Consider the following 72,089-nt stretch of genomic DNA (forward strand, 5'->3'; position numbering starts at 1 on the left):
CATAGATCAATTTGAACCATCCGATTTGGTCAATACATGATTCGAGGGCTATGTTTCAAAGGACAAAACGGCATAAAAAATTTGACAAGACAATTATTGGAATCCTCGAAACCCAAACAGGCACCAATTGTAGTGTTCCACGTGTCCAGTACTCGACTAGTGGGTAGACATGGTTTATTGCAATAGAAATCTAAAAGTCCCTACTGTGTAGGTCAGAAGGTGACATCATAAACCACGAGCAGGGACTTGGGGGGCAAAGGTGTATCCTAATTTCAGCACGAGTCTTTCACTCAGATCGTGTAAAGCTGACAAATAAATGCATGGAAGAAAATAGCTAAGGAGTCCCTGCATTCTCCACGTAGACATCACGGTTTTCATGACGGTTGTCCGAGCTAGGGATGCGTAGATTGATAAGGGCAAGCTTATAATATTTATAAGGCACGACCTCCAAAGTACGAGCTTGAAGGTATATACAACTCAGGGTAATTTGGAGATATGGCGTATCCGCGGATCCCCGAAGACCCAGATACTGTATACGATCGTTTATGGCCAACCTGTGATATTTAAGGTCCCAGATATTAGGAGACTATTTATTTCATGATCAGATCATATCCTAGTATAAATGGGATTATTTCATATTGTTATATTATTTTATAATATAATGTAATATTATATTATATTATAATATAATATAATGTTTTAGATTAAATAAATGTGACAAAGAGTGTCACATATTGTAACATATAATAGAGAGTTACAATATTTGGATATATGAGATATATCCAAATAATGTAACATATTTGGTGTTATAAATTTGTAACTTCCAAATATTACCCTTTATTGTGTAAATTTGGTGTTACACAATATTGAGATGAATTTCATAAAGCCATATGTGAAATGGCTGTTAGAGATATGATTTTAACCCCAATAATGTGTTTTGGGAGTTACAAAATCATTTGGGAGGGTTTGGAACCGTTTGGAAAAACAACACATTTTTAAGTGCTGAAAATGGTCAGTGGCCGCAGCCAGTGGGACAGAGAGTAGTGGCCGCGGCCACAGGCCAAAACTGACCATTTTTTTTTCCAGTTTTTTCAATCTTTGTTGAACGGCTCAAAAACCCCAAATAACTCCCAAATCTCATTTTTAATTCCATATTAATCCAATTAAACATTGGTAACAGCCATGGGGGTTGGTGGAATTTGAAATTCAAAGGGTGTCCCTAAACTCTATAAATAGGAGCCTATAGCTCACTTGAAAGACACAACATCTCTATCCACTAGAGCACTTGGCTAGAAACACCTTGAGGCTTGATAATTCCATAAAGCATTTCCAATATCTGAGAGAGATCCCTTAGTGCTTGAGTTAGGGGGAAATAAGCTTTTGGACAAAGGTTTTAAACCTTGTTCAAGTTGGTGATCCCCAACCCTCTTCACTTAGGTTGTGTAAGTGAGAGTTTACTTGTATTTCTATTCTTCATTTTACTCTATTGTTTTTCTTATTATTCTCTAGTTCTATTTACTTGTATATTTTGTTTAAGAGTTGTAATCTTTTCTTTGTTTCAAACACCTTTATTTTACTTGTAATCTTTTGCTTAGAGTTATATTCTCGCTATTCTCTTCTTCTTCTTCATCTTCTTCCTTTTCTTTGTTTATTTGTAATTTTCAGTTATAGAGTTGTATCTTTATTTAATCAATCAATATTTATTTATAATATTATTGCATAGAGTTGTATTATTCTTACCTATTTCCATTGAGACAATCTAATTTTTCCTAACACATATTAAATGTAATAAATGTATAAATCCATGATTGACTCACGCAGTTACCCAAATCTGTCCAAGGATTTTCTCTATAAATACTGAGAATATTGGACAGGAAGGGGGATGATTATTTTGTAATACCGAAACTCTGTCAAAATAGAGAGAGAAAAGCAGTAATAATATAGACTTGTGGACTAGGTGGATTTTAACCACTGAACCACGTAAAAAGACTAGTGTTCTTGAGAGTTATTTTCTTACTTTGGTTTATTATCAAGCACTAATTCAACCTTGTTATTTTCTTAATTCTCCGTTGGCGAAAAACCTTGTCAATAGCACTTTACTAGGCATCGATTGTACATGTGGTGCTGGAGATGCGAAATACTTGGTATAGTTGACATTCATTGCCAATATGATTATTGAATATGGGTGGCTATGACTTATGAGTTATGCGAATTGTTATTTATATGAATTATTATATATTGATGCTGAGATTATTGTGAAAGTATCTATATGGTACAACACGAAGGGTTCATCAAGAACGGGGAAGATCATAATGTGTCTAAGTTGTTGAAATCCATTTATGGATTAAAGAAAGCATCTTGATCTTGGAATACCACCTCTGATGAAACAATTAAAACATATGGCTTCAAACAGAATATTGACGAAGCATGTGCATATAAATATATCAAATGAAAAGTGGTGATTTTCCTTGTTCTTTGTGGATGACATTCTCCTCATTGGCAACAATGTAGAGACACTCTCAAATGAAAAGAAGTGGTTAGCCGAAAAGTTCCAAATAAAAGATTTGGGCGAGGCAAGCTATGTTCTGGGAATCCAATCAAATCCAGGTTTGGAACACTGGATTGCAGTAAAGCACATTCTCAAGTATCATAGGAGAACGAAAGATTATATGCTTGTATATTCAGGGGGTGAGTTAAAACCTACTAGATACACTGATTCTGATTTCCAATTAGACAAAGACAGTCGTAAATCGACGTTTGGGTCAGTATTCACTCTTGGTGGAGGAGTGTAGTCGGGAGAAGTATTAAACAATCTAATATTGCATATTCAACCATGGAAGTCGACTATATAGCAGCTTGTGAAGCAGCTTGTGAAGCAGCTAAGGAAGCGGTTTGGTTAAGGAGATTCTACACTGATCTGGAAGTAGTTCCAGATATGGATAAACCACTAATCATGTACTGTGACAACAATGGACCAGTAGCTAATTCCAATGAACCTAGAATCCACAAGAGAGGAAAGCATATAGAAAGAAAATATCATCTGGTTAGAGAGATTGTGCACAGAGGTGATGTGAGTGTTATGAAGATAGCATCGGAATAGAACTTGGTAGACCCGTTTACAAAGACAGTTCTTGCAAAGTCGTTTATGGGTCATGTGAGAAACATGGGATTAAGGGAAATGCCTCACTTGCTTTGAGGGAAAGTGTGAGATTGTTATAATTAATGCCCTAAAAGCATGTAAAGACATTTTATTGATTTAAATAAAAGTACAATTTTATTATATTTGAATGTTATAACTAATGTTTGAATTAATTATATAATAATATAAAGAAAATTTCTTGTTCATTCATCAGAATATGACCTTGTACAAGTACGAGAGAATTAAGATCATATATAATGAATACAATTGTCAGTAACATCTTAAAGTAAGGAATCTTTAATGAATGGTTACTAGTGCAGTTTACTAAGCATACAGGATGTGAGTGATCTAGATTCAGATTACTGATGTAGATAAACATCTTAGTAAATGTGATGCATATAATAAAGATTATATATGACAAGACCGATGAGAATTAATTATCTTTACAAACTTGCCGTTTGACATAAATATTTAATTTTTATCATAATAGATGATCATTTGTATATCAATCTAAATCCTGAGTATTCATGAACTCCTATTTATGGTTATTAGATCTTTTGATTCACTCATTAAGGTTTCTTAGTAGAATGAGGCTAATGAATTTTGTTTTGGAGATTCAATATCATGAATGGATGAGAACATGATTTACAATAATGAAATCCATACTTTCCTAATGGTTGGTTCCCTTAAGGGTTAATTTTTGAACCAAATAGTTATTGAGCTCAAAAAAATATATTATGATTATAGATTAATTATTCGCTGGTGAATTAATGATACTTAAGGATGAAGAGATAATTAGAAGAGTAAAACGGTAATATTGACCTACTCTAATTAACGAACTAATAAATGGAGGATAAAACTACATTTATTGGTTTTTTCAATGGACTACAAGAGAAAACTCTGTAGATATAATTCTATAATCACTTAGAGTGCAATTCCATATTTATAGTGGAGTAATCATGAAATTAATAAATAAGATTATTAGATTAAAGAGTTAAATTTATAATCTTGATTATTGGAGCTTCGTATTATAGGTCCATGGTCCTAAGTTCACCTTTGTCCTACATTATCAAGGGTAGTGATGTCAAAAGAAATATTTGTAGAGAGAATGACTAAATTGGAAATGAATCAATCTTCCAGGGCAAGGAAATTATTATGTGATAATTATGGGTAATTGATTAATTATGAATTAATTAATTATTTAACTATATAATTTTTATGTTGAAAAACTATAGGTTAATATAAATATTAATCATGTTTTGATTAATATAAAGAGAGATTAATAATTATCTTATTTATAATAAGATATTTATTTATTTATTGAGAACTGATATTTTAAAGTAAAGTTAATTTTGAATTGACTGATATTTATTTTGGGATAAATATGCTTTCTTACATATTAGTTAAATAAAAAAATGAGAAAATTAGAGAAAATCCTAATGTGGCTCACTCTACTCATTGTATTGCACAATGACTGACACCACACACATGGATTTCTTATCCATGAGATTTGAATTTTGAATTTCAAATAATTTATTTATTTAATAATTTTTTAAATATAATTTAAATTAAATAAGGATACAAATGATAAGTTTTATTTTAATAAAATAAAAATTAATTAAATTAGTTAATTATTTTTATAAACTTGAAAAGAAGCAATACTTTTCAATATTTGGTTTTCATAGACTGCCAGACTCTCTCTCTGAAAAAAAATGATAGTTTTTCCTAAACCTGAAAAATTATCCAATACATATTCTCCCTATCAAATCTTTCTAAATCTCATGTGTTGAGTACATCTAGAGAGTCATAAATCAACATTTTGAATCCTACGTGCCCACACATGTCCTTGTGTGTTTGAGGATTGGTCTGGAAGATCAAGGTGTGGGCTTTCAGAATCTGGATTGGAAGATCGTTGATTTATTCAAAAAATTCGTGGAGACTTTATAGACTTCAAGAGATAATCTATAATCTATTTGTATGTGATTTAATATATCTATATATGTATGATCCTGGCTGGTATTAATAAATTTTTAAAAACCCCAATTCTCCGATGCGTATCTCTAATTTACACTTTTAATACCAACAGACAACACATTCCTTTTATAGGCAACTTAATGAGCTTTATTTAAATTGAAATTAATTAAAATAATAAATAAGAAATTAAAGCATTGGGCTCCCACAAATGGACTTTGGCCCAATTTTTTTTTGTTTGAATTTAAATGGGCCTAAATTCAGATTCTTTATATTTATTTATCTTTTAATTAATTAAATAAATAAATAAATCCTTATTCAAATTAACTAATTGTAATTTGAAACTTGATTTAATATTATTTATTTATATTGACCCCAATTTATCAATATTAATAAATTTGCCCAAAGATTCTCTTTTATTCCCAAACTGTTATTACATGTAAATATCACTAAATTGACATAGTCAATTTGATATTTTTATTTGATAATTTTATCAATTGTTTGAGAGTATTAAACTTTATTTTATAAGAGACGACATGAAGACTATAGTGTTGGGAATAATGTTTTTAAAGCAATTGTAGTTGACAAATATTTTAAATGAAATAAATAATCGAATTGAATTATATATATATATATACTATGATTTTTATTATGTTGATGATATTAAGTAAATATCAGAAAATTTCAAAGTTTATCTATGTGGTCTTAATCTTATATTGGTATGAGAGGATCGAGATTAAGATAATAAATTAAAACAGTTCGCAGTAAAATAAGTTATGGAATCTTTAGATTAATTACTGCTAATACAGTTCGCTAGTATTATGAATATAAGTGACCTAGATCCGGGTCACTGGTGTAGTAGGACACTTTAGTGAATGTACTTTATATATAGTGATATATAGAACTAGACCAGATGTGATTTGTTAATACTTGTTTAAAAATCATTTCGTAGTATTAATCAAACACATCAAACGATGATCTTAATCATAAGATTACTATGAACTACTATATATGTCATCTGATCTTTTGATTCATGCGTTAAGGTATTGTCAGAATAATCAGGCTAAGAACAGTTGTTTTGGGGACTCAATGGTATATATGGCTGGGGATATAGTTTAACAGATATGGAATCTATACATTCTTATAGATTGAATAATGGTTCCCTATTGGGTTGACTTTTGGAACTGAAAAGGTTATGAATGCTCACGTCGCAAACTTGTTGTGACACAACATTCACTACTAAAGTCAACGGTACACTAGGAATGAGATATAGTTAAAAGGGTAAAACAGTAATTTTATTTCTTTTCAATTATGAATCGTTAATTGAGGATTAATATTGTATGTAATGATTATATCAATGGGTACTCCATTCTGCAGTAAATTACTATGTAAATATATGTCTATAATTATCAAGAGTTCAATCTCATATTGATAGTGGAGTAATCATGAGATTAATAAATATGATTATTAAATTAAAGAGCTTTGATTAATAATCTAATATTTATTGGAGGATCATATTATAGGTCCATAGGTCCCCAGGGTGGCTCTATCAATACTATATCAAGGTAAGAGTTGATACAATGGTAAAATTGTAATTTGGAAATTTGAGAATAATTTTATTCTTCGGGTCAAATATACAATTATATGATAATAGAGATTGAATAATTAATTATTAAATTTTTGAAAATATATTTATTTATTCAAATATAGAATTTCGAAATATATAAATAAATTAATTATTTTATTTGAGTGAGAGAAAATAAAATTGGTGAATCAAAATAATTTTTGATTTATTGATTTTTAAAAGGATGATGATAATGATGATCATCAATTTGAATTTTGAATGTAAAATTTAAATATTGAAATATGGGTGTGATCTTTTCCTAAAAAGGATGATACCATATTTTTTAGGAATGATTGATTTTAATTAAATAAATAAATAAATAAAAGAAAATAAGAAAAATACAGTATTCCCTGAAAGGGAATACTACTACACGCATGACACAGTCCATGGACTGTGCCATGTGTGTAAGATAGTACTGATAAAGTATCAATATTGTTTTTATTTTATTTTTTTAATTAATTAATAATTTGAAAATAGATTTTTTCAAATTTAGTATGTTAAATATTACCTAAATCAATTTCTATCATCATTATGATTGTACTATTATATTACTATTATTACTATGAATAATAAGGTAATATATATTCTCTAATATATATATATTATGTGATAATAAGAAATCAGAGAGTGGGAATTCAGAAAAAGTTTCCGAATTTGTCAAACAAGAAATTGTCATCTTCTTCTTTTATTCTAACATTTCTCAAGCCATAATCCAAGTTCTCATGTGTTGAGATAAACTTGTGATTTCTAAATTACAAACCATTTTTCTCTATGTGCCCACACACATATTGAGGTGTAGAGAATACTCTCGAAGATCGTGGTTTGAGTACTTAAAGAGTTGGATAGGAAGATCGTTATATATACGAAAAGACTCGAGGACACTTGATAAGCTTCAAGAGGTAAATATTTCAGTTCTTGAATATTTGTATACATGTGCATATGATATATATATATATATATTTAAGTAAGTGTATAATTATATATATGTTGCATGATTAATGATGTTGCATATTAATTGTACCTGTTTGGATGTTTTCTTTAACATATAAACTTTTCATATGAGAGATAGAAATTTTTTATTGTTTATTAACTAGGCCCACCATGCCAATTTGCTGTGCACTCTGATTATTTTTCTAACACATGGATCCATGAATAAAAGCTACAATAAATTCTCATGAGCTTATTTATTAAATAAATTATCTCACAATTTAATAATTCATCATGACTCCACTATAAATTCGGCATTGAACTCTTGAGTTCATAGAACGTATTTTACAAAATCACAAATATGTTATCAATTATTATAACTGTTACAGTCAGTCAATCCTCTATGGATGACTTATTAATAAGCTAGGTGCAAATTACCGTTATATCCTTCATTTGTATTTTATCCTTAACTCCCACCAAATCCCTTGTAAATGATAAATTCGTGAACTTAATCATAGATATGAGTGTTCAATCATTTACCCTTTTAGACTAAGCTATTAAGGGAGCCATCCTTTTGCCTCTCATATAGAAGCTATAGATTTCATATCTATGATTAATACTCCCACTCAATTACACTACTAAATCTCCAAGATGTAAGTATGGTCTAGACCGTATGGTAAGCTGGTAACGAACAAGTCATAAGATTTAAATAATATAATTAGCAAAATATTATCACTCAGAATTAAGATCAAATTGACTTGTGGTCAACGTTGGGACATTGATTAGATTCGATAACAACGATACTTATTTATCTATCAATAATCAATATTGGTCCTAGTCCAATGTACCCACATACTGTTGGATTAAGCTTATACATGATCTTTATTTATTTTCATGTATATCTAATATTAAACAAATTAATACGAGATAGCCTAAAACATGTTTCTAAAATTGAATTTAAAGAGAAACAAAGAATAGAATACTTACAGTATACGCAGCGGAATTAAGAGTCCACCCTTCAGTTTCTCTAACTCTTGTATCCTCTATGTCCCAGAGTATTTTCAAGAAACCGAACCGATCTTCTATTTTCTTCACAATCTTCCAATGTATCCTTAGAACCACCTAGACTAGTGTGGCCAATTCTTAACACATGAGATAGATATAGAGAGAAGAAGAGAAAATAACAAAGAGGCTTAGAAAAAGACTTGTGTTTAGAGAGAATCTAAAACTATCAGAAAATCTGACTTGTGACTTATCAAACTTATGTTTTAACTTCTCTCTAAGCATTCCTTTTATAGACCCAATTATGTCATTTAATTTAATTAAAAAATCAATAAAATAATAGCAATTTTGAAGCCCTAGGTCAAAATTTTCATGGGTTGTAGGCCCGTGAAATTTCCCATTTGATTATAAGCCCATTGGACTTAAAATCAAGGCATGTATTATTTTATATTGATTTAATTAATTAAATAATTATTTAAATCCATTATCAAATTAATTATTTATAATTTGAACCTTGATTTAAACTTATTTATTAAGTTAGATACTAATTTATCTTAATTAATAAATCTGTCATAATTTCTCTTTTCTTCTCAAAATTACACAACTCTGTGAAACTATCCAAAATTGACCTAGTCAACTTTGATAATTATAATTGATGATTACATCAATTAATTGAGACTATCTAGATGATTTTATCCAAGGTACAATGGGGACCATGGGCCTATGAAATCAAGCTCCAATAAGTTACCATAAATCTAACAAATAAATTTACTAACTTATTAATTCCTCGTGACTCCACTATAGACTCAGAATTGCACTCTTGAATTCATAGAACGCTCTATAAAAAATATAGATACACTATTAATTATCCGTTGTTACAACCATAATTGTCACTCAATCCTCTATAGACGGTCTACAATGAGATAGGACTAAAATACCGTTTTACCCCTCATTGTATTTTATCCTTAAAACACTTAGTTCCTTGTAAATGATATTTCAGTAAACTAATTTAATTATTGAAATGAGATCTCTATCATTTAACACCTTGAACCAAACTAAAAGGAAACCATCGTTTCACTTCTTCATCAGAAGCTATAGATGTTCATATCTATGATTAACACTCCCACTCAAATATACTACCGAGTTCCCAAGATGTAAGTATGGGCTAGTCCGTAGGGTAAGCTGGTAACGAACAAGTCAAAGAACTCAAATAATACAATCAGTTAGAATACTAACCACTCAGAATTGAGATTGAATTGACCTATGGTCAACTATATGATATGACTAGAATAGATAATAACAGTATGTTTACTTATCTTATCAACTATCAATATCTGTCCAGTCCGATGTAACAAATACATCCGATCTTATCTACTTTGCTAATGTTCTGGAAAGAACATAACACTGTAATGTGTAAGTAGATCATATCGTAGATTGGCAAGTCAGTGTAAATCCTATGCACTGACTAATCTTAGGACTAACTTATTTTGAACATATAATCATATTTATATTCCACTGTGATTACGTCACTATAAATAAGATTAGCTATATGCTCGGGATTTAATAGAAGTTTATATTAAACAAATAATCATGAAAATAAAACATGTGAGCAAAGTGATTAACCAAGTCAAAAAATGATTTCTATTCTTTTATTGATAATAAAATGAGATTACAAAGAATTTGGGTTTTAATTAGGGCATAAAACCCCAACATATACATCCGATCTCATCTACTTGGTCAATGCCTTGAATAAGACATCACACCTCAAAAGGGTAAGTAGATAATAACGTAGATGACCATATCAGTAAAAATCCAATGCACTGACTTAATCTTAGGATTCGTTCTTTTGAACATATAATTACAATTATAATCCATTGTGACCTAGTCATTATAATTGTAACTATTTATATGTTTGAGATTTTATAAATGTTTGTATTATTCCAATAATCATGTAATAAAACGAGCAAGAAATACGATTGTCAAACTAAATGATTTCTACTTCTTTTATTGACAATATAAAATTGCGTTACATGTCCGACATGGTTTTTTGAGGGCATAAAACCCAACAAACTCCCACTTGCCCTTTTAAACAAAATGAGACATATTTCTCAAAAACATTCATTCTACATGCTTCACAATTATGTTCTCTGCTTATATCTTTGTAAAGGGATTACAAGATTGCCTTCCAATGCTATCTTCAACACCTTCTCCCCACGCCTTCGTCACACATCCCTGATAATGTGGTACTTTCTCTCTATATGCTTTGCTCTTTTGTGGCTTCGAGGTTCTTTAGAATTCTCTATCGCCTCATTATTATCAATAAAATGAGTGGTTTATCAATTTTTGGAATAACACCGAGATCCGTATAGAACTTCCTTTGCCTGACTATTTCCTTAGCTGCCACAGACACAACTATGTACTCAACCTCCAATGTGGAATCTGAAATGGCAGTTAACCTAATGCTTCTCCAAATCACAGCTATTGAGATGACAAACAACCTATCGCTTCTCCAAATCATAGCTCCACCCCCAAGAGTAAACACCTTTTTCAGAAGTAGACTTCCTGTCATCAACATCAGTCTAATATTTTAATCTATGTAGCCTAACAGGTTCAAAGATCCATTCGAATAGACTAACATACAGTCTCTAATCCATCTAAGATAGCGACCGCTATCTAATGTTCATTTCCAAGGTTTCACTGGCACTTGATCACCATTGCCAATCATAACAGATCTTTGGTCATAGCACACAACATAGCATGCATTAGACCTCTAATTGCAAATGCATAGGGAATTCATTTCATCTTTTCTTTCTCTTGAGGAGTTTGTAGAGATTGCTGCTTAGAAAAAAAAATTCCATGTCAAGACGCTAAACATCCTTTATCGAAATTTGTTATAGAGTAACGCCCAAGCACTTTTCCTAAATAGGTCGCTTGAGTTACAGCCATAATTCAGTTCTTTTTATCCCTGTTGATATGGATACCAAGAACACAACTTGCTACAACGAAATCCAAAATTTCATTTCCAGCCAGTTCTTTATGTCCAATAATTTCTTGACATTGTTTCCAATGAGTAAGATATCACCTACATAAACTATTAAGATCATCACAATGTATTTTTCCTTAAGCTGGTTACACACAAGGCTCAAATACATTTTATTCAAAAACACATGTCTTAATGTTTCAGTTAAACCTTAAGTTCCAGAAGTGCGAAGATTTTTTAAGTCCATAGATTTACCTACTTAACTTGCCGACTCTCCTATCCAGCTACTTTAAATCCTTCTGATTGATCCATGTTAATGGTCTCATCATGATAGTCATTATAAATTCTTCTTTGATGTCCAATTTCCTTTTCTCTTAATCAAGAGTTGTGGCTATGGATAAGAGTATAATGAATTTTGACATGGCTATTAGTGAATTTTTTTTTTCTCTAAGTCAACTTTCTCTCTCTGCCACGAGTTGAGCCTTAAAAGTCTCGACCTTTCCTTCAACTTCTCTCTTCTTCTTATAGATCCACTTGCACCCCATTGGCCTAAAGTCCAATGGCGCATCTACAAGATCTCAGACAAATTTAGAGTACTTAGAATCAATTTTATGGTACTTGGATTCAAGCCAAAGATCCCTTTCAGGCATACCCATTACCTGTTTAAAGGCCAATAGATCATTGTTACTTGTGTGCCCAACCAGCCTGTGGGTTTCACTATCGATCTAATAGGTACCGAGTTTCAAGAACCCCCCCCCCCCCCCCGCCCCCAAAAAAAAAAAAACTACGACAAGGCATCATAACTTTCTGACTTGGATTAGTTGTTTCTAAATCTACCTTGTCTTCATCGACTTGCATTGGTGAGGATGGAACAATAGTTTATCGGTATTCATCTAATATTATTTTGCTACAAGTCTTGAAATTTATTATGCAGTCATTATCCAAAAAAGCAGCATTTGTAGAGCCAAACACTTTCTTGTATACTGAACTATAAAACAGACCACCCTGAGTACCTTTAGGATAGACAACAAACAAGCAAACCTTAGTTCGTTATTCTAGCTTTCCTACCTTTTTCCTCAGGACAATAGTAGGACACCCCCAAATTCCATAATGATGTAAACTAGATTTACGAATATTCCATAATTTTAGTGGTGTTTTAGAGACAACTTTGAGATGGCACGAAATTTAAAAATACGATCTAGGTAGTATGTCTCCAGAAAAGACCTGGGTAAGAAGTCAGTGTAGTTGAATAGCTTATCATAGAGCACACATTTTCATAAATGCACGATTCACGTCGCTCAGTAACACCGTTCTGTTGCGAAGTCCCTGGGGCAATTCCTTTAGACAATTCTCCAAGATCAATTAAATGATCTTGGTTTTGATTATTCAAATATCCTCCACCCCAATCAGAACACAAGATCTTTAACATTTTACCTAATTTGGTTTTAAATCCATAGTAATGAATTCTTTGAACTTCTTAACAATTCTCGAAATTCTTATGCTTTTGGTACTTACATGAGTCTCTAGAGCAATTGTCAATGAAGGTGATGAAATACTTATAACCACTACTCGCTTGAACATTCATTTGTCCCTAGACATCTGAATATACTAGCCCTAGTGGTTCTTTGGCCCTTTCTCCTATCATAAAGAATGGACACTTTGTCATTTTGCCCTGGAGACTAGATTCACAAATAGGTAGGTCACCCTAGGTGAGTTCCCTCAAAGGCCTAACCTTTCTTAGTCTTGAATCCTATCATAGCAAATATGACCAAAGCGAAGATGCCAAAGGTACGCCATTTCTAATGTTATTGACCTTTTGTCATTTAACGGTCCTAGGTTTAGCCATCTTAAACATCTCATTATTTAGTACGTAGGGCTCTTTGATTGTAATAGGTATAGTTTGTTTTCCATACATCCACCCCACAATTCACATCCATTTAGAGAAATATGATTTTATTACTTGTGAAAGTAACTATAAATTGTTTTTGATATAATAAGGAATATTAAAATTTAAATTTCCACTGAAAAATCGAAATCAAATAAACATTATCTTAATACAATATATTTGTAATGCCCCAATTTCCTTAATATGGCTTAATGCCTAGATTAGGGGGCCGAGGCAATAATTGAAATAATTAGATGCTTATGTGTTATGAGCATGTTTTTACATGAGTTATATTATGATACGATTATGCTTGCATGTTTAAGTGTATTAAATATGCACGTGGGTTCGTTTCTTATTAGAAGGGCGTTTTCGTAATTTTGACCCATTGAGGGTATAATTACAAATATGTGTAATACATAATTGTTACCATATTATTATGTGAATATATTTAAGTTACTCGACACGAGACGATCCTAGGGAGCCTGTTAGCGGAAAAGTCGTAAAGGGGTAAAATACTTGCCTCGGGGCGAGCATAGGGGTATTTTGGTAATTTTGTAAATTACTAGGAGTTATAGAGTAACGATAATTAATCGATGAAATATTGGTTTGATAGATTATATGAGATAATTTGAGATTAGCGAGAATTATTAAAAATGACCGCTTTGCCCTTAGAGTAACTATTGAGGTAAAAAGGGGTAAGGGGTATGGTAGTCATTTGAACACATTAGATAGCAATGGGCAGCTGCACCTAGGCTTACATGTTCAGGACACCACTCTTTGATTTTGGGAGCATTTAGGAGAAAGCCTACAAAAAACTCCAAAGCTAGGCCAAGGAATTGAATTTTGGTGGAGATTGAAGGGGGGCTCTTGTTGATTAGCAGCTGGGTTTGGGAATAAAGATAACTAAGGTCAACTTCATCCCCAGAGAATTCAAAATTAAGAGGTAAGGTTTCCGCTGTTTTGATATTCAAATAATGTTCTTGAGTTTCTATGGTTTTGATTTCCTAGTTGAGTTGTATGTGATGTTTGTGATGGTTTGATTAGTAGGTTTTGTTGCCTAGGCTTAGTATATAGTATATGTGGCTGGAATTATGCTAGAAACACTTGGATGGGTCGGATTTGAGGTTTGGAATTGGTTGGAAATTGTAGAGTCTCGATTTGGGGAAGAACACTTGTGTTCTGGTCACGCAGCGTGACCACGCTAGGTCGGGTGCGACCGCGCTGCTGTCCCAGAAAGGGGGAAATTAGGTTCCGATTTGGGGGCTCGAGTTGAGGGACATGACCATGCCAATGGCCCATACGCCCCAATATTTATGTGGGTGCGACCACACCAATGGTAGGCGCGACTGCGCCAAGGGTAGGCACGACCGCACCAGGGGCCCCGAAATGATGAAATACTACTTTTTAGGGCTAGGCCCGGGGGCTCGAGGCATCTGACTTGGGAGCCTACTTGAGGGCTTGGGGGACATTTCCAGCGTCCTGTTAACTGGGAACCATGGTTTTAAGAGTTAGATTTTTTTTTGGAACTCGGGTTCTAGGATTAAGTCTTGATGAACATATATTTGTGTTGTGACTAGGGTTTCCACCAGGCTCGGGGTAAAAAAATAGCACTCGATGCATAAGATACGTGATTAGGGCTTGGCCACGTTGTTGAATGTATTATGATTAGGGCTCGACCTAGTTATCAAATGTATTATGATTAGGGCTCGACCTAGCTATCAAATGTATTATGATTAGGGCTTAACCCGATTGTTAAATGTAATATGATTAGGGCTCAACCCAACTGTTAAATGTAATATTATTAGGGCTCGACCCAACTATTAAATGTAATATGATTGGGGCTTGGTCCAACTGTTAAATGTAAACATGATTTGGGCTTGGCCCAACTGTTAAATGTAAACATGATTAGGGATCGGGCCTAGCTAATGAGCATGATTATAATTATGTCTGTGCATATCAACTTTAGTATATTGTAATGCATTGTATCTGTGTGTATGATGAATGTATTATGTGGATGTTTGTTCTGGATAGGAAGCTCAGTTTATAAGCCGAGAATCTGTCTGTTGCATCTGATTAAAGCTTGACCTGCTAGTTGAGGGTATATTTGAGTTAAAAGGGCTCTGCTTATAAGTCGAAGGACTAAAATGGCTCTACTTATGAGTCGAGGGGTTTACAAGGCTCGACTTATGAGTGAAGGGGCTCATGAGGCTCAACTTATAAGTCGAGAAATTACAAGGCCCGGCTTATAAGTCAAGAATTTACAAGGTCAGCTTATAAGTCGAGGAATTACAAGGCCTGACTTATAAGTTGAGGATTTACAAGGTCGGCTTATAAGTCGAGGAATTACAAGGTCTGGCTTATAAGTCGAGGATTTACAAGATCGGCTTATAAGTCGAGAATTTACCAGGTCGGGTTATAAGTCGAGGGATTACAAGACTGGCTTATAAGACAAGGGATTACAAGGCCCGACAAATAAGTCAAGGGTTCACAAGGCTTGACTTATGAGTCGAGGGTTCGCAAGGCTCAGCTTATCAGTTGTGATCGACATTATGCGTGCTGAGCGCAGTCCGTTATGGCTAGGCAACCCTGGGAGTGCATCATGCACTTGATTGGCTCGGATGTCATATGAATGAATGGGAGTGCAACACACAGCTGTGTGACCCTATGGTCATTTACTGGTACAGTGTGTATGCTTGGTTTCAGTTATTACTGTCAAGCATGCTGTTATATTCTGTTGACTATCTGAATCTGTTAGTATGTTCTCTTGTTGAGCCTTTTGGCTCATGGGTGCTTTGTGGTGTAGGTAAGGATAAAGAGAAGCTTGGCTAGCCATGAGTTGGAGAGCGTTAGGGGCGATGTGTACATATGCAGTCTGCTCAACCGCCACGACCAAGGTATCCCAGGGGAACTAGGGTTGGACCCTATTTTGCTTCTTAGGTCGGCTTATTTTGTAATCCCTGAGTTGTAAACAAATTTTTAAACTTGTATTTTGGGATCCCATGTAAAGACTAAAGTTTTCTTTTAATGGAAATGTTTATTTGTTGACCAAGATTTTTAATACATAAACCCTTAGTGGCTTAATCACATGTTTTAGTCCAAATGACTCGTTTAGCGAGTCTCACACTAATTTAAGCACAAGTGGTAATGGACCCTAATTAGCAGGGCGTTACAATATTTATTTCCAAAATTCATTCGAGATTATCCTTTTGCCTTGTCTGATACGAACAACCCTTGTCAGATTCCAAGTTTTATTTCATCCTTCATGGCTTTCCCAATGCAAAAAGTTGTAATAAAGTACATGCATGTTTAGTATCATCTAATTCAATGATCTAAAACTAAAGAATCATCCTCTAAAATCAAATGCATCCAAGAAAAATATTTAATTATCTTGGGTTCCATATACCTTGAGTACTGGGCAATATTTTCCCAATTCCCAGTCTCCTTGTAGTTGGAAACACTCCCATTTAGTGTACTTATAATCGAGCCTTGCTCCAAGATTCTTTGCAGCATTTGGTGCCTTGCCAATGGGCTTTTTGTATTTTTTGTATTAATTTCTTACTCATTTTCTCTTCGAAGAAGAAGCTTAATGCAGATTCCTTGTAACAACGTCTTATTCTATTCTCTTTGTAAAATGTCAACCGGTTTATATTTATTAGAAAAATACCATTTTTGAGAAAAGTTCAGTGGGGCCTTGTCAAAACATACAATTTGGGCCCAATTGTTTAAAATAAAATGTAGTGTCTTTATGCAATATTTTAAAAATAAAGATGAAGTCTCACATTAGCATAATTAAAAAAAAAACATAAACCATAAAATAAAAGTCCATTAACATTCTTGGCATTTGTCTAGATCGTTTATTCACTCATGGATGCCCCGCGACACACAAACTTAGACGTTGGAACTCCCCACATCATAGTGCGTGCCAAGAAGGAACCCTATTGCCTACTTGAAAGGGGGAAAGTAAGGGGGTGAGCTAAAAGCCCAGTAAAGTAGTACAAATAAAATACAACAATTACAAAGAAACACATTACAGTCTAATTAATAACGTAAGCTCATAACATATCTTATTAGATTATAGTCATATCATAACCAAGCACTTTATTTGATTATATATCATCATAACTAACAAAGCAATCAAGTTCTAGCAGGCAACCGGTAAAGCATAAACCACTAATTTCTCTTCTATGAGGTAAACAATAACTTTGGTCCTCGAATAACCTCGACGCATCCACCCTACTGCACATAAAAATTTTAAGAGAAAAAACAATATCTCGGATAGAAACATAAGAAGTAAAATATCACCATATTCAATACAATTAGAAGGCTTAGCAATAAAAAAAAGAAGAAGAAGAAGGCTTAATTAACAATAAAAGGTTAAGAGATAATAAAACCCAATAATCATAAGGAAACAAAGACATGTGCATATATATAAATATATATTTCCTCGAAATTCACATTTATTTCGTTAAAGGTATATTAAAACAAAATAAAAAAGTCAATATATACCAAAACATTATAGGACTTAAGTCTCCAATGCTTAGAAAGACATCCACATCAAAAGCATAAAACAAGTTTGGAATTGAAAAATAAAACAAACAAATTTATCCACTCTTTTTACATCTACACAATAGGCTAATAATTTTTTTTAATTAAAGCATAACATGTACAACTCCATTTTTATTAGTTTGTGGCATGTTTTTCTTAAGTTTATTTCTTTTGACAGTGACTTCCACACAAGGCATAGGCACACAAAAATTGTAGCACCGTACTGCCTTAGAGCCGTTACTAAGTGAGTTTAAAACGTGCAATTAACTCGCTAATCGAGGTTTTAGGTTAAAAGTGTAGCTAAACAGTAATAAAAGGTTAAAAGTGTAGCTAAGCAGTAAAAAAAGTCATACAATTTGAAAATATAATCATCCATTGAAAAATTATAAACTGATATACATTTGGGATCCCAAAGTACTGTTTAGAAATATTTACAACTCAAAAATGTAATTAAAGTCGACTAAACTACAAAATTAGGCTTAATACAGACATCTCCCAAAAATGCCCCTGGCCGTGGCAGCAAGGCAGGCCAAACATGTACGCGTTGCTTCACGCTCTCTGTACTCATGGTTGGTCGACTTTCCCCTTGCCCTTACCTGCACCATAGAGCACCCATGAGCCGAAACCCAGCAAGAAAACCCCACACAAGAAAATAACATATGCATAACCATCATTTAACACATAACAAAACCACCAACAGGCTAAACACAAACGGCCTTGCCGTCCCAAGCGCTTTACCAGGCCCTGGGTTCGCGGTCTACACCGTGAGGATATCCCAAGTATCCTTTAGGGGTCTTACCTTGGTAACTCGCACTCCGCGTGATTAACGCTGCTCCCAGCCCCTTGTCGTAATCGGCCTTCGTCGTTCCCGGCCCTCGCCGTTCTCGGCCTTCGCTGCTCCCGGCTCTTGCCGTTCGTTTACATATATGCACACACAGCATAATTAAACAAATACTTAAAATGTACAAACATAATCAATGGGGCTACGCCCTGCAACACAATCATATATGGTCGTGCCCTGCAACACAAACTATAGGGCCTTGCCCTGCTTTATGGGTACAACAGTTTTCTTACCTGTCTCCCGACCTTTCCAAGCACCAATGTTCTGAGCACAGTGCCATAGTCCGAGCCTTGCTGAAAACCTAGTCACAATGTATCAAAAACATCCATCCATAAAATTCTAATCCATTAAATAGCTTTGGGTCATAATTCTAGTCTCTGAGACCATGAATTCTATCATTTTGGGTGATAAAATCCATCCTGAGCCTTAACTTTTGGATTCCCGAACCTAAAACCTCCTTGGAGTCCATAAACACACTAAGTGTCGTGGCCCCATGAACCCTACCACGACCCACCTCAACCAGAAAACCCCAACCCCAAAACAGGGCATGCGCGCCGAGGCCCAAGCTAGGCTGTGCTGCGACCCGCCCTTCTTCCTGGCCTCTCAAGTGTTCTAGAGGGCCGCGACTCAGAAAGAAAAATGTCGCGGTCCGACCCTTCGAACCCAGAAAATCCTCCATTTTCTCCACCAAAACCAAGCCAATTTACCCCAAAATCAACCCAAAAATTCAAGCTAATCATCACAGAAGTTCTACTACAGTCTCAGCAACAAAACCTAACAAGAATTAACCCCACACCTCATCTAAAACTCAAGAATGATTCTTCATCTAGCTCACATGCATAAATCTGAAATACCAGCAGGAAACTCAACATAACTCAAATAATTAAGTGCTAGAATCCTTACCTCAATCTAATAACTTGGCCCTGAGCTAATCCTCAATCACAGCCAGCTTCAATTCCAAGCCAAAGTCCTCCTATAGATCAAAGTCTCCAAGCTTCCAAAGAGAAAAAAAAATACCGAGAGGGAGATAGAGAGAGAGAGAGAGAGAAAGGGTTGGTTCCTTACATTCTGAAGGCTTCCTTGGTTTTGTTTCTTCTTAACTTAAGTCTCTAAGGTTACCTCAAAGGCTCGGGTACCAAAAACGTCCCCAAGGGGAAATTAGTAAATTTCCCTGATATTCCCTGCTAAACATTCTAACTTCAAATATATCTCCAAATATTTATTTTTCATAACCCAATAACCCAATAAAACGTCTAATACCCAAAATACCCCTCAACTTTCCCCGAGTCGGGTATTCGACCTCGTTGTGACTTTCTAGCTTATCCACTCCTTAGGACTGTCTCGGATCGTGCAACACAGATATATCATAATAATCACATTTATGCCCTCAATAGGCTAAATTACAAACATGCCCCTAATAACCAAACGGGGCACACATGCATATTTAATTCACCTAAACATGCATTTCTAATCACATATTCATCAAATTCACATATTAACATATTAAATCACTTATTGCCCTCCAGGCACACTAATCAAGGCCCTAAGCCTTATTAGCAAATTTGGGACGGTACAACTATCCCCTCCTTACAGAAATTTCATCCTCGAAATTACCTGAACAACTCTGGATACCGCTCCCGCATATCTGATTCAAGTTCCCTCGTCGCCTCCTCAACCTTATCGTTCCTCCACAGCACTTTCACCAAGGCGATGATCTTGCTCCGCAAGACTTTATCCTTCCAATCGAGAATCTGAACCGGCTTCTCCTCATAAGACAAATCCTGGTCTAGCTCCAAGTTCTCATAACTCAATACATGCGTCGAATGTGATGCATACTTCTGGAGCATGGACACATGAAACACATCATGAACCCCTGATAAAGCTGAAGGCATTGCCAATTTTTAAGCTACCTCTCATACCCTTTCCAAAACCTCAAATGGGCCAACAAACCTAGGGCTCAGATTCCCCCAAACACCAAAGGTGAAACCCTAAGGAACCCATAGGTGAAAACCTAAGGAACACATGGTCACCGACTTGAAACTCTACGCTTCTGTGTCCTAAGTCTGAGTAACTCTTCTGGAGACTCTGGGAGGTGAGCATTCGAGCTCTAATCTTTTCAATTGCCTCGTTGGTCCTCTGAACCATCTCAGGACCTAAATATCTCCTCTCATCCACCTCATCCCAATGGATAGGTGATCTGCACTTCCTCCCATATAGCATCTCATACGGAGCCACTCCGATAGTCGCCTGATACCTATTATTGTACAAGAACTCAATCAAAGGGAGATACTTACTCCAAGATCCCCCAAAATCCAGCACACATGCTCGTAGCATATCTTTCAATATCTGAATCGTCCTCTCAGAATGACCATCTGTCTGAGGATGATAAGCGGTACTAAACTACAACTGCGTGCCCATAGCCTTCTGCAGACTCTCCCAAAACTTGGAGGTGAAGGTGTGGTCCCTGTTAGATACTATCGACCTCGAAGCCCCATGAAGTCGAACAATTTCCTTCACATATAACTCGGCATACTGCTCCACAATATAAGTTGTCGTGACAGGTAAAAAGTGGGCAGACTTGGTATACCTACCACAATCATCCACATTGATTCATGCTGTCCCACGGTCTTCGACAAACCAACCACGAAGTCCATGGTGATATCTCCCCATTTCCACTCTGAACATTGGAGGCCAGTAACCCTGCTGGCCTCCGATGTTCAGCCTTAATCTGCTGACACGTTAAGCACTTGGCCACATAATCCACCACATCCCTGTAACGCCCTACTTCCTTTGTGTCGTTACTAAGTTAGTTTAAAACGTGCAATTAACTCGCTAATCGATATTTTAAGGCAAAAGTGTGATTAAACCATAATTAGAGTCTTATATTTTGAAAATAATTCCATTCATTGAAAAACATAAAGCATTTAACATTTGGGATCCCAAAATACTGTTTAGAAATATTTACAACTCAAAAATATAACTAAAGTCGGCTAAACGACAAAATCTAGGTTTAGTACAACCATCTCCCAAAATACCCCTGGTCGTGGCAGCCAGGCAGGCCAAACATGTACGCGCCACTTCACGCTCTCCGTACTCATGGTTGGTCGACTTTCCCCTTGCCCTTACCTGCACCATAGAGCACCCGTGATCCGAATCCCAGCAAGAAAACCCTCACAAGTAGATAACATATACATATCTATCATTCAACATATATTCAAGTCGCCAACAGGCTAAACACATACAGCCATGCCGTCCCAGGTGCTTTACCAGGCCCTGGGTTCCCGGTCTACACCGTAAGGATATCACAGGTATCCTATGGGGTCTTGCCCTGACACCTCACACTCCACGAGCTAAACGCTGCTCCCGACCCTTTTCCATACTCGGCCTTGCCATTCTTGGCCCTCGCCGTTCCCAGCTCATGCCGTTCAATCACATATATGCACTTGTAGCATAACTAAATAAATACTTAAACATACACAAGCACAATCAATGGGGCTACGCCCTGCGACACAATCAAATAGGGCCGTTCCCAGCAATACAATCTATAGGGTCTCGCCCTACTCTACAGGCACAATAGTTTTCTTACCTGCGTCCTGAGCTTTCTGTGCACCACGATCACAAGCACAGTCCTCTAACCCGAGCCTTGAAGAAATCCTTGTCACAATGCATGAACAATAATCAACCATCACGTTATAATTCATTAAATAGTTTCGGGTCATATATCTAACCTCCGGGACCTTGGTTTCTACCAAACTGGGTAGAAGAAACCTTCTCGAGCTTTAACATTCAAGTTCCCGAGCTAAAAACCCTCATTTTGCCAAAAATCCACTTTTGGGCTGCGGCTCAACCTCCCTTAAGCGCCATGGCGCGCCCCAAGACAGAGGCAAAATTGCCTCATATTTGCCAGCCTAGGGCCGCGGCGCCCAAACCTTGCACCGCAGTGCCTGGGAAAGTTCCTGAAGCCCCACTAGCCTATAAACTCAAGCGGGCCGCGACGATGATGAACAGGGCTGTGGCTCAACCCCGAAACCCAGAAATTCCATGCAATTTTCACAAGCTAACTCCCCTGGAAGTCATCCTAAATGCACCCCAACAATAGAATTGAGTCCCATAATCATCCTAATACACTTTAAGCAGCACATAAGCCCAGAACCAAAATCCTACTATAACTCAACTTCGATTGTCTAAGCTTTAACCCCTCAAACTTCAGCAAAAACAGAAGAAAATTAAACAAAATTTGAGCTTAAATCCTTACCCCCAGAATGGTTTCGATCCTCTACTGTTGCTAACTACTTCTAGATCCCACTTCCTTCAATCCTCAAGCTCCTCCCTTGACTTTCAACCAGAAAAATCTTCCCTAGCTTAGTGAGAGAGAGAATCGACTTTAGAGAGAGAGAGAGCTTCCTTCAGACTGCTTTCCTTCAGTTTATTTTCCTTTCCTCCTAACCCCTTCTAGAGCCTTTAATCAGTCAAGTAAACCCAAGAATATCCCTTACCAAAACACATAATTGCCCCTAAAACTTATTCTAACCCCTTCGGTAACCCAAGGGCAATTTAGTCATTTTCCATACGCCACTAAGTCCCCGAGTAGTCTAATAAATCCTTATTAATCCCGAAATATCCCAACCATTACTTAATTTCTACCCGCTATTAAATAATTCTCGAAATACCCCTAAGCTTCTCCCGAGCCGGGTATTTGACCCTGTTGTGACTTTCTAGCTAAATCGCTCCCTAAGACTGTCTCGGATCGTGCATCACAAATATATCACCAATATATCATAAATATTACATATATTGCATTTATGCCCTCAACGGGCTAAAATAATAAACATGCCCTTAATAACCAAACAGGGCCCACATGCATATTTAGTTCACCTAAACATGCATTTCTAATCACATACTCATCAAATTCACATATAATAATAATAAATCACTTATTGCCCTCCAGGCACACTAATCAAGGCCCCAAGCCTTATTAGCAAATTTGGGATGCTATAACTATCCCCTCCTTATAGAATTTTCATCCTCGATATTACCTGAACAACTCCGGATACCGCTCCCGCATCTTTGATTCAAGCTCCCATTTCACCTCCTCAACTTTGCTATTCCTCCACAACACTTTCACCAAGGCAATGGTCTTGCTCTGCAAGACTTTATCCTTCCGGTCAAGAATCTGAACTGGCTTCTCCTCATGGGAAAAATCCTGGTCCAGCTCCAAATTCTCATAACTCTGTACATGCGTCGAATCATATACATACTTCCGGAGCATGGATACATGAAAAACATCATGAACCCCTGATAAGGTTGGAGGCATCGCCGACCTATAAGCTACCTCTCCAACTCATTCTAGAATCTCGAAGGGGCCAACAAACCTAGGGCTCAGCTTGCCCCGAACACCAAACCGTTTCACTCCCCTCAAAGGTGAAACCCTAAGAAACACATGGTCACCGACCTGAAACTCTACGCTTCTGCGTCTCAAGTCTGAGTAACTCTTCTATCGACTTTGGGAGGCGAGCATTCGAGCTCTAATCTTCTCAATCGCCTCATTGGTCCTTTGAACCATCTCCGAACCCAAATAACTCCCCTCACTTGTCTCATCCCAATGGATAGGTGACCTGCACTTCCTCCCATATAGCATCTCATACGGAGCCACTCCGATAGTCACCTAATAATTGTTGTTGTATGAGAACTCAATCAAAGGGAGATACTTACTCCAAGATCCCCCAAAATCTAACACACAGGCTCGTAGCATGTCCTCCAATATCTGAATCGTCCTCTCCGACTGTCCATCTGTTTGAGGATGATAAACGGTACTAAACCGTAACTGTGTGCCCATAGCCCTCTACAGACTCTCCCAAAACTTGGAGGTGAAGGTGGTGTCCCTGTCAGATACTATCGACCTTGGAGCCCCATGAAGTTGAACAATTTCCTTCACATATAAATCGGCATACTGCTCCACAGTATAAGTCGTCCTGACAAGTAAAAAGTGGGCGGACTTGGTATACCTATCCAAAATCACCCACACCGAGTCATGCTGTCCCACGGTCTTCAGCAAACTAACCACGAAGTCCATGGTGATATCTTCCCACTTCCACTCTAGAATCCCTAGAGGCTGCAACAACCCTGCTGGCCTCTAATGTTCAGGCTTGACTTGCTGAAAAGTTAAGCACTTGGCCACATAATCAACCACATCCCTCTTCATACCCGACCACCAATACAAAGCTCTCAGATCTTGATACATCTTCGTCGTACCTGGATGTAAGGAATAGGGAGTGGTATGCAATTCATCCAAGATCTCCTGCCAGATATCAGAATCCATCAGAACACAGATACGACCCTTGTACTTCAGTAACCCCGTCTCCGAGATAGAGAAGTCCTTAGCCGCTCCGACTAAGACATTCTCCCTGTAACCTCTCAACTGGGAATCCTTCCCCTGCGCCTCCTTGATCCTCTCAAGAAGTGTAGATTGGAGAGTGATGTTGGCTAAATGACCAACCACCAACTCTATTCCTGCTCTGGTCATCTCCTCCGCTAACTTATTGGATATCTGCCTCTAACTGAACAATTGTCCTGGGCCCTTCCAACTCAATGCATCAGCCACTACATTAACATTCCCAGGATGTATAGGATATCACAATCATAATCCTTAACCAACTCCAGCCATTGTCTCTGGCGCATATTCAGATCCTTCTGAGTAAAGAAGTACTTCAAACTCTTATGGTCAGTGTATATCTCACACTTCTCACCGTATAGATAATGCCTCCAAATATTAAGTGCAAATACCACCGTTGCCAACTCCAGATCATGTGTAGGATATCTTTGCTCATACTCCTTTAACTGTCTCGATGCGTAGGCTATCGCCTTATCAGCATGCATCAGCACACACCCTAAACCTTGTCTGGAGGAATCATAATAAACCACAAACTTCTCACTATCTGTCGACAAACTCAACACTGGCGTGGTGATCAGTCGCCACTTCAACTCCTTGAAACTGTTCTCACATCTGTCTGTCCAAACATACTTCATCTTCTTCTTTGTCAATTCTGTCAACGACGTAGCTATCCTGGAGAACCCCTCAACAAACCCCCGATAATACCTGCCAATCTCAGAAAACTCCTAACTTCAGAAACACTGCTCGGTCTAGGCCAATCCCTCACTACCTCAATCTTACTTGGGTCAACCAGAATCCCCTCCTTATTGACAATATGGCCCAGAAACGTGACTTACGATAGTGAAAATTCACACTTGCTGAACTTAGCATATAACCAATGCTTCCTCAACCGCTACAATACCCAACATAGATGCTGCTCATGCTCTATCTCTGACTGAGAGTACACCAGAATGTCATCGATATACACAATCACGAACTTGTCCAAGTAGTCCTTGAAAACCCTATTCATCATGTCTATAAAAGCTGCTGGGGCATTGGTTAATCCAAAGGACATAATCAAGAATTCATAGTGTCATACCTCGTGCGGAAAGTGGTCTTTGGTATGTCCTCTTCTTTAATCCTTAACTGATGGTAACCTGAATGGAGATCAATCTTGGAAAACACTGTCTTTCCCTGTAGTTGGTCAAATAAACCATCGATCATAGGCAGTGGGTATTTATTCTTAATGGTCAACTTGTTCAGCTCCCTGTAGTCAATACACATCCTAAGATATCCACCCATCTTCTTGACGAACGACACTGGAGCACCCCATGGCGAGAAACTTGGTCTGATGAACCCCAAATCCAATAACTCGTGCAACTGAATCTTCAACTCCTTCAACTCCGCCGAAGCAATTCTGTAAGGTGTCCTCGATACTGGCTCCGCCCCTGGCGCCAACTTTATAACAAACTCAATCTCTCGCTGTGGCGACAACCCTGGTAGGTATGCCAGAAATAAATCTGGAAACTCACATACCAATTTGGTCTCACCCGGTCCAACCGACACAACCCTAGAGGTATCCACAATATTTGCTAGGAATCCTATGCAACCTTCCTACATCAGGTCTCTAGCCTTCAGTGCCGAAATCATAGGTACCCGCGACTCAATAACTTTCCCCACAAATACAAAGGGTACCTCCCCTTTTGGTTCAAAAGTCACTATCCTGCGCTTCCAGTCAATCGTCGCCCCATACTTTGATAACCAATCCATCCCTAGGATCATATCGAAGTCATCCATCAGTAGCTTAATCAGATCAACAGACAACTCCCTACCATCTTTCTCTATTGGCAATGCTCTAATCCATCTCCTAGAGACTACCACCAGTTGGAAACAAATTATGAAAACCCCTAGCATAAAAAACACTAGGTCTACATAGCTGATCTATCACTCTTGCAGACACATATGAAAGAGTAGCTCCTGAATCAATCAATGCAGTATAAGAAGACCTAGTTTGAGTCACAACCGAGGGGCTAGCCTCCGCCTCAGTTTGAGTCAAGGTGAACACTCTGGCAGGAGCGATACTATCGTCCTGCTTTGGCTCCACTTCCCTGGCTTATGGGCAGTCCATCGTCTGCACCGAGGACACGCTGGAAAATGCCACCAGTTGTCTCCTCCGCCCTGACTGCCAATAAAAGCACTCCGTGCCCTCCTATCCGAGCTAGGAGGAACAAAAGAATCTAGGACCTTTCTCTTCTGCTCACTGGAGCCACTACCCCGGCTGGATCCAATAAAAGGAGGCACCGTCCTCCTAGCATTGCGCCTAACAACACTCTCTCTCTGTATCTGATCCTTGGCCCGCTCAGCTGCAAGGGCCTTGTCCACGACCTGGGCATAAGTAGTAGTCTCTGGATCCAAAGTAATCTTCACATCATGGGCGATCATCACATTCAACCCCCGCACAAATCTATCCTTTCTTGCCGCATCCGTTGGCACTAAATCCGGCGCAAACTTCGCCAACTGGTCAAATCTCAATGCGTACTCAATAACAGTCAACCGGTTCTGAGTTAGGTTGATGAACTCGTTAACCTTTCCAGCTCGGACTGCAACACTGTAGTATTTCTCGTTAAATATGTTTTTGAACTCTTCCCAAGTCATAACTGCCACATTCCTCCTCTGAGTCACTACATCCCACCAGATGTTGGCATCTTCTCTGAACATGTAGCTGGCATAACCTACCTTATCGTTCCCTCCTACCCTCATAAAATCCAAGATGGAGGAAATCATATTCATCCACTGCTCTGCCCGCAGTGGGTCTGGTCCACCCTTGAAGGTGGGAGGATGCTGCTTCATGAACCTCTCATACAAAAGTTCCCACCTGTTCTCCATAACAGGCTGAACCGGCATTGGCGCCGCGCCATATCCTGCTGAACTGACAACCCAGTGGCCTGAGGAGGGGCCTGCTGCCTCAGCTGTCAAAGTTCTTCCTCTGTTTGATGCAGTCTCGCTTCCATTTCGTCAAACATCCGTTGCCAATCATGTGGGGCAGGTGGACGGTCCTGACCCTGGTTGTCATCCTCGGCCCTACTGCCGCGAAGTCTCGATGATTGTCAAGGCATCTCAACAATATACCTGCAATCAACGACGCCTCTCATCAGGCATGATAAAAACATCCAAAACCACCTCCCAATCACATCAGCCAACCATAACCAACAGTCCACATCATATACAAATATCATATAACACTAAACGGGCCATGCCCTAGCATCATGCATATGTTAACTCATTCATCATGCTCTATATAAAATAAGCAGGCAAACAGGTCAACTAAGCACATATTCAAGCATATAAGTCAATCATTACCAACCAACCCTGAGTCAAGCTTGTCACCGACAGCGAGTGCACTTGTTCGGTCAATCTCTAGGAACCATAAACCTTGGCTCGCTCTAATACAATGTTGTAATGCCTTACTGCCTTAGAGCCGTTACTAAGTGAGTTTAAAATGTGCAATTAACTCCCTAATCGAGGTTTTAGGTTAAAAGTGTAGCTAAACTGTAGTAAAAGGCATACAATTGAAAATATAATCACCCATTAAAAAATTATAAAACGATATACATTTGGGATCCCAAAGTACAATTTAGAAATATTTACAACTCAAAAATATAATTGAAGTCGACTAAACGAAAAAATTAGGTTTAATACAGACATCTCCCAAAAATGCCCTTGGCCGTGGCAGCCAAGCAGGCCAAACATGTACGCGTCGCTTCACGCTCTCCGTACTCATGGTTGCTCTCATTTCCCCTTGCCCTTACCTGCACCATAGAGCACCCGTGAGCCGAAGCCCAGCAAGAAAACCCCACACAAGCAAATAACATATCCATAACCATCATTTAACACATTACAAAACCGCCAATAGGCTAAACACAAACGACCATGCCATCCCAGGCGCTTTACCAGGCCCTGGGTTCGCGGTCTACACCGTGAGGATATCCCATGTATCCTTTAGGGGTCTCACCCTGGGAACTCACACTCCGAGTGCTTAATGCTTCTCCCGACCCCTTGTCGTACTCCACCCTCGCTGTTCTCGGCGTTCGCCATTCCCGACTCTTGTCGTTCTTTTCCATATATGCACACATAGCATAATTAAACAAATACTTAGAATGTATAAACATAATCACTGGGGCTACGCCCTGCAACACAATCATATAGGGTCGTGCCCTACAACACAAACTATAGGGCCTCGCCCTACTCTATGGGTACAACAGTTTTCTTACCTGTGTCCCGAGCACAGTCCCCTAGTCCGAGCCTCGGTGAAAACCTAGTCACAACGTATCAAAAACATCCATCCATCAAGTTCTAATCCATTAATTAGCTTTGGGTCATAATTCTAGTCTTCGGGACCTTCAATTCTATCAATCTAGGTGATAGAATCCATCCCGAGCCTTAACTTTTGGATTCCCGAGTCTAAAACCTCCTTGGAGTCCATAAACAGACTAAGTGTCGTGGCCTCATGAACCCATGCCACGCCCTTCCTCAACCAGAAACCCCCAACCGCAAAAAAGGGCATGCGCGCCGTGGCGCAAGCTAGGCTATGTCGTGACCCGCCCTTCTTCCTCGCCTCCCATGTGTTCTATAAGGCCGCAGCTCAGCAAGAACAATGCCGCAGCCCGACCCTTCAAACCCAGAAAATCCTCCATTTTTCTCCACCAAAACTAAGCCAATTTACCCCATAATCTACCCAACAATTCAAGCCAATCATCACAGAAGTTCTACTATAGTCTCAGCAATAAAACCTAACAAGAATTAACCCCACACCTCATCTAAAACTCAAGAATGATTCTTCATCTAGCTCATATGCATAACTCTAAAATACCAGCAGGAAACTCAACATAACTCAAATAATTAAGTGCTAGAATCCTTACCTCAATCTGATAACTTGGCCCTGAGCTAATCCTCAATCACAGCCAGCTTCAATTCCAAGCCAAAATCCTCCTATAGATCAAAGTCTCCAAGCTTCCAAAGAGAAAAAAAACTCCAAGAGAGAGAGAGAGAAAGGGTTGGTTCCTTAGATTCTGAAGGCTTCCTTGGTTTTGTTTCTTCTTACCTTAAGTCTCTAAGGTTACCTCAAAGGCTCGGGTACAAAAAACGTCCCCGAGGGAAAATTAGTAAATTTCCCCGATATTCCCTCCTAAACATTCTAACTTCAAATATATCTCCAAACATTTATTTCATAACCCGATAACCCAATAAAACGTCTAATACCTGAAATACCCCTCGACTCTCCCCGAGTCGGGTATTCGACCCCGTTGTGACTTTCTAGCTTATCCGCTCCTTAGGATTGTCTCAGATCGTGCAACACAAATATATGACAAATATATCATAATAATCACATTTATGCCCTCAATGGGATAAAATTACAAACATGCCTCTAATAACCAAACGGGACCCACATGCATATTTAATTCACCTAAACATGCATTTCTAATCACATATTCATCAAATTCACATATTAACATATTAAATCACTTATTGCCCTCCAGGCACGCTAATCAAGGCCCTAAGCCTTATTAGCAAATTTGGGACGCTACAAAAATAAAAGAACAAAGATGAGGTTATAAGAACAGCCCAAACTAGATAGCAAAGCAGACCAGATAAAATGCAAATTTCTGCATAACAACAAACCACAAAAAATGAAAATGTGCCACTATATATGCAAGACCAATAAACAACCAGAATTGTAAAGACAAACAACATGCATAAATCTTGCTTAGCTTCTACGTTTTAGATATCCCATATGGGTCATATTAAAACAAAAGTGACTAATACAGAAAGACTAGCTATAAAAACATATATCAAGCATCAACAACTTTTAGATACTGTTTAGCATGTTTCAGCAAAACATATGGAAACCGTTTTGTAACCAAACTCTAATTACCATTCTAAAATACATGTGTATCCAATGAAAAAATTATTTCCTCAAAGTAATATTACAATTAGAACAGATAGTTTAAGGAAAAGAGTAAGAATTAAGTATTTATCAACCAAGAATCTATAGTCAAATTTTTGCTGAACAATGCCACCAAAAATACCAAAAATAGCAAGTAAAATGTTTGCCTTATAATTTGGAAGAGAGAAGCATAGGAACAGGGGAACAAAGCTTTAACATCTCTTTCTTTGCCTCTAGACATCATTTAATTTCTCTTGAGCAGCAGTAGAGTTCAATGATTTTTATAGTTTTCATACAAATTATAATTTATCCCCTAAAATAATATTTAGATAAGAAATATGTATGAGTATATATAATCATTTTTAACCACATATACAAACAATAAAGAACTTCGTCTTTGATATTTATTGTTATTCAACCCTTTCACTGACAACAAACCATCAAAATGTGATAAATTAACCTAAGCTTAAACATATATGCATATCATAATCTCTTTCCATCAGTAGCAACAAAATATAACAACAGTAGTAGTAAAAAAAACAATACAAACCAGTAACAAAATACACCAAAGCTAATAGAAAAAATACATATTCTATGCCATTAAACCAGTAGCAAAATGCACCAAAGATGTTATTTACTATTAGTCTAATTAAGCCCACCTACGTTCATTTTCCAATTCTTCAATTCGCTGCTTCAATTCTTGCAATTTTCTCTTCTGAATATTAACAAAGAAACACAATAATTAAAAGTCTAACAAACATGCACATCAAATCCACAGGACAAAAAAATGATCTTCAAAACTAGTGTAACAACATAACCCAAAATATTCAGAAAAGGCTTTGATCAATTAAGAATACACTTAGCTAAGCTTACATGTTCTTATTTCTCTGATTATATACGAGCATAATGGTCCTCTTTGTTGATGCTCAAAATCTCATCAAGGGAAAACACGCGGTTTACAAGGTGTGGGTGCTAAGATGTCATGGCCTCGCACGGCCCCGCTCGGATGCTTAGGCACGAGGCGACATGGCCTCGCTTGGCCTCGCCAGCCCACGCCACCCAAGTGGCCTCGCTTGGCCTCGCCAGCCCACGCCACCCAAGTGGCCTCGCGAGACGCCTAGGCCGCGCCACCCAAAGGGCCTCGTGAGATGCCTAGGCCACACCTCCCAAGTGGCCTCGCGAGATGCCTAGGCCACACCTCCCAAGTGGCCTCGCGAGATGCCTAGGCCAAACCTCCCAAGTGGCCTCGCGAGATTCCTAGGCCACGCCACCCAAGTGGCCTCGCGAGACGCCTAGGCCGCGCCTCCCAAGTGGCCTCGCGAGATGCCTAGGCCACGCCACCCAAAGGGCCTCGCGAGATGCCTAGGCCACACCTCCCCAGTGGCCTCGCGAGATGCCTAGGCCACGCCACCCAAGTGGCCCCGCGAGACGCCTAGGCCGAACCTCCCAAGTGGCCTCGCGAGATGCCTAGGCCACGCCACCCAAGTGGCCTTGCGAGATGCCTAGGGCGCGCCTCCCAAGTGGCCTCGCGAGATGCCTAGGCCACGCCACCCATGTGGCCTCGCGAGACGCCTAGGCCACACCTCCCAAAGGGCCTCGCGAGATGCCTAGGCCACACCTCCCAAGTGGCCTCGCAAGATGCGTCCATGGTTTCGCCCATGGCCTCGCCCATGGCCTCGCCCATGGCCTCGCCCATGGCCTCGCCCATGGCCTCGCCCATGGCCTCGCCCATGGCCTCGCCCATGGCCTCGTCCATGGTTTCGACCATGGCCTCGCCCATGGCATCGTCCATGGCTTCGCCCATGGCCTTGCCCATGGCCTCGCCCATGGCCTCGCCCATGGCCTCCTCCATGGCCCCGCCCATGGCCTCCTCCATGGCCCCGCCCATGGCCTCCTCCATGGCCCCGCCCATGGCCTCCTCCATGGCCCCGCCCATGGCCTCCTCCATGGCCCCGCCCATGGCCTCCTCCATGGCCCCGCCCATGGCCTCGCCCATGGTCTCGCCCACGGTCCCGTGCCCATGGTCTTGGAGGTGAGAATACTCACAAGGGGCAAGGTACATGCATGAATATGGAATGTGCCTACAAACCTAAAGAAGTCAGAGTACGGATATAGTACCCCTACAAACCTCGCGAGATGCCTAGGCCGCGCCTCCCAAGTGGCCTCGCGAGATGCCTAGGCCACGCCACCCATGTGGCCTCGCGAGACGCCTAGGCCACACCTCCCAAAGGGCCTCGCGAGATGCCTAGGCCACACCTCCCAAGTGGCCTCGCAAGATGCATCCATGGTTTCGCCCGTGGCCTCGCCCATGGCCTCGCCCATGGCCTCGCCCGTGGCCTCGCCCATGGCCTCGCCCGTGGCCTCGCCCATGGCCTCGCCCGTGGCCTCGCCCATGGCCTCGCCCGTGGCCTCGCCCATGGCCTCGCCCGTGGCCTCGCCCATGGCCTCGCCCGTGGCCTCGCCCATGGCCTCGCCCGTGGCCTCGCCCATGGCCTCGCCCGTGGCCTCGCCCATGGCCTCGCCCGTGGCCTCGCCCATGGCCTCGCCCGTGGCCTCGCCCATGGCCTCGCCCGTGGCCTCGCCCATGGCCTCGCCCGTGGCCTCGCCCATGGCCTCGCCCGTGGCCTCGCCCATGGCCTCGCCCGTGGCCTCGCCCATGGCCTCGCCCGTGGCCTCGCCCATGGCCTCGCCCGTGGCCTCGCCCATGGCCTCGCCCGTGGCCTCGCCCATGGCCTCGCCCGTGGCCTCGCCCATGGCCTCGCCCGTGGCCTCGCCCATGGCCTCGCCCGTGGCCTCGCCCATGGCCTCGCCCATGGCCTCCTCCATGGCCTCGCCCATGGCCTCGTCCATGGCCTCGTCCATGGCCTCGCCCATGGTCTCGCCCACGGCCTCTCCCACGGTCCCGTGCCCATGGCCTTGGAGGTGAGAATACTCACAAGGGGCAAGGTACATGCATGAATATGGAATGTGCCTACAAACCTAAAGAAGTCAGAGTACGGATATAGTACCCCTACCAGACAAGTAGTGGGAATGCCAGGAGTGGGTATGGAAGGATAGGAGTTATGGTCCGTACGTCTACGGCCATAGGTCAGAGCCGACACCACTACCTCCTGCGCAACTACGCCTGCCACCACGCATCAGACATGGACACAGAAAAGTAGTGGAGACATCCTCCTGACACCTGCTCCTGTACGGGGTGTACGACCACAGCCTCTGGAGCCACTCCCCTGACACAGTACGTATGTACCACTTGGTCCCCTGGACCACTATGTGCCTAAGGCCATTAGAGCCTACTATAAAATGAACTCTAAAACCACCTGAAAGGGGGTTGGAAATTTGACTGTAGTAGAGGTTTGAGTGTGAATGAAAGACTGAATTCTCCATTACTGTTCTATCATTGTTCTTGAGTTATTGTTCAAGTTTTTATAGTTTTCCGATCAGTGATCTTGATTTGATAATTTTTCCAACTTAACTTCGTTGACGAGTTCTCACCGTCAACATTTTGGCGCCGTCTGTGGGAACGTTAATTTCAAGCTACTGTTCCACCATTGTTTCTGGTAAGAAGAAGATGCCAAGACGCTCAAAGCGGCTGAGGGAGCCACGAGAGGTAGAGGTTCACCTGAGCGGAGCCCAACTAAAGGCCTCCATGAAGGACGCTCCTCCACCAAGAGACGTTGAGCCCCCAGAAGACCCTGAGGTTCACGGAGGCGATAGGGTGGCCTCATCACCAGCCGTTCCACCTGGAGGAAGTCCTCCAAGAGCACCACCGGTAAACGCTGACGAGTTCCCTCCTCCAAAATCGCCGCAGGCACGGAACTCTGGCCGGCAAGACCCGGGCCCTTCTGCCCGTAGGCATGATAAGCACCCCCGGGTCCACTCCGTGAGCTCGAGTTCGAAATCCCGGTTCTACGAAGAGGAGATACGTGAGCTCCACCGTAAAAACCAAAGATTAGAAACCACCTTAGAAAACATGCAAGAGGTCCTTAATGGCCTGCTGCAGGGTAAGTCCAGCGTAACCGTGCCTAAGAGGAAGGAGAAGGGCAAGGATGGGGTGGAGACCACTGTACCGGTAGATGATGGGAGAACCCGACAATCAACCAGTAATACCCCCCGAACGAAGCAACGTGATCACCCCGAACCGCCTAAGCAGGCCCAGAAACCAGCGCCGAGGGCCAACGCTGCCCCTCGCAATGAGGACGAGGTCACCTCTAAAAAAGCCCCCTCAGACTTACGAGAGGAGCTCAATAAAAAGAGGGCGGACAAAGGCACCACACCCCCTATAGCGCCTCGAGAGGGCAAGGGAAAGGCAGGTCTTAGCCCGTCCGCTTTGAAGGACTCTCTAAGCAAGAGGAGGCAGGACTTGGACACGGAGATGAAGAGCCTGCGAAGCATGATCGTCACCGCATCAGGCGGCCCGATCTATGAGGAAGAATTCGACCATGAGTCGCCCTTCGTGAGGGAGATTCAGGCCATCCGACTTCCTGCCAACTTTAAGGAGCCCAATATGACCCCCTACGAAGGGAGCACGGATCCAAAGTACCACCTGGACGCGTTTAATGATCTGATGAAACTGAGGGGGATCGGAAGTGGTGCTAGGTGCCATTGTTTCACTGTTACTCTGAGAGGACCCGCCTACAAATGGTTCAAAAGACTAAGGCCGGGGTCCATCAGGTCCTAGCAACAATTCTCTGACGAATTCCTCCAACAGCACCATGCCGTGCGAGACTACACGATGCCAGGTACCAGCCTGGCCAACGTGAAGCAAGGGGAGAATGAGAGCCTGAAGAGCTACATTCACCGGTTCAGTATGGAGGCCGCGAAAGTGGGGAGCCTAACGTACCGAGAGTTAAAAATGGCCATTACCGCCGGAGTGCTCCCAGGAAGCAAGTTGTGGGACAACATGTTGAAGAGGGAAGTCGCCGACTTAGACGACTTCTATGAGAGAGCGCAGAAGTACATCCGCGTGGAGGATGGCCATGCAAACCTGAAGGCAAGAAAGGAGGAGCCCCCCCGCGAAGCCCCCAGCTAACGACGGGTCGAATGTAGCAAAGAAGAAAAGGGCATACGATGGATCAAGAGATGACCACCAGAGGAAAACCCAACATGGGAATGATCCCAGGCAAGCGACTTACACTTACTACACAGACCTCACAGACACCAGGGAGCACATTTACCTCACCAATGAAGATCGAGTTCCTTTCAAAAGACCCCCACCAATGAGAAAGGATCGGTCCAAGAGAGACCCTGGTAAATACTGTCAGTACCACAAGGATACCGGTCACACCACGGCAGAGTGTATCCATTTGAAGGAAGAAATTGAGGAACTCATCCGCAGGGGACATTTGGACAAGTATGTGCGCAAGGATAACCAGAGGCCAAAAGGGGGAGTGCCCCCCCCGCGGGCACGTGAGATGGCCCCGGAAGTGCAGGGGGAGGTTAGGACCATCTTTGGAGGACCAGGATTCGGAGGCGATTCTAGGAAAGGACGAGACAGGTATGCCAGGGTGGCCCGGCAAAGTCCACCACCTTGCGTTTTGAGTTTGGAGCAACGCCCCCCGAAGAGCTTCAAGGGCGAGAATGACTCAATAACTTTCACTGAAGAAGATGCGCAGGGGGTGCACTTTCCTCATAACTACCCCCTGGTGCTAACCGCCCAACTAGCCAATATGAGGGTACATCGGGTCATGGTGGATAACGGGAGCTCTGTGGACATCTTGTATCGACAGGCGCTGGAAAGGATGGGGTTGAGCCTCCGTCACCTAAAGCCTTGCACCACGACCTTGTATGGGTTTACGGGAGATTCGATGCGACCCCTAGGGACGATCGAATTAACCCTCACCATGGGGGAGCAACCCAGGCAAGCCACCGTAATGGCCAACTTCGTCGTGGTAGATTGCACCTCAGCCTTCAACGTGGTGTTAGGGAGACCCTCTCTGAGAGAATTAAAGGCAATAACTTCCGTATATCACCTGGCCATGAAATTCCCCACCCCTGGGGGAGTAGCATGTGTGAGAGGGGAGCAGAAGGAAGCGAGGGAATGCTATAACTTGTCCCTCCGCGCAGCCACCAAACCGTCCGTGCCAATGGCGATGGCTGTACATGAAGGAGCGACCTGCATAAGTTAGACCCATGCAAGATTGGACCCGCAGGTTACGGAGCCTCTCGAGAAGTGCAACCAGGAAGACTTCGGCTCTTAGTGCAAAAAAAAAACCTATGTTTAGCTCGTTCTTTGTTATTTTAGCTTAAGTAAGAATCAAAGAGACTACCCTAGGTAGCCTCCTAGTTATATGTAACCTTTTTCTTTTTTATTTACAAAGTTCTATGTAAACCGCGTGCTATAAATGAAACCGTTTGCTACTTCCCGTGTTTACTTCCTTCGCCGCACAAGCATCAGCCAAAGTGCCTACCGAAATAAATTTCACCAAGCGCTTGGGGGGGCAGGATAGGAGGCAATAACATGCAGCTAGCAAGGGGAACCTAAAAAGGGCCCTATAACGAAGGATCTTAGAAAGGACCCCTCGCCCTCCTAAAAAGGAGACTTCTAAAAAAGAGGCTCCTAAAAAAAGACCCTTTAACAAGGGATCTTAAAAAGGGCCCTCAATTAGGAGTAACCTAAAAATGACCCCCTATCAGGAGGATCCTAAAAAGGGCCCTCCATCAAGAGGAAGTGGCCCGTGGAGACGAAGCAAGCAACAAGAAGGAGAATCCAAAGAAGGACCCCTTGCACCAGGATCCTAAAAAGGATCCTATGCATCAGGAGGACCCGAGAGGGACCATGGCCCTAGAAAGGACCGTTTAATGGGAGGTCCTAGAAGGACCCCTTATATTGGGGCCCTAGGCGAAGTCCCTAAACACAGGAAACAATAAAAAGACCTTGCAAGGCGTCCCCTGGGTTTACAAGGATTAGCTACCCTTGCGAACATCAAGGAGGCCAAAAGGCCTTACCAAAAAAATATACATATATATAGTGACAACACTAATAAGTCTAGAGCGGCCACCAAGCCGTCTAGCCAAAAAGGGTCCTAAAAGAGACCCTTGCAGAAATAGTACTATGCATAATGACGAGAGGGACGCTTCTCGCAAAGAAATAATAAGCGCGCGCAAGAAAAACATAAAAGGATAACTAAGACCCAAGGGGTCAAAATATCCTTATAAAAGCAACCAAGAGGCACCAAAAGAGGTCCCAGTGAACCCTTTCACATGGGCTCCAAAGGACCTCCAGCCTGATAGACAAAAGAGGGGAACCAACTAAACCCCTTCACACAGGCTTAAAAAGGGCCTCAAAAGCAATAGAACAAGAAATAAACAAGCAACATATGTATTTATGCCTTAAAAGAAAAAGGGAGTTCTTGAGACAATACAAGAGTTACCAAAAAAGAAGTAATACTAATAATGAAGTAAGGTGCAAATATTAAGCCATGCATGAAGGCCTGTTTATAAGAACCAAGATGAATAGTCTACAAGAGCACCTAAAGGTCCTCTCCTAGACTAGGGGGCAAGTGTGGATGCTCAAAATCTCATCAAGGGAAAACACGCGGTTTACAAGGTGTGGGCGCTAAGATGTCATGGCCTCGCACGGCCCTGCTCGGATGCTTAGGCACGAGGCGACATGGCCTCGCTTGGACTCGCCAGCCCACGCCACCCAAGTGGCCTCGCGAGACGCCTAGGCCGCGCCCCCCAAAGGGCCTCGCGAGATGCCTAGGCCACACCTCCCAAGTGGCCTTGCGAGATGCCTAGGCCACACCTCCCAAGTGGCCTCGCGAGATGCCTAGGCCACACCTCCCAAGTGGCCTCGCGAGATGCCTAGGCCACACCTCCCAAGTGGCCTCGCGAGATGCCTAGGCCACGCCACCCAAGTGGCCTCGCGAGACGCCTAGGCCGCGCCTCCCAAGTGGCCTCGCGAGATGCCTAGGCCACGCCACCCAAAGGGCCTCGCGAGATGCCTAGGCCACACCTCCCCAGTGGCCTCGCGAGATGCCTAGGCCACGCCACCCAAGTGGCCTCGCGAGACGCCTAGGCCGCACCTCCCAAGTGGCCTCGCGAGATGCCTAGGCCACGCCACCCAAGTGGCCTCGCGAGATGCCTAGGCCGCGCCACCCAAGTGGCCTCGCGAGATGCCTAGGCCACGCCACCCATGTGGCCTCGCGAGACGCCTAGGCCACACCTCCCAAAGGGCCTCGCGAGATGCCTAGGCCACACCTCCCAAGTGGCCTCGCAAGATGCGTCCATGGTTTCGCCCATGGCCTCGTCCATGGCTTCGCCCATGGCCTCCTCCATGGTTTCGCCCATGGCCTCGCCCATGGCCTCCTCCATGGTTTCGCCCATGGCCTCGCCCATGGCCTCGTCCATGGCTTCGCCCATGGCCTCGCCCATGGCCTCGCCCATGGCCTCGCCCATGGCCTCGTCCATGGCCTCGTCCATGGCCTCGCCCATGGCCTCCTCCATGGCCTCGCCCATGGCCTCCTCCATGGCCTCGCCCATGGCCTCCTCCATGGCCTCGCCCATGGCCTCGCCCATGGCCTCGCCCACGGTCCCGTGCCCATGGCCTTGGAGGTGAGAATACTCACAAGGGGCAAGGTACATGCATGAATATGGAATGTGCCTACAAACCTAAAGAAGTCAGAGTACGGATATAGTACCCCTACCAGACAAGTAGTGGGAATTCCAGGAGTGGGTATGCAAGGATAGGAGTTATGGTCCGTACGTCTACGGCCATAGGTCAGAGCCGACACCACTACCTCCTGCGCAACTACGCCTGCCACCACGCATCAGACATGGACACAGACAAGTAGTGGAGACATCCTCCTGACACCTGCTCCTGTACGGGGTGTACGACCACAGCCTCTGGAGCCACTCCCCTGACACAGTACGTATGTACCACTTGGTCCCCTGGACCACTATGTACCTAAGGCCATTAGAGCCTACTATAAAATGAACTCTAAAACCACCTGAAAGGGGGTTGGAAATTTGACTGTAGCAGAGGTTTGAGTGTGAATGAAAGACTGAATTCTCCATTACTGTTCTATCATTGTTCTTGAGTTATTGTTCAAGTTTTTATAGTTTTCCGATCAGTGATCTTGATTTGATAATTTTTCCAACTTAACTTCGTTGACGAGTTCTCACCGTCAACACTCTTATATATATATATATATAAAGCTAAAAAAAAACTCCACCTGAGAATGAGAACAACATCTGGGCCCTTGTTCTTGCTTGTTGCTTGAGATCAGAGGCAGAGAGAAAGAAAAAGGGAGGGTTTCGTGGTATGCTTCAAGGGATAATCCTTCAGCCATCAATGGCCTGATGATGTCGACGGTGGTGAGAGAAGGAAGGCCTGGAGAGACTAGAGAGTAGAGGCGCGAGAGAATGAAGTGATAACAACAACACAATGTACAAAACTACAAATAAATATATGTATACATTGATTATATCATATTAAATTGAAATCTAAATAATAAAAAACAAAAAGAAATACCTCACAAAAAAATAGAGGTCCGAGTGTTCTTTCCTAGGTTCTTGCTTCCAGCGGGAGAGATATCAAAGAGAAAGAATGACGGGGAAGGTGGCACGGTCATGGTGTGTTTCAACGGCTCAACAAAATTGATTAGAGAGTACCAACATGATTTGCATTACTGGGGTGACTCGCATGAGAGAGAGAGGGCCGAGAAACTAAGTGAGAGAGAGAGAGAGGTAGAGGAGGCGGCACTAATTTAGGGAGCAGGTTTGGGTAGTTTAGGGTTTAGGGATTCAATGAGAGCAGATGAAGGATTAGAGAAATTTTTGTGGTTGTTCGCCTTTTTTCTTTTCTTCTCAGATTAGACAAAATTTTCATATGGCGCCTTGTTTCTATTTCATTTGGCGCCTGAACATATCCGTGTCTAGCACTTGTTAAAAAAATAATTGATTCTCTGTGCTTTTTTTTTTTCATTTGCCCATTAATAACGCTTCTTCATTTATGTAATTTTTTTACTGTAACATATAGTAAAAAATTTTGTAGTGTGAGTTGTGCTGCGTGTAGGGATAAGTCGTTGTCGTCGCTTGAAGCCGCCACCGCCTGAGTGGAGAGCAACTATGAGATCTTGGAGTGGAGAAGAAATGTATAAGTTTCTTTAGCTCTAGGCCAAATGGTGTTTTAATGTTAAAATGCCGGACAACGGCTCATTTAGAAATGTCGTTGCCCTTATTACTATTATTATTATTATTATTATTATTATTATTATTATTATTAGTAGTAGTAGTAGTAGTAGTAGTAGTAGTAGTAGTAGTAGTAATAGTAGTAGTAGTAATTGTTTTAGAAAAATGGTTTTTTTTTTAAATGGAAAAAAATAGTTTTTATAACTTTAAAAAGTAATATTATGGTATTATCTGATTATTATTTTTTAATAAAAAAACCTTACTTTTTATTTATACTTTATTTGAAGAATATAATTAATTAATATTTTTACAATATTTTTCCAATCAATAAAACAACTCATTTTTAACTAATACCAATTTTATAAATATGCTAAACAATAATATAGTTAAATTAAATAAAAGTATTGTTACTCTTAATATCATAATTAATTTAAAGTTTGATATAAAAATTATTATAAATACAAAAGATAATAATATGAAAAATTTAGAAACAAAAAACATCTAGTTTTAAAAGTTTTTAATAAATACATAATTTTAATAAATACTTATTTACATAATTTAGTTTATTTATAAAATTTTATTATTCATTAATTATATTTTAAAATTTTATTATTTGAATTTTGGCGATATTTTATAACTGTCGGCATTGAGCTTTTATTAACTGTCGGGGTTGAGGTCAATAACGATAATTTTTAACTGTCGCCATTGGTATTGAACTAACTGTCGGCGTTGGGATCATTAGTGACAATTTTTAACTATCGGCATTGGTCTTGAATTAACATTCAGCGTTGGGGTCAATAGCGACAGTCAAAAGAACCGATGGCAGTTATTAACTGTCGGCGTAGAGTCCTGCTAAGCAATTACGACAGTCAACAGAGTTGACTGTCTTCGTTGGGTGTCCAGAAAGCCCAGTTTTGTAGTAGTGTTGTCAGATATTATTTGTAAAGGGTCAAAAAACAGTATTTTGGTAAATGATAGAAAATAGTAAACTTTCGTAATAGGACGACAAATTGGTATTTTTATAAAGTTATAAGTTGAGTATAACTCCTTTTTCCTAAAACCATAATACGAGTTATCCAATAAGAGGGTTCTTCAGTTAAAGAGTATTAAGATGCAGGGCACGGAGAGCGTGTTGCGGTCTGGCCAATTTTCTCATGATACCGCAAAGACTGAAATGAAATTCGGCGTTATACATTGTAAGGTGTATAAGAGGCTATAATACAGAGTCTATAAGAGAACTTTATTGCATGTAGCTATCGTAGAGTATTAGCTATAAGAGTATGCCATAGTTTAATTTGAGTACATTGTTTTAATTAAAGTAACCGGAAAAGGGAGAACGAATAGCGGTGTTAAAGATCCAGCTGGGAACTAAGGACTCCAAGTAACTTAGCCTTTCTCTTTCTTGGCTACAACATGAATATACTAGTGTGTGCTTGTAATAGTAGATTACACTAGTTTTGTTTGGGTCATTAAGATCAGGGTATGCTTAATACGTACTCTTGAAATGCTTTTACATTCTGCGGCTAAATGGTAAGTAGGTTCGGGGTGAAGCCAGAACCTTAGAATAATATAGTCTGAGTTTGAGCCAGGACAACGTAAGAATATATAGTCCGAGTTGCAGCTAGGACATGGTGAATATATAGTCCGGGTTGGAGCCAGAACATGGTAAGTATATATGGTCTGGGTAGAAGCCAGAACATGGTGAATATGTAGTCCAGGTCGGAGCCAGGACATGGTGAATATATAGTTCGGGTTGGAGCCAAGACAATGGCAATAAAATCCGGGTTGGAGCCAGGACATTAACGATGGAACCGGGTTGAGGCCCGGATCCATTGTTGATGATTTAATTGCTTAGTCATGGTGTGTTTTAAATATTTCTTGAATATTCTCAAAATCTTCTGAGTGCAGGATATTACGATATGAGTGATATATTGTATGTTCTGGGAATTTTCTGAGAGTAGGTTATTGTGTTATGTGTAAACTTGGTTGTTAAAAACAACCAAAGTTATTGTTCAGATATGGTTATCTATATTGAATGTTCTGGGAATTTTATGAGTGCAGGTTATTATGTTATGTGTATGAACAACTGTTGTTGGGTGCAACCAATGTGCTTAATTTTTCTGTTATGGCTATTGTTGAGAATTGTATTATAGGGTTGGAATTTACCCAATACCCGAATGACCGATAGCGATATCTTGCTTAGGTCAACCCATTACTGGGTTTAGTATAATTGTGTGTAAGGCTATTCTTACTAAGCGTTTTCGCTTACCTAGTTGTTTTATGTTGTAGGTAAGTGCAAAAGCAAAGGGGAGTAGTGAGCACTAGAGTTTGCTTGTGGATATGTACATGTGGCCTTACCTGGGGAGGTTTTTGATGGATCACCATTTTGAAAAGAAAAAGCTGGATGTTTGTTATTTCTTTTGGGATAATTGTTTTGTTATAACTTTGTGGAAGACTAGTTGTATTTCTATTTGTTAAACTAAAATTGTGTGCACGCAATCTTTTTAGAAGTTTTTTTTATATGGATTTTCGGTACAATGAGTTAAAAGTAAAAAAATTAAATTTCTGCATGATTATTGTCTTATATGTTTTGAGGGTCATTATAAGTGGTATCAGAGCCCGAGTTGAGCCGATTATGTAGACAAACCCACATGTACATTCTGCAAGACAGACCGACACTGATTGTAAGTATTTTTTTTCAAATCTGTTTCCTTTGTTTTCTTTTATTTACCTTAACTCTATAAATTGTTGATTATGGCTGATATACATGAGATAGGTTACCCTGTGATAGAGAAGCTACCCATGATCCCTACTCCTAGGATCAATTATTATAGACTCTTAAACGATGAGAATCCCATATGCTTTGAGTACGATCATTAACATCGGCGTGTCATTTGGAAATGGATGCATTACATGGTAGAAGTCTTTGATAGGGCCAACACACTTGAGCAATGGAGAGTGTGATATACCAACACTTTTCTGAGAGGCTTGACACATTTTGTCATAGAAGTTGGCAGTTGGTTCGTAACACAAGGGATGACTTCTGTCTGCAGATCGAGCTAGTGTTTGGATCGTAGATTGGCCTATCTTCGTGGTTGGTAGCATACCTCAAGGCAAGGCGGTAGATCCCGAGGAGGATCCCAAGCAGCTGGACGAGTATACCGACCTAGAGTTGGATATGTTAATCGATAGCCTAGATAAGGTTATGTCGTGAGGGTATTGTTGATACTTTTGTAAAGACTTGGAAAACCTACTAGATCATAGGACTTTTGTATAGTTGTAGCTGGCGTATGTAGAAACCCGACGTGTAGCTAGGGTTCTTTTTCGTATTTATCATGCTGCTAACTAAAACTTTATGGCATGACTGTCATGATCATTTTGCATTGCTAGGTTATAGTCCTAAATGTAATGACTACCCAGTTTGAGTTGAATCGTTATGATTTTCTTTTCTTTTTCTTGTGTGTGGGAAACTTGTATACGCAAATGTTTTAAATGTTGTTGTATAGAGACTCGTAGTGGCACCTAACACTAAAGCTAGGGGATGTCAAGGTGTTAATCCACCAGACCCACTAAGAGAGCAGCCGTTGACCAAGAGGTAGGTCTTGTCTGAGGTAGAGGAAGGGGTCGAGGCCGAGGGAGAGGTCAAGGACAAAGAGCATAGCCGGAACCAAATCTGAAAACTCATATAGCGGATCTGAGAAGGACTCTGCATGAGCAGAATGCAACAAATGCTATGATGCTTGAGACATTGATGCAAAGATTCCTGGAAGTGCCACACAACCCCGCACCCGCAGAATACCAGGAAGATGTTCTCGAACAATGGGAATTCCCGACCCAAGAAGACCCACTGGTGGGAGGAAATCCGCCAGTGGATGCACCTAGAGAAGGACAACCAAAAACGATCTTGGAATGGTTTAGTAGGCAAAACCAACCTATGTTCGAAGGGACTTCGAACCCCCTTATGGAAGAAGAGTGGGTTAGCGTGCTGGAGAAAATATTTAACTTTGTGGCAGCTACCGAAAGGGAAAAGGTAATCTGTGTAGTGTATATGTTCAGGAAGGACACCTGCATCTGGTGGAATATTACTAGGATGGGGCATGCTGTTGCACAGATGGAATGGGTAGAATTCCTAACCCTATTCAATGCCAAGTACTACAACCAGATAGTGATAGATAGGAAGGTTGTTGAGTTCGCCAACCTTGTCCAAGGGTCATCTAGCATACATGAGTACGTGCGCAAATTTGACCAACTCTCAAGATTTGCTCCGGACCTGGATACTGGGAAGACCAACCCAAATACTTATGATGAAGCTATGGAGTGAGAAATTCTTCAAGAGTCATTGCTGGAACGAGAGAAGAAAAAGCCATACAAGGAAGAAGAACGAGCACAAGTCTCCAATGACCAGGGAAGGTACTCTAGTAACTAGAGCAGCCCTTCTGGAAGGTTTGCATCCAGGGGCAATCGAAGTATGGGGAAGACCAATACTCAAGGGAGCTCCAGGTTTCCCAATGGTGAAAATAATAAACGAAGAATGGAGTCACCAAGCCGAAGCTCAAACTTCAACAAGCAGCCAAGGAGAGAAAACAACTATTAGCCCCAATGCAACAAATGCAATCAACGTCACCCAAGCAAGTGCAACCACAACAACTGCTTCACCTGTGGAAAGCTGGGTCATTTCTCCATCAACTTCCTGAATCTTGGTCAGAAGGAAGGGAAAGACCAACCAAAGAAAATTGAAGTTGCACTGTGAGTTTATGCACTCACCCAGGGTGATTAAGGAGCTGGGATTTCTGACATGGTGTCAGGCCAGCTTCTTGTGGCTAATAACTCAGCATATGCATTGATGGACACTGGTGCATCCCATTCTTTTATTGCTGCATCTTATGTTGATAAGATAGATAGGAAGCTTGATCCTATGGAAAATGTATGTGGTGTATCCTTACCTTCGGGGGAGGATATGATGGTACGATCTTGGGTTAGAGTTGTACCAGTCTGGGTAGAAGGTCAGGAGTTGACTGTGGATTTGCTAGTTTTAGATTTACAAAAGTACAATGTTACTTTTGGTATGAATTGGCTAACCAAATATGGGGCGGTGGTGAATTGCAAACGAAGAAAGGTGACTTTTAACCCATATGGGGAAGAACCGTTCGTGCTCCAAGGCACAACCTGTGAGAAGAATTTTGCTATAATCTCCACCTAGAAGGCTAGGGAATTACTGGACGATGGATGTATCAGTTACCTAGAGAATGTAATAGACTAGGATAGGGAGTCTAAGCTACAACCAACTGAGGTAGCAGTGGTGTGCAAATATTTGGAAGTGTTTCCTAAGGATCTTCCAGGGATACCCCCAGATCGGGAAGTTGAGTTTGAAATTGAGTAAATTATAGGAATTGCGATGATTTCAAAGGCACCATACTGGATGGCACCAGTGGAGCTCAAAGAACTGCAAGCACAATTACAAGACTACCTAGATAAAGGATTTATACAACCAAGTCATTCTTCTTGGGAAGCTACGATACTATTCGTGAAAAAGAAAGACGACTCCATGAGAATGTACATAGACTACCGTAAACTCAACAAAGTGACGATCAAGAACCAATACCCATTTCCCAGAATTGATGATCTATTTGATCAACTACAGGGAGCATCGATATTCTCGAAGATCGATTTGAGATCTTGATACAACCAGTTAAAGGTCAAGGAAACAGATATTCTCAAGACCACATTCTGAACTTGGTATGGCCACTACAAGTTTGTGGTGATATCTTTTGGACTCACCAATGCACACGCAACATTCATGGCTCTTATGCAAGGGAACTTGGTGAGTATCTAGACAAATTCATGATTGTGTTTATATACGATATACTCCTATACTCGTGAAACCATGAAGAACATGACAAGTACCTAAAATTGATCTTACAACAATTACGCGAGAAAAAGTTGTACGCCAAATTCTTTAAGTGCGAATTTTGGCTGGCTCAAGTAAGTTTCTAAGGGCACGTGGTGTCAGGATAAGGAATTGCAGTCGATCTAGCCTAGATCGAAGCGGTGAAACAATGGAAGGCCCCGGAGAACACACAAGAAGTTCGCAGTTTCTTGGGCCTGGCTGGGTATTATCGACGCTTTGTGGAGGGTTTCTCCAAAATAGCGACACCTATGACCACGATGACCTAGAAGAACATCAAGTTTGAGTGGATAGACAAGTGCAAACAGAGTTTTCAAGAGTTAAAAAATAGATTAACAACTGCTCTAATGCTCACACAGAGGGTTATGCCAATTATAGTGATGCATCAAGTTAGGGACTCGGAGCCGTATTAATGCATTACGGGAAGGTGATTGCATATGCCTCCTGACAATTGAAAAATTACGAGAAAGACTATCCAACACATGACTTGGAGTTAGCAGTGGTAATGTTTGCATTGAAGATCTAGAGAAACTATCTCTATGGGATCCACTGCGACATATACACGGATCACAAGAGTCTGAAATATGTCTTCACCCAGAAAGAGTTAAAACATGTTACAACAGGGGTTGTTAGAATTGTTCAATTATTACGATTGCGATATACTATACCACCCAGACAAGGCTAATAAAGTAGCTGGCTCATTAAGTGGGCAACCAATGGATTATGTAATTTCGGTGAAGGAAATACCCCATAAACTACAAACCGATATCTCCAAATTGGATTTGGAGATAGTAGTGGGAAGATTGGCAAAGTTATCCAAGCAACCCACAATCATGGAAGCCATCCAAGGGAGACAACTCACAAATTCAGGGATCCAATGACTGGTGCATGGGACTACAAAAGACATGCGACCGGGGTTTCGCATCTCGGAGGATGGAGTGTTGGGTTTCAAGGGTAGATTATGCGTGCCTGATGATAAGGAGATCAAGAAACAAATCTTTTATGAGGCTCATAATACTCCTTACGCTATCTACCTAGGAACCACTAAGATGTATCAAGATCTCAAATGATAATTTTTAGTGGGTAGGAATGAAGAGAGATGTAGTGGAGTACGTTGCACATTGTTTGATGTGTCAACAAACCAAGGCAGAGCATCAACGACTTGCAAGGTTATTGCACCCACTAGAGATCCCTGAGTGGAAATGGGAAACGGTCACCATGGACTTTGTTACTAGGTTACCACACTCCGAAGGGGCATGATGCAATATTGGTTATCATGGATAGATTGACAAAATCCACTTATTTCTTACCCATTAAGACAATAGACAGTGCGGATAAGTTGACAGACTTATACATTGCTGAGAAAGTGCGATTACATGGGGTTCCCATCTCTATAGTGTCCGATCGTGACAGACAATTTCAATCAACATTCTGGAAGAGAATGTAAATGGGATTGGGAACTAAAATCAAGTTTAATACTGCTTTCTACCCACATATGGATGGCCAGAGAAAATGAACAATTTAGACCTTGGAAGATATGTTGAGAGCTTGCGTGCTAGATTTTCAAGGTTTATGGAGTGTAAAACATCCATTAATTGAGTTCGCCTACGATAATAGCTATCATGAGGTGATCAAAATGACTCTGTATAAGGAACTATGTGGAAGAAAGTGTCGATCTCCAATCCACTGGCATGAGACCGGTGAGAGGAAATTCTTGGGATCAGAAGAGGTAGACCAAGCTACGAAGGACATTAGGTCAATTTGTCAGAGGTTACATACCTATATAGATCGCAAATGTAACTATGATGATCGTCGATAGAGACCTTTAGAATTTGAAGTTAGGGTCAAGGTACTATTAAAAATACCTCCACTAAGAGGAGCTCTGAGGTTCGGGAAAAAGGGCATGTTGAGCCCTAGGCACATAGGACCATTTGAGGTTCTGGAATGCATTGGGAAGGCGACTTATCGACTAGCCCTTCTGCCCACGTTCTCTAGAGTTCACGATGTGTTAAGTACGTGACGACCCCACTCATGTGCTAAGTTACGATGAACTTAGCATAGATCCTCAGCTGAGTTATGAGGAAAAACCGGTCGCAATTTTGGATCGGAAAGACAAGGTGTTAAGAAACAAAATAATACCTTTGGTAAAGGTGCAGTGGTGTAACCACGACATTAAAAAGGTGACCTAGGAAACGAAAGCTGAGATATGGGAGCGGTATCCCCATCTATTTTGAGTTTCAGAGATGAAACTTTTATAAATTGTAGGTATTGTAACATCCCGTGTTTTGAACACCCATTAGTAGTGATGCCTATTTTTCTCATCGGGAGGAGGCCCCGCAGGGTCCTGCCCCAAATGGGGCGGGGAGTGTCTTCTCTGCTCCCACCCCATTTAACATTCGGGGTGGATACACATAACATAACATTGATTGAATGACCAAAATATTTCTAGGAGGAGTGATAATCTTTTCCTGAACTAAACCAATATGAAAGCATTGCACCAAAAAATTAGCAATAAAAATAATAATCAGCAATTCTCTTGAGTTTAAAACTTTCTTCTGGAACAAAAACAAAAAAAACAACATTATGTCCATCAAGTAAAAGAAAAAAATATCAAGAACCATAAAGAACACAAAATTAAATGGTACAAACCCGTAAGGATTTCCTTAGAGAGTTAAATCGGACCTAATCAAGAGCTTTAGTAAAAATATATGTTATTTGTTTGCTTGTTTGAACATATTCTAAGACAAGAATTTTCTTTTCTACAAGCTCACTAATAAAGTGATGATGAATGTCTATGTGCTTAGTGTGAGAGTGTTGAACAATATTTTTTGAAATATTTATAGCACTAGTGTTATCACAGAAAATGGTTAAAGTTTTCAAATCAAACCCATAATCTTCCATCATTTGTTTCATCCATAACAATTGGGTACAACAGCTACCCGCAGCAATGTATTCAGCCTCTGTAGTTGACAAAGAGATACAATTTTGCTTCTTACTGTGCCATGAAACGATATTGTTTCCAAGATAGAAATATCAACCACTAGTGCTTTTTCTATTACCTGCATTTCCTACCCAATCAACATCACTATAGCACACCAAATTAGAGTTAGTGTCTTTTGAAAACAAAATCCCAAAATCAACAGTGCTATTGACATAGCGAATGATTCTTTTCACTGCATAAATATGAGATTCCATGGGATTTCCCTAATAACGAGCACAAACACCAACACTATAACAGATATCAGGATGACTAGCAGTAAGATAAAGCAAACTACCGATCATGCTTCGGTACAAAGTAGGATCTACCTTCACTCCTTGTTCATCTTTGGATAATTTCAAAGTTGTGCTCATAGGAGTATTAGTATGTTTGGCGTTTTCAAGCCCAAACTTCTTCACCAAGGTTTTGCATACTTACTTTATGAAACAAATGTGCCATCATCAGATTGTTTCACCTGAAGATCCAAAAAATAGGTGAGTTCACCTACCATCCTCATTTCAAATTCCTGTTGATTTGTGGGAAAAATACCTGCACTTCAGAGTTAGAAGTAGATCCAAACACAATATCATCAACATATATTTGAGCAACAATAACATCAGATTTAAAGTTTTTGATAAACAATGTTTTATCTACATTTCTTCTTCTATAACCATGAGAGATTAAAAATTCAGTTAGACGTTCATACCAAGCACGAGGGGCTTCTTTCAAACCATATAACGCCTTGTCTAACCTATAAACATGATCAGGAAAATATGGATCCTCAAATACTTTGGGTTTCTCAACAAAAGCTTCTTCTTTCAAAAAACCGTTCAAAAAAGCAGATTTAACATCCATTTGGTACAATTTAAAACCAATAATACAAGCAATCGAAAGAAGTAACCTGATGGACTTATGTCTTGCTACTAGAGCAAAAATTTCATCAAAATCAATACCCTCAACTTGAGTATAACCTTGAGCAACCAATCTTGCCTTATTTCGAATGATGGTACCAAATTCATCACTTTTGTTTTTGAAAATCCCTTTGTTCCTATGACATTAGAACAAGTCGGTCTAGAAACAAGTGTCCATACTTTATTGCGAATGAATTGATCCAGCTCTTCTTGCATTGCCCAAATCCATGATTCATCCATCAAGGCTTCCTTCACATTTTTAGGCTCTAAAGAAGAGAAAAAACACACAAATTGAATCAAATTAGCATACCTTCTTCTAGTAACCATGATCTCATCTATGTTCCCAAGTATGCGATTGGTAGGATGATTCTTCTTGACTTTGGAGGATGGTTCTCTTTGAATTGGATCAATGATTATGTTTGGTGGTTGCTTAGTTTCTTTCTCTATTGAAGTGTTTGGAAAATAATCAGTTGTAGCTACAGAATCTTGAAGTGTAGCCTCAGATGAAGATTTTGTGATCACAGCCGAATCGTTTGCCAGTTCAGGATAATTTTCCAGAAAACCTTCAATTTGTTCTTCTGTGGAAAACTTAGGGAAATCTCTCAGATCATCAATAACAACATTAGCAGATTCCATCACAGTTTGGGTTCTCATATTGTAATGACCCAAAATCGCTAATAAGGCTTAAGGGCCTTGATTAGTGTGCCAGGAGGGCATTAATGGAATAATTGTGATTTAAATGAGTAATTATAAGTTTAGTAATGTTTATATGATAATTGATGACATTATGTGGTAATGTGATATGTATATATATGTGATAAATGTGAGAACCACATTATTATGTGGTAGGTTTGTAGTGCACGACTCAAGATGATCTTAGGGTCAGATAGCGGGGGAAAAGTCACAACGGGGCTTAAGATGTGACTTTGGACAAGTCAGGGGTATTTTAGGTATCGGGTAGTGAATTGGACTATCGGGTTATGAAAATAAATATATGGAGATATATTTGAGGTTAGGGTGTCTAGGCGGGAATATTGGGGGATTTTACCATTTTGGCCTCGGGGACGGTTCCGGCACCCCGAGCCTTGGGATTGATTTAGCAATAAGATAGACTTAAGGAAACTTTTAGAAGAAAATCGACTAAAAAATTTACCTAAGTTCTCTCTCACTCTCAAGGAAAACAAAGGGAAGGAAAACACAGAAAATTTAAGGGAATCAAGCTGGAATTTTTGAGGATTGAGGTGGGGATTTGGAGGCTTAGCTCAAGGATTAATCAAGAACTAAAACAGGGTTAAGGTAAGCTTTTAATTTTCTTCTCTGTGGTTAGAATTATGGGTTTTGGTTAAGTGTTGAAGCAAACATGGTTTTAATGTTTTAAGGCAGAATTAAGGAGGAAACTTGGAGACTTAGCTTGGCTTTGGCTTGGTGAAGTGATTCAACAGAAGAGGTAAGTTTCAACTCATGGTTTAGAGGTTTTAAATTGGATTTGAATGGCTGGTTTGAGTGTTTATAGCTCTTGAGTTTCAGAAGTTGAAAAGAGAAGATTAGTGTGTGTTAGGCAGTGTTTTCTGTGGAATTATGTTGTTTAAGTCATGCTGAAGGAGTTGGGATGAATTGGTTATGAATTGGGGAGCTTTGGGATGGTTTAAGATGAGGTTTCAAGCTTAGGAATGATGGGTTTTCTGGGCACGAAGGGGAGGGCCGCGGCTCAGTTCTAGAGCGCTGCGGCCCTAAGATGAAAAAGGGCCAAGGAGGCTCGGCCATGGGAGGGCGCCGCGGCGCCCAAGGCAAGGGCTGCGGCGAGTGTTTTGTTCAGGATAGGCTTGGTTCTGTTTTGAGGCTAGGGCCACAACTAAGCTTCAAGGGCCGCAGCCCTTGGTTGCACATATGAGTTTTTTTAGGGTTTTAGGCACGGGAAAGTGGTCTAGTATGCTCGGGATTGGTTTCATCACCGTGCTTGGTGGAATTCAGATTCCCGAGAGTTAATTTTGTAACCAGAAACCTATATTCGAGTATTAATGAAACCCTATACTTTGGTTGTGACTAGGTGATAAAGGCTTAGGCTCGGGAACGGATCGTGCTTGAGGGGCGTTCCTCGTAATTCAGTAACTGTACAGACTAAAGGTAAGAAAATTGCACCTGGTTGAATATATGTGTCGGGACTAAGGGCTCCCTATTGTAAACACTAGAAATGATGGTATTATGCCATGCAAGCCATTTAGTGAACCAAGGGCCTAAGGGTGCCAAGGGTTTCACTAGCGCACAGGGCACGGCTCAGCCACTGGTAGCCGAGGACAGCTTATTATGCACTGAGCTCAGTTTAAGCGGGCCGGAGTCAGTGGGTTAAACAGAGGGTGCGGCCTAAGTCGTCGGCCCTGAATGTTATGTGATATGAGTGTTATATGTGATAGATTATATCTTGAATCTGATTGTATGTGCTGAATATCTGTTGTGGATTCTCTGATGGGAATACATGCATAATGAGTTAATTGTCTTTTATCATTGATTGAGTTGTATAAGATGTTTTCTTGCTGGGCTTTGGCTCACGGGTGCTATGTGGTGCAGGTAAAGGCAAGGGCAAATTAGACCAGCCTTGACTGGAGAGCTTAGCGAGCAGAATGTACATAGCCAGGTGCTCGACCGCCACGGTTGAGGTCTAGGCAAGGACGTGAAACCTGAAGACTGTTTGTTTTGCCTTAGTATGGCTAGTGAATACTCATGTACCTTTGGGAGTCTGTAAACTTATTCTAACTTTGTTTTCTTATGGGATCCCATGTTTACTACAGTTTAAATATATGAAATGAGTCTTTTGAGACCAAAACCTTTTTTACCCTAGCTCTTACACATTTAGTGACATGTTTTTGAGATAATGACTTGATTAGTGAGTCTTGCACCTTTATAAGTACACAGTGTAATGGTCTTGGCTATCCAGGGCGTTACACATATTATAAACACGATAAGCCCCACTATTAATAGAATATCCTATAAATACACCAACATCACTTTTTGCATCAAATTTACCATTATGATCACGATCCCTTAAAATATAACAAGAACTGCCAAAAACATGAAAATGACTCATATTTGGTTTCTTACCTTTCCAGATCTCATAAGGAGTCTTATGAGTACCTGGTCGTAAAAACACCCTGTTGATGGTGTTGCAAGCAGTGTTAATTGCTTCAGTCCATAGACGCTTCGTAAGTTTCTTGTTGTTTAACATTACCCTAGCCATCTCTGTCAGAGTTCAGTTCTTTCTTTCAACGACTCCATTTTGTTGAGGAGTTTTAGGAGCAGAAAATTCATGAGAAATACCTTTAGATTTACAAAACTCATCATAAACAATATTTTCAAATTATTCTCCATGATCACTCCTAATCTGAACAATCTTTCCAATATTACAATCTTTTTTCACACACAATTTCAAACAAAGAGATTTAAAAGCATCAAATGTATCAGATTTTTCTCTCAAAAAATCTACCCATGAAAACCGAGAGAAATCATCAACACACACAAAAATGTATCTCTTACCATTCAAACTTTCAACCGGAATTGGACCCATTAGATCCATATGAATAATTTCAAGAACTTTGGAAGTATTCACATCAGGAATACTTTTGTGAGAAATTTTCAATTGCTTACCAAGTTGACATGATTCACATTTTCCCACAAATTCTTTACCCAGTTTGGGTAATCCTAGAACAATTCCTGCTTTTGAAAGTTTTTTCAACTTTTTGAAATGAATGTGTCCAAGCTTTTCATGCCATAAATTAGTAGAGTTCTCTATGGCAGAGTGACAAGTAGCATAGGTATTGAGAGTGTAACAGTTATCATTAGATCTAAACCCTTGCAAAATAATTTCATCTTGGTTATTAACAACATAGCAATGATTACTATCAAAATTTACAGTGTAACCCTGATCACAAATTTGACTAACGCTAAGAAGATTAGCTCTTAGTCCTTCAGCCAACATTACATTCTTAAGCCTGGGTAGACCTTCAAAATTAAGAGTTCCCATCCCTATGACATTTCCAGCCATACCATTACCAAAAGTAACTTCTCCACATTGCATTTGTCTAATGTTGACAAGAAAGTCTTTATCACCTGTCATGTGCCTGGAACAACTACTGTCAAAATACCACATTTGAGAAGCAGCAGTTTTAAAACAAGAGATACCAGCAAGACATTTATTTTTGACAACCCATTTTTGTTTTTGAAAAACATGTTTATCTTGAAACACTTTAAAATTTCCAAAAATATTTAGATGTAAACATGTTCTACAAAGTAAGACATCTAGCTCGAATGTGACCTTTTACTCCACAAAAATGACAAAAGGGAATGAAACATTTCTTTTTCCCATGAGAATTTTCAGGTTTACCTGATTGCTTTATTTCTGTAGAAACAGAACGTTCAACTGTAAAAACAGAACCCTGCAAAGTTGAATCAGAATATCTAGAAGACATATTTTCAGATTTAACAAATTTAGTATTCATGTTCGATTGAGTTTCAACAAAACCCAATCCAACATGACTCAGTTGACATGAATTCTGAACCTCCTAAAAAATGTTAGAACCTAGATTTAGCATTTTAACATTTCTTTTCAATTTGTCAAGTTCTTTTGTCAAAAATACAATTTTAGAATTTTTTAAACATAACTCAATTTCACAACATTTATTTTTTTCTTCAAGATCTTTGGTGTTGTGAGACAATTCTTTATTCATTTTAACCAAGGAAAAGTTTTCAGTATAAACCGGTAACCACTATACATTACCTTGTATGATTTAGCCAATGATTCCTCATTGAGTTCTGACTCGTCTGAATCTGAGTCAATTTCCTTGTTATTGACATCAGTCAAGGTATTGTTTAAACACAAAAATTTTCCTCTTTTCTGAAAAGCACTTGACAAAACTCTGGTTAAAACAACTTTCTCATTATCCTCTTCACTACGTTCAGAATCATCATCACTCCAAGTAACATTAAAACATTTTTTTATTCTTTTTCAATGTGTTGGCACATTTAGATTGAATATGACCATAACCTTCATATTCCTGACATTGAATACCCTTTTTATTGTTCAAAACAAAAGGTTTAGAAGAGGTGTTACCTTTTGGAGTTTTTGAAAAATTCTTTTTATTTCCAACCTTTTTCATGAATTTTTGAAAATTTCTCATTAACAAGGCCATTTCATCATCAGAAAGATCTTTTTCAGAAACTGTAAATGCAATACCTTTGCTTTTTTCAATTGAAGGATTCGGCTGACCCTTTTTCTTTATTTGTTGATTTAGTTCCAAACAGCTTATGTTCTTAACAAATCCATAAGCTCCTCAACCTTCATTTTTCCAAAATCCTTAGCTTCCTCCATTACTAGCAATTTTGTGTCAAACCTGTCTGGAAGCACACGAACAATTTTTTGAACCAACACAGATTCATCTAGTTTATCTCCCAAGGAGAAAAACCCATTAGCAATATCAGACAGCTTTTCATAAAGCTCAGATAAAGTTTCAGTTTCCAACATTCTTAATTAATTAAATCTAGTTTGTAACATGGTAAAACATGATCTCTTTACATCAGCGGTACCTTCAAACTGAGTTTGAAGGATTTTCCACGCCTCATTTGCAGATTCACAAGATGATATCAATTTTATAAATCATTCACCAACACCATGAAAAATTGCATGCAAAGCTTTATTATTATAACCAGATAATTTTTCATCTTCAATGGACCACTCTAGTTCAGATTTTACCTTTGAATTACCTTCATCATCTTTTTCAATTGGTGGAGTCCAACCCGAGTGTATAGATCTCCAAGCCTTCTAATCTTGTGACTTGATGAATGCCCTCATCCTGACCTTCCAGTATGGATAATTAGTGTCATTTAATAGAGGTGGCCGAGTGATGGAGGTTCCTTCTGCAAAGAAGCTTAAGATCTCACTAAGAGTTTAGTGACTCACTTGATACCAATTGAAATTCCGTATTTTATAATTACCAACTAGTTATTCAATTAATCAATTAATTAAATTTGGAATAATTAAGTTGGTACTGAAACAGATATTCTGTAGCTACAGACCAGGGTGCTGTAACTACATACTAGAAAACCAGAAAAGAACTAAAGTGCAGAAAATAAAAAGACACAAGGTTTTTTTTACGTGGTATTAACAATCCTTGCAGATTGCTACTAGTCCACAGGGCCACGCCGAGAGATAAGATTCAATATAAAGATCTCAAAATTACAAAGTTTTTGACTTATTCATAAATAGACCCCCCTCTTATTATATGTCGCAAGCTTGATGTATTCCACCTTGACAAATGAACCTTGCTGACCCTTCAAGAATTTGAACTCCCTTCGATCTGCTTGAAGTGTGCTTACTTCCTCCCGAAGCAAGACATGAACCACTTTCTCCCGAAGGCTTGAAGAACCTTCTCCTGAAGGTTTGCACTTTGTTCACCTCCTTTGTAGAACTATTTGAAGACTCAAAACAATTACAAGGACACTGATAAACAGAGGTGGAGTCCAACTCACTCACCTCTACATAACAAAGACTATCTTTTACAAATAAGAATGAAATATAAAAAGATGTAACTAAAACCTAGCAGCCAATATGAGTATTTATAGTTATTATACTCATATTGGACAACTAATACACGGTCAAAACTGACCTAAGCCCACAAGGAAACTTTCCTAAAAGAATTCTCCAATTTGACAAGATTTTCTGATTCTGTTGCTACAGAATCGTGAGCTATATTTGGTAACAATCCATCCTTTGATGTAGGAATCAAGACTTCCCTTTTATAACCTGATCATGCAATAAAAATCAATTATATGGTCAGATATAATGAGGTAATCGGCTGGAAAAAGATAGCTAAAAAAGATTTGTTTTTATAATAATAAAGCCACACTATTTTTGGCAAACTTTCCTAATATAGAAAAGTTTGTCATCAATTATACATTTATTATTTAAAACAAATAAAACATAAATCAATAATATTTATTTAGATACAACCGAATATAATAAGAAAATACAAATATTTTTGTCAAATTAAATATGCCAAAAATGGAATTAACAATTAACAATTAACAATATATTATACATTGATACACATATATTTCATCACCTAAGAGAAAATAAAAAAAAATGAAATATTTTCTCAACACATTTTATGATGTCTTTCAAAGTCTTATGGTTTTATTGAATTCATATTATAATTATTATTATTATTTTAATCCGAACTCCAACCTACCATATTCCGACGTAGTGGATCCCTTAGAGACAGTAAGCAGACATCTACTACTCTCTAGTTTTGTTTAGATATTTGAAGAAACATCTTAAACAAAAAATAGGAATACTATATGAATACATTGACTCGGATTACTATCCCCAAGGCATCCACTAGATGTATGTCTATGGCTTTCTGTTATTAGAAATAATAACAATTATCACTATGTGATAATAACCATCCTATCTTATATATGAGATTTTATAAGGTCTTATTTTATAATGTTTAAGGTTAAATGTTCTTTAAAATTACAACTACATTTATTAAGAATGTTATTATAGTTATGATTATTATTAATTTTTATTTTAATTAAATATAATTGAAATTAATTATAGGTAATTATTTCCATTATATTTTTTAAATCTTAATTTAATTCTTAATATATTTCTTAATTTAATTAATTAATAATGATGAACTCCAAATTAAATAATTATTTATTATTAATTAATTTTATAATGATTTATCCTAACACTACTAAAATTTCTCTTAACTCTACTAAAATTTTGACAACATAACAACTATATTCTAGCCTATCCAAAAAATTTAAAACCCTGCAAATAACACTCGGAAAATATCCAGAGCATTCACAATGTACATATTATTAATCAAATTCAAACACTAACACTTCATACAATTTTATACACACATTCACAATATGTTATTCTACACACACATATAAATATCACTAAATACATCTTACTTTCTTCACACATTCACATATTAATTAAAAAAACATAATAAAAATAAATAAATACCTTGATGCCACAAAATTAGAAATACCCTAGTCACCAAATTTCCAAGAGATACTCTTTCAATTTCTACACATACGTAATATATATTGTTATAAATAAAAATTAAATAAATAAAAAACAAAAAATATATATAAATTTATATATACACTCGGCTCACACATAATATATATTTATATAAAAAAATTTATATATACATATAAATATATATTGTAACGCTCTGGTTAGCCAAGACCGTTACACTGTGCATTTTAAATAGTGCTAATCTTGCTAAATGAGTAATTTGGCCATAAACGTGCAACTAAATGTGATTAACGATCTAGGGTTAAAAATTTATGTTAAAGGGAATAGTTTATTCATTAAAATGTTAAGATGTACATGAGATCCCATAATAAACGTTTACAAAGTTGTTTACAGTTTCAAAAGGTAATTACAGCATCAAAAGTTACAACCCGCCGACCTAAGCGGCAAAAATAGGCTTTAACCCCAGTTCCTAAGTTCTCCAACTCATGGCTGGTCCAGCTTTCCTTCCCCCTTACCTACACCCCATTGCACTCTTGAGCCAATGCCCAACAAGAAAACTTAAGCATGCTCATAAGCAGTTATTAACACATTACTAAATTATAACAAGCATGCCTAGCAGTAATAACCCGACTCATGCATGCATACCATTATATAAATGAGAACAACGTCATATGGCACTAGATGCCCCAATTAGATGATTAACTAAATCATATTGGGGTCTGTTGCCCAAGCTACATGATTAATAAATCACATTGGGGGCCCAGCCCTAGGATATGGGACTAATAAGTCCCCCTAGGGCCCATTGCCCCATCCTCTGTATAACCAGCATAGGAGTTGCCCAGCGTACCTGGCGCTTTTTCGTTTTCCAAGACCATTAGGTTGGACAAGCGTATGATTCTCTTGTGATTAGTTCTAACCAAAATGACCAGTGTTCAGTGCCCTATTGTCGCCCTTGCCTCATAAGTCAATGCTTTTCGACCAACGCTCAGCATTATGGTCGTCCTTGACTCATATGTCAAGCCTTTCTCAATTATGTAATGCTAACGGACATTCAACATATAACAAATATCCATATACAGAGCATTCACCATGCTTAATCAATCATTCATAGATATAATCATAATAATGCACATTTACAGGGTCCCACACCCAAGCAAGATTATATTCAACATTCAGGCCAAGCCCTAATCATGTACATTGTGTATTGGGTACAATTTTCTTACCTCAGGTCCGAGTGTAATGTAAAATAAGAATGACCCTTGAGCACAATCTTGATCCTGAGCCCCTAGCGGTAACCCAGTCATAACCAAATATAGAATCCCGTCAATAATGAGTGAATAAAGGCTTCCTGACCGAGTCCTAGCCTCCTAGACCTCGATTTCTACTAAATCGGGAAGTAGAATCGATCCTAAGCCCTTAGGTTTGAATTCCCATCATTAGAACCTAAGGTTGCCAAAGCTGCCCAGACAGACCGTGACTTGACCCTAAGGGTCGCGGGGAGCCTCCCAGACAGAAAGACCCACTGTCTGGAAAGAAGACATGGACCGCGACTTGCCCCTAAGGGCATCAATGCAATATATGTAATTTTGGCTCATTGAGGGCATAAATGCAATATATTTTTGTATTGTGATTTATACCATGAGAGTATGGTGATATATTTGTGATGTGCGATCCGAGACAATCCTAGGGAGCGGAATAGCTAAATAGTCACAATGGGGTCGAATATCCGGCTGAAGAGAAGCCTAGGGGTATTTTGGGAATATAGTATATGTTCGGGAATTACCATGTAGTGGGTGGTGATTTAACGTTTGTTTAAGTATGTTGGATTAAATGGGGATTTATAGGAACACTCGAGGATTTAGCGGGATATGGCAATTGACAGGATTGCCCTTGGTGGCACTAAAGGATTAAGATAGACTTAAGGGTATTATGGGTATTTTGGGGACTTAAGTGACTGAGGATAGGCTTAAGCTGATCAAAGGAATATAATCTAGAAAGGAAGGAAAGACAAAAGAAATGGAAGCTCCCAGTCTCTTTCTCTATTTCACAGTTTTCTTTCCCCCTCTTGTTACTTGGAGTGGTTTGAGAATTTTGAAGGAAGTTGCCCATAAAAATGAGGATTCAAGGCTGGGATTTGTTGGGGAAAACAAGCTTGAAGACTTATGGAATTACCTCTGGCTGAAACTATCACAGAGGTAAGAATTATGTACTGAATTATCTAAGTATTTTGCTGTAATTTTTGGTATGATGGCCTAGGTTCAAGTTTGGTTAAATTTAAGTGTTGAGATTAGGTTGTGATGAGGTTTTCGTTGAGTTTTTGGATGCTTGTATCAATTATGTTGTTTCGATATTGTTGATGCTCAAAATCTCATCAAGGGAAAACATGCAGTTTACAAGGTGTGGGTGCTAAGATGTCATGGCCTCGCACGGCCCCGCTCGGATGCTTAGGCACGAGGCGACATGGCCTCGCTTGGCCTCGCCAGCCAACGCCACCCAAGTGGCCTTGCGAGACGCCTAGGCCGTGCCACCCAAAGGGCCTCGCGAGATGCCTAGGCCACACCTCCCAAGTGGCCTCGCGAGATGCCTAGGCCACACCTCCTAAGTGGCCTCGCGAGATGCCTAGGCCACACCTCCCAAGTGGCCTCGCGAGATGCCTAGGCCACGCAACCCAAGTGGCCTCGCGAGACGCCTAGGCCGCGCCTCCCAAGTGGCCTCGCAAGATGCCTAGGCCACGCCATCCAAAGGGCCTCGCGAGATGCCTAGGCCACAACTCCCCAGTGGCCTCGCGAGATGCCTAGGCCGCACCTCCCAAGTGGCCTCGCGAGATGCCTAGGCCGCACCTCCCAAGTGGCCTCGCGAGATGCCTAGGCCACGCCACCCAAGTGGCCTCGCGAGATGCCTAGACCGCGCCTCCCAAGTGGCCTCGCGAGATGCCTAGGCCACACCTCCCAAGTGGCCTCGCGAGATGCCTAGGCCACGCCACCCAAGTGGCCTCGCGAGACGCCTAGGCCGCGCCTCCCAAGTGGCCTCGCGAGATGCCTAGGCCACGCCTCCCAAAGGGCCTCGCGAGATGCCTAGGCCACAACTCCCCAGTGGCCTCGCGAGATGCCTAGGCCACGCCACCCAAGTGGCCTCGCGAGACGCCTAGGCCGCACCTCCCAAGTGGCCTCGCGAGATGCCTAGGCCACGCCACCCAAAGGGCCTCGCGAGATGCCTAGGCCACACCTCCCAAGTGGCCTCGCCCATGGCCTCATCCATGGTTTCGCCCATGGCCTCGTCCATGGCCTCGCCCATGGCCTCGTCCATGGCCTCGCCCATGGCCTCGTCCATGGCCTCGCCCATGGCCTCGTCCATGGCCTCGCCCATGGCCTCGTCCATGGCTTCGCCCATGGCCTCGCCCACGGCCTCGCCCACGGTCCCGTGCCCATGGCCTTGGAGGTGAGAATACTCACAAGGGGCAAGGTACATGCATGAATATGGAATGTGCCTACAAACGTAAAGAAGTCAGAGTACGGATATAGTACCCCTACCAGAAAAGTAGTGGGAATGCCAGGAGTGGGTATGCAAGGATAGGAGTTATGGTCCGTACGTCTACGGCCATAGGTCATAGCCAACACCACTACCTCCTGCGCCACTATGCCTGCCACCACGCATCAGACATGGACACAGACAAGTAGTGGAGACATCCTCCTGACACCTGCTCCTGTACGGGGTGTACGACCATAGCCTCTGGAGCCACTCCCCTGACACAGTACGTATGTACCACTTGGTCCCCTGGACCACTATGTACCTAAGGCCATTAGAGGCTACTATAAAATGAACTCTAAAACCACCTGAAAGGGGGGGTTGGAAATTTGACTGTAGCAGAGGTTTGAGTGTGAATGAAAGACTGAATTCTCCATTACTGTTCTATCATTGTTCTTGAGTTATTGTTCAAGTTTTTATAGTTTTTCGATCAGTGATCTTGATTTGATAATTTTTCCAACTTAACTTCGTTGACGAGTTCTCACCGTCAACAGATATGAATCCTAGGCTAAATTCTAGGATTAAGGCTCGAAATTTGTGAGTATCAGGGAGGTTAGCTCGTAAAATGCATGGGAAATTATGGGTTTTGGGGCTCGAGCCGCGACCCTGTTCATCAAGCATCATGGATCGTTTGAATATTTAGGCCTGGGGGCCTTGGAAACTTGCCCAGGCACCGCGATGCAAGGTATAGCGTGTCGTGGCCTGTGTCCTTTACTAGAGAGGGCTTTACCCTTTGACTTGAGCGCGCAGCAACCCATAAGGGTTGGTGTAACGCCTTGGATAGCCAAGACCGTTACACTGTGTACTTACAAAGGTGTTGGACTTGCTAATCAAGTCATTAATTTGAAAACGTGTCACTAAACATGTAGGATCTAAGGTTAAAAAGGTTTTGGTCTTAAAAGATTCATTTCATATATCCATACTGTAGAAGACATGGGATCCCATACAAAACGAAGTTAGAACAAGTTTACAGACTCCCAAAAGTACATGAGAAACCACTAGCCATACTAAGGGAAAACATACAGTCTTCAGGTTCCATGTTCTTGCCTAGACCTCAACCGTGGCGGCCGAGCACGTGGCTATGTACATTCCGCTCGCTGAGCTCTCCAGTCAGGGATGATCTAACTTGCCCTTTCCTTTACCTGCACCACGAAGCACCCGTGAGCCAAGGCCCAGAAAGAAAACATCATGGATAACTCAAACAATAACAATAGGCAAATAGCTCAGTAAGCATGTATACTCATCAGGTAATCCACAACAGATATTCAGCATATACAATCCAATACAAGATACATTCTATCGCATATAATATTCATATCACATAATATTCAGGGCCGACGACTTAGGCCGCACCCTCTGTTTAACCCACTGACTCTGGCCCACTTAAACCAAGCTCAGTGCATATTAAGTTGTCCTCGGCTACCAGTGGCCGAGCCGCGCCCTGTACGCTAGTGAGGCCTTTGGCACCCTTAGGCCGTTGGTTCACTAAATGACTTGCATGGCATAATACCATCTTTTCAAGCTTCTACAATAGGGAGCCCTTAGTCCCATCACATATATTCAACCAGATGCAGTTTTCTTACCTTTAGTCTGTACGGTTATCGAATTACAAGCAATGCCCCTCAAGCACGATCCGTTCCTGAGCCTAAGCTTTTATCACCTAGCCACAACCAAAGTATAGTGTTTCCTTAATACTCCAATATAGGTTTCCAGTTACAAAACTAATTCCTGAGACTCCAAATTCCACCAAGCACGGTGGTGAAACCAAACCCGAGCACACTAGACCACTCACCCATGCTTTAAACCCTCAAAATTCCATGTGTGCAACCAAGAGCTGCAGCCCCCAAAGCCTAGCCGTGACCCTTCCCCAAAATAGAACCTATTCCCTCACTGAACCACACACGCGTCGCGGCCCTTGCCTTGGGCGCCGCGGCGCGCCCCCTTGGCCGAGCCCCCTTGGCTTCTTTGCATGCTAGGGCCGCAGCGCTCTAGAACAGAGCCGCAGCCCTCCCCTTCGAAACCAGATTTTACACCATTTCAAAGCTCAGAACCTTACCTTAAACGATCCCAAAACTTCCCAACTCTTAACCAATTAATTCCCAACTTCTTTAGCATGATCTAAACAACATAATTCCCAAGAAAACACAGCCTAACACACTCTAATCTCCTCCTTTCCATTTCTGAAACCCAAGTGCTACAAACACTCAAACCAGCCACTCAAACTCAATTTAAAACCTCTAAACTTAAAGTTGAGACTTACCTTTGTTGTTGAATCACTTCACCAAGCTATGGCCAAGCTAAGCTCCCAAGTTTTCCCTCTTAATTCTGCCTTAGAACATCCAAACCATACTTGTTTCAGAACTTAACTAAAACCCAGCTAGAACTCAGAATTCAACCACAGAAAATAGAGTTATATGCTTACCTTAATCCCTGTTTAGTTCCTTGATTTCCCCTGAGCTAAACCTCTAAATCCACACCACAAATCTCAGAATTCCAGCTTGTTTCCCCCTTAAGTTTTCTGTGTTTTTCTTTCCTTGGTTTTCCTTGAGCGTGAAAGAGAGCTGAGCCTAAGTGTTTAGTCGGTTTGTTTTTCTTCTAAAAGCTTCTCTATATCTAACTTATCTATTAAGTTAATCCCGAGGCTCGGGGTGCCGGAACCGTCCCCGAGGCCAAAATGGCAAAATCCCCCATTATTCCCGCCTAGACATTCTAACCTCAAATATATCTCTGTATATTTATTTTCATGTCCCGATAACCCAAATCACTATCCGCTATCTAAAAGTACCCCCGACTTGTCCAAAGTCATATCTTAAGCCCCGTTGTGACTTTTCCCACTATCTGATCCTAGAATCGTCTTGAGTCGTGCTCAGCAAACCTGTCCACATAATAATGTGGTTCTCACATATATCACATATCATATTACCACATAATATAATCAATTATCATATAAACATTATTAGACATATAATTACTCATTATATCACAATTATTCCATTAATGCCCTCCTGACACACTAATCAAGGCCCTTAAGCCTTATTAGCGAATTTGGGTCGTTACAGCTGGGTCGCGGCTCAAATGTGAAGTAATGGCTATTTGAGGGTTTGTAGGCTCGAGAACCCAAATGTTAAGGCTCAAAAAAGGTTCTACTACCCGATTTAGTAAAATTCAAGGTCTCAGAGGCTAGAATAATATTTTAAAGCTATTAATTGGTTTAAGGCTTGATGAATGGTTATTATGAATGCATTGTGACTAGGTTTTCAACAAAGCTCGGGTTAGGGGATCATGCTCGAGATCGCGGTAATCAATCGACTCGGGACACGGGTATAAAAACTATTGTACCCGTAGAGCAAGGTGTGACCTTATTGTTTGTATTTCAGGGTGCAACCCTATTATTTATGTTTAATATGCGTGTAAATATCTGTGAATGTTATGTATGTTTATGAATGAACGATGAGGGTTGGCAACGACGAAGGCCGGCAAGGGGCCGGGATCGGCGCTAAGCACGCTGAGTGTAGCCTGCTATGGCGAGACCCTCCTAGGGTGCTGTATCCACCCGCTCGGTGAAGGCTGCGAATCCAAGGCCTAGTAAAGCACCTGGATCGGCGTAGGCCACTGTGTGTTTAGTCGGTTGACTATTTTGCTGTATATTGTAGATTAATATGTGTAGTTTATTATGTATTGAGTTTTCTTGCTGAGCTTCAGCTGACGAGTGCTCTATGGTGTAGGTAAGGGCAAAATAAAGATTGACCAACCATGAGTACGGAGAGCGTGGAGCAATGGGTACATGTTCGGCCTACCTGGCTGCCACAACCAGGGTTATTTTGGGAAATGTACTGAAATAGTTTGTTTTGTCGCTTAGGTCGACCATATGTATATTTTGAGTTTTAATAGATTTTCTAAATAGTGTTTTGGGATTCCAACTGTATAACTTTTTGATGATTTCAATGAATGTCCAAATCTTATACATTAATGTTGTTAAACAAGTTTTATTTCAATTTAGTCACACTTTCAACCTAAGACCTTGATCAACGAGCTAGTGGCACATTTATAACTCACTTAGTAACAACTCTAAGGTAGTAGGGTGTTACAACTTGGTATCAGAGCATGCCAAGGTCTATAGTTCCTAGAGATCGACCGAACATGTACGCTCGCTGCCAGTGATAAGCTCGACTCAGGGTTGGTTGGTATTTAATGAATTATATGCTTAACTGCTTGTTTAAGTTGCCCTGTATACCTTAATGTATTGTTAGAGCATGATGAATGTGTTGATATATATGCATGATGCTAGGGCAGGGCCCCCTTGACTATTATATGATATGTGTGATATGCAAATTTGTTAATTGTGGCTGGTTAATGAGATTGGGAGGTGGTTTTGGATGTTGTTATCATTCTTGATGTGCGACGTCATTGATTCCAGGCATATTGCAGTAATGCCTAATCGATCAATCAGACTTCACAGAAATAGGGCCGAGGATGATAAACAGGGGCAGGACCCTCCACCTACCCCACCAAATTGGCAACAATTATTGGATGAAATGGAAGCTAGAATTCATCGAACTGAAGAAGAGCTTCTACAATTGAGGCAACAGGCCCCTCCTCAGGGTACTGGTGTACAGGTTCCATAGGCTATGGGCCCAGCGCCAGCACAGCCTACGATGGAAAATAGGTTGGAACCCTTGTATGAAAGGTCCAGGAAGCAACATCCTCCAACCTTTGAGGGTGGCCCAGATCCACTACGGGCAGAGTAGTGGATGATCATGATTTTTTCCATCCTGGATTTCATGAGGGTTGAAGGGAATGAGAGAGTGGCCTGCGCCAATTATATGTTGAGGGAAGATGCTCGCACCTGGTGGGATGTTGTGTACTAGAGGAGGAATGTTGCAATTATAACCTAGGGAGAATTCATAAACATCTTTAACGAGAAATATTATAGTGTTGCAGTCTGAGTTGCAAAAGTTGAAGAGTTCGTTAATTTGACTCATAACCAGATGACGGTTACTGAATATGCCTTAAAATTTGATCGGTTAGCGAAGTTCGTGCTAGAGTTATTGCCTACTGAAATGGCACGGAGGGATCAGTTTGTGTAATGCCCCAAATTTCCTAATAAGGTTTAGGACCTTGATTAGGAGGTCGGGAGGGCCATAATTGATTTATCATAGTATTTAATGATTATATGCATGTTTACGTGAATTATACTATTATATGATGGTGGATGCATGCATATGGGAGAATTTATTATTGTGAGGGTATTTTCGTAATTTGGCCACTGTCGGCGTAATTGTATATTTTGGGTGCATGGTTGTGATTAATTATTATAGCCACATTATAAGGTGGATTGGTTCGAGCTATCGACATGAGACGATCATGAGAATGTAAGTGTTCGGTCTAGTCATAACGGGTTTAAGTTCGGGGCTCGGGGTGAGTCTCGGGGTGAATTTAATGATTAGAGCATTACCGGAAATTATAAGGTAATGGGATATGATTTATTGGTATTTGGGAATATTGAGAATAGCGGGAATTGGAGAGCGTTAATTATAATTAACGAGATAGGCGAGAAATGACGATTTTACCCTCGGAAGCCTTTAAAGGGGTTTATTTGGCTTAAGGGCATTATGGTCTTTTGACCTTAAGGATTTATATCAGCCTAAGGGGATTTTAGAAGGATGTGGAATGAAAATAAAATAGAGCCTATCTTCCTCTTTCTTCCTCTCTTCCCGTACAAGCTTCTCCCTTCACTTTTCTTTGAATTTTGAGAGCCCAAATTGAGGAGTTGAGCTAGGAAATCAAAGGTGGAAGCTTAGGAATTTGGTTCAGCCATTGAAGGAGGTTCAAATTCGGATTTGAGGTAAGTTTAGCCATGAGTTTCTGGTTTATACTCTGTTTTGGGTTTAAACTTTCAGCTTGTAATTTCATGGTAAATAGTTGGAATTAATGGAAGTTTAGTTGATGTTTAACTTGGGTTTTGATGTGGGTGAGTTGTTGATAATGTTTAGTGGTTAAATTGGGTGTTAGGTTGAGGTTTGGGAATGGTTTGAAGGTTTGGTTTCGAGGAGAAACGCAGGGGAAGCAAGCTGGTGGCTTGCTGGTTTGCGTAATGTGCCGCGGCCTGTCTATGGTGTGCCGCGGCCTGAGTGTGTTTCTGGGAGGAATTATGCCTCTGTCTGAGGGTGAGCCGCGACCCATCAAGGCAGATTTGGCCAAAAGTGGGTTTTTGGCCTAGGGATGCTAGCTTAAGGCCTCGAGGTTGGTCCTAGTTACCGATTAAGTGGGGATTGATGTCCCGGAGGCTAGATATTGGTTTGGAAACTTATGTTGACCATTTTTATTGATGGTATCTTATATTTGGTTATGACTAGGTGACTGCTAAAGGACTAAAGGTTGATCGTTCTCAAGGATCGTTCTTTTAATCATTCTAGCTCGACTTTGAGGTAAGAAAATTGCACCCTGTGTATATGAGACATGCGTGGTTATTGTTGATGCATGTCGGTTGATTATTATGTATGGCATGCATGGTTGTTGTTGATGCATGTCGGTTGATTATTATGTATGGCATGCATGGTTGTAGTTGATGCATGTCGGTTGATTATTATGTATGGCATGCATGGTTGTTGTTGATGCATGTCGGTTGATTATTATGTGTGACTATTAAACGTGACATGCATGGCTGTTATTGGTGCGTGTTAGATTGCTGGATTTATTGCATATGATGCATGAGAAACATGTGATTGGGACATGCTTTATATACAGAGTATGATATTGTTCAGAGCTTGAGCCTCTGTGGTTGCACATGGTCCTAATTGTACTGGTATCTGTTAGTAAGCATGCTAAATACCTTGTTTATGGATATTGGACATGTGATATATGTTTGGTGGCATGGCTTACTTGTGTATGGCGCTGGCTTATTAGTTAGAATCGACAATGGTGTCAGATCCGTCTGTGAAGCTGTGACTTATTAGTTAAGTTCACCACGGGCTGAGCACTGGTCGTGTGTTACCGACCCTAGGGTCAGAGGTGGCAGTGCGTTGCGAACGCCGGGCCAAATAAAGATTAGATCTAATCGAGGTCGGCATTGAATGACTCATATGGGGTATTAATGCTGGACCGACCGGAAGGTCAATGAGAACTATAAGCGCTTGCCTGGTCTACGACCAGATGACTATAGCCAAGGTATATGACCCCGGTGACCGTTTGTCACATGGCTAAGGGACGTCGTCCATAGTTTCGACTCTAGGGTCGTGAGGAAGGTTATGTTGGTGACTAATCACCTTGCACCTGTCCTAATCAAACTTAAGAAAGAATCACTTATCGGTTAAGCCCTGGTGACCCTATCGTCACATGGCTAGAAGGAGCGATGCTCATTATTGTGACTTTTGGCTATTGTCATCTATCTGCTTGGACTGATAGTCCTGAATGGTTATTATGATCGTTGTTGATATTATATCATGCTTTATTGTGTTTTCTTGCTGGGCTTCGGCTCACAGGTGCTACGTGGTGCAGGTAAAGGCAAGAGGAAGCTGGACCATCCTTGAGTTGGAGAGCTTAGGTGACGTCGTGTACATATGCAGCTGCTCGTCCGCCACAGCCGAGGTTTAAAGTGGAACTAGGGTTGAACCCTGTTTTTCTGCTTAGAACGGCTTGTTGTAAATATTTTCTGTAATAAACTCTGAAATTATATTTTCGGGATCCCAATGTATAAATTAAACGTTCTAGTGAAACTTTACATCTTATCCAAAGTTTTTAAACCCTAAACCGCTAATCATGCTTTGTTCACGATTTTGGCCAAATGATTCGATTAGCGAGTTTAGCACTGTTTACAAGGCACACCGTAACGGTCCCTGGGGTTGGGGCATTACAGTTTATGTTGGGATTGAATGTTAGGATCGCTGGTGATGTTAAGATAACCTTGGATTCGGGAACTACCACCTATGCAGAGGTAGTGGAGAAGGCCCTTACAGTTGAGGGGGCCGAGGATCAGATTTGGAGAGAGGGCACTGCTAGGCGTGATGCCTGGAGGTTGGTGCCTCATTTTACTGGATCTAGCTGGGGTAGTGGCCCCAATGAGCAAAAGAGGACATGAGGTGCTTTCAGTGGCTATCAAGGCGGGACAACTTGAGGAGTTTCCTAGTGTGTCCTCGATGAAGACGACGACATTAGGGAGAGTGTAGGATCAAGGCCTGCTTTACTTATGGGAGCATTATTCATCTGAGGAAGGACTGACCACAAGCCAGGAAGGAAGAACTGAAGCAGAGGGACAACCTCACTCTTGCCAGAGTATTTACCTTGACCTAGATTAAGGCTAAGGATAGTCCTTCGGCCGTGACAGGTCAGATTTCTATTGTCGGATCTTCACTTACTGCATTGATTGATTCGAGGGCTATTCATTCATTTGTATCTGCTGGGGTGATAGATTAGTTGTATAGACCTTGTGATTTGTAGGCTAGGGAATTCAGGACTTTGTTGCCGACTGGGGAACTGGTATTCTGTAGGAGATGGGTTAGAGCATTACCAGTAGAGATAGACAACAAAGAGTTATCTGTGGACCTGATTGAGTTAGTGATGGATGACTTTCACATGATCCTAGGGATGGATTGGTTATCAAAGTACGGGGCGACGAATGACTACAGGCACAGGATGGTGACCTTTGAACCGGAAGGGGAGGTACCCTTTGTATTTGTGGGGATAGTGGATGGACAACGAGTGCCTATGATCTCGACACTAAAGGATAAAGACCTAATGCAAGAAGGTTGCATAGGATTCTTAGCAAACATCGTGGATACCTCTAGGATTATTTCAGTCGGATTGGATGAGACCAGATTAGTATGTGAGTTTCCTGATGTGTTTTCAGCAGATTTAGTAGGGTTGCCACCACTCCGAAAGATCGAGTTCATCGTAGAGTTGGCACCAGGGGTGGAGCCAGTATCTAGGACACCTTATAGAATGGCTGCAATAGAGTTGAAGGAACTTAAGATTCAGTTGCAGGAGTTACTGGATTTGGGATTCATCAGACCGAGTTTTTTGCCATAGGGTGCTCTAGTGTTGTTCGTCAAGAAGAAGGATGGATCCTTAAGGATGTGTATTGATTACAGAGAGTTGAACAAGTTTACCATCGAGAATAAGTATCCACTACCTAGGATTAACGACTTGTTTGACCAGCTAGTGGGAAGACTGTGTTCTCCAAGATTGACCTTTTGTCAAGCTACCACTAGTTAAGGATTAAAGAGGAGGACATACCAAAGACCATTTTCCTCAAAAGGTATGGAAACAATGAATTCCTGGTCATGTCCTTTGGATTAACCCATGCAACCTTGAGGCACAGGGGGAGGATCCCCAGTTGAGGGAACACACAGAGGGCATCTTAGCTGGAGCAG

The sequence above is a fragment of the Humulus lupulus genome, chromosome 8 (assembly GCF_963169125.1).
Source record: "Humulus lupulus chromosome 8, drHumLupu1.1, whole genome shotgun sequence".
NCBI classification, from domain to species: domain Eukaryota; kingdom Viridiplantae; phylum Streptophyta; class Magnoliopsida; order Rosales; family Cannabaceae; genus Humulus; species Humulus lupulus.